This window comes from Zingiber officinale, chromosome 6A (genome assembly GCF_018446385.1).
Source record: "Zingiber officinale cultivar Zhangliang chromosome 6A, Zo_v1.1, whole genome shotgun sequence".
NCBI lineage: Eukaryota > Viridiplantae > Streptophyta > Magnoliopsida > Zingiberales > Zingiberaceae > Zingiber > Zingiber officinale.
The window spans coordinates 131,993,874-132,065,962 of record NC_055997.1 but is presented as its reverse complement, the minus strand read 5'-3'; the positions used below and the strand labels follow the sequence as shown (position 1 = coordinate 132,065,962).

The 72,089-nt window shown below is 37.3% G+C and overlaps 3 protein-coding genes and 1 long non-coding RNA gene across 6 annotated transcripts; 2 read left to right on the top strand and 2 right to left on the bottom strand.

Annotated features, from left to right (window-relative positions):
- The first annotated feature begins 53,652 nt into the window (after nucleotides 1-53,652).
- On the top strand, nucleotides 53,653-54,870 carry LOC121998165 (glycine-rich cell wall structural protein-like). 2 transcript variants are annotated; one of them, XM_042552939.1, is made up of 2 exons: nucleotides 53,653-54,185; nucleotides 54,294-54,870. In XM_042552939.1, exons 1-2 carry the CDS (start codon nucleotides 53,699-53,701, stop codon nucleotides 54,698-54,700), a joined length of 894 nt encoding a protein of 297 aa, XP_042408873.1. In that variant the 5' UTR covers nucleotides 53,653-53,698; the 3' UTR covers nucleotides 54,701-54,870. The 2 variants fall into 2 exon arrangements, with proteins under 2 accessions (XP_042408873.1, XP_042408872.1); XM_042552938.1 differs by having other exon boundaries at nucleotides 53,653-54,401; nucleotides 54,498-54,870.
- Nucleotides 54,871-55,177: 307 nt separating this feature from the next.
- LOC121998161 (neutral/alkaline invertase 1, mitochondrial-like) lies at nucleotides 55,178-62,235 on the bottom strand. Its single transcript, XM_042552933.1, has 6 exons — nucleotides 61,438-62,235; nucleotides 58,265-58,430; nucleotides 57,949-58,160; nucleotides 56,613-57,106; nucleotides 56,283-56,331; nucleotides 55,178-56,163 (listed from the first exon to the last, which is right to left on the bottom strand). The coding sequence occupies exons 1-6, from the start codon at nucleotides 62,092-62,094 to the stop codon at nucleotides 55,837-55,839; spliced, it is 1,905 nt and encodes a 634-aa protein (XP_042408867.1). The 5' UTR covers nucleotides 62,095-62,235; the 3' UTR covers nucleotides 55,178-55,836.
- Nucleotides 62,236-62,653: 418 nt separating this feature from the next.
- On the bottom strand, nucleotides 62,654-64,613 carry LOC121998163 (polygalacturonase At1g48100-like). 2 transcript variants are annotated; one of them, XM_042552936.1, is made up of 5 exons: nucleotides 64,200-64,613; nucleotides 63,936-64,103; nucleotides 63,787-63,831; nucleotides 63,407-63,696; nucleotides 62,654-63,328 (listed from the first exon to the last, which is right to left on the bottom strand). In XM_042552936.1, exons 1-5 carry the CDS (start codon nucleotides 64,611-64,613, stop codon nucleotides 62,824-62,826), a joined length of 1,422 nt encoding a protein of 473 aa, XP_042408870.1. In that variant the 3' UTR covers nucleotides 62,654-62,823. The 2 variants fall into 2 exon arrangements, with proteins under 2 accessions (XP_042408870.1, XP_042408869.1); XM_042552935.1 differs by having other exon boundaries at nucleotides 62,654-63,696.
- LOC121998167 lies at nucleotides 64,002-65,196 on the top strand. Its single transcript, XR_006116442.1, has 3 exons — nucleotides 64,002-64,141; nucleotides 64,207-64,791; nucleotides 64,883-65,196. It is a non-coding gene; the product is annotated as an uncharacterized LOC121998167 (long non-coding RNA).
- Nucleotides 65,197-72,089: the final 6,893 nt, after the last annotated feature.

The window sequence follows — 72,089 nt, the reverse complement described above, 5'->3', positions numbered from 1 at the left end:
GATCAATAAAACTTAAATTTAAAATTAAACTTAAATTTAAAATTAAAGAATAAAAATAAAAATTTAAACTTAAATTTAAAATTAAAGAATAAAAATAAAATTTTAAACTTAAGTTAAAAATTAAGTTAAAATTCAAAGTAAAATTGAAGGGTTTTCTTTTAACTTAGATATTTCTTTTTAATGGTAAAACTAACCTAAACAAAACCCAAAGCTTACTTAATGCCTTCACAATTAGATAATCACTGCTTCTCTTTATAGGAATCTAAATGAATATTGGACAGTGGTTGCTCCCGACACATGACCAGGGATCAAATAATGTTCATAAAATTGACATTCAAAAGACTAGGAATCGTTACCTTTGGAAATAACGGTAAACTTAAGATAATTGAAATAGGTAACATAGAACTTGAATCAGATTTTATTATTCCCAAAGTATTACTTATTGATGATTTTAAATTTAACTTACTTAAAATTAGTCAATTATGTGATTCTAATTATAAGGTTAAGTTCTTATCCTCTGAATGCTTGATCAAGCATACAGACAACCCTAACATAAGACTTAAAGGGTTTAGAAGGGACAATATCTATGCAATCAACCTAACCAACTCCTCACCCTTACTTAAGTGTCACTTGACACAAAAGAAGGAAACATGGCTATGACATAGAAGATTGTCCCACACTCACTTTAGAAATCTCATCAAACTAAATGACATAGTTAGAGAACTACCAAAAATACCTAACTTAGACTCAACAATTTATAATACTTGTCAACAAGGAAAACAGACCAAATTAACTCACAAATCAGCTAATCAAACACAAACCAATTCACCACTTGAATTATTATACTTAGATTTATTTGACTCACATGAGATTAAATCTATTAATGGAAGCTTATTCTACTAGTAATAACTGATGATTACTCAAGATTCACTTGGGTACAATTCTTAAAAATAAAGATGAAACATTTGAAATATTTAGTGGTTGTTATAAACAAACAGAAAATGAAAAAGACTTACAAATCAAAAGAATTAGGAGTGATAACAGTGGAGAATTTAAAAACCATAGGTTTACAAAATTTTACTTAGAAAATGGCTATCACTAAGAATTCTTATGTCCTAATACACCTCAACAAAATGAAATAGTTAAAAGAAAAAATAGAACCCTCCAAGAAGGCACTAGGACATTGCTTAATGAATACCAACTACCAAAATATTTTTGGACAAAAGCTATTAGTACAACATGTTATGTACAAAATAGAACAACAATAAATAAGAAATATAATAAAATCTCATTTGAAATTTACTATAATAAAATACCTAATATCAAATATTTTAAAGTATTTGGGTGTTCAGTCTATATAGTAGATACAAGAGAATGTTTAGAAAAATTTACCTCAAAAGTTGAAAATGAAATTTTTATAGGATATTCAATAAATAGTAGAGGCTATAGAGTTTATAATAAAAATACCCTAAGAATTAAAGAAATAACACATGTAAAATTTGATTAATCTAACTCTAAAGAAACTAACTCACATCAAACTCAACCTCAACCAATTGACTTTGTTAGAGCTAGCACTGATATAGGGAGAGCAAGTGAAAACCTAAATCAAATAGACAAACATGAAGATGAATAAAATCAACTACAAGAAAATAAACAAATACAAATTGAATCTAGAAAAATAAAAATTAGCTCAGACCATCTAGTTGAACAAATAATAAGTGACCCAGACCTAAGAGTTCAAACAAGATCGTCAATTAGAAATCTAAGTCAAATATCCTTAATTTCTAAAAATCCTTAATTTCTAACATTTAACCCAAAATAATAGAAGAATCTCTACTTGACCTAGACTAGATTATAGTCATGCAGGATAAACTGACCAAATATAAAAGAAATGAAGTATGGGATTTATGACCATTACCTAATCATAAAAAGGTCATAAAAACAAAATAGGCGTTTAGAAATAACAAAGTGAAAATGAGAAAATTATTTGAAACAAAGTTAGACTAGTTGCTAAAGGGTTTAGTCAAGTAGAGAGACTTGACTATGATGAAACCTATGCCTTAGTAGTCAGACTTGAGTCTATTAAAATGATACTAAGCTATGCAGCCCATAAAGAATTTAAACTTTATCAAATGGATGTTAAATTTACCTTCTTAAATGGGCTAATAAAAGAAGAGGTCAATGTAGGTCAACCACCTAGGTTTGAGAGTCTAGATCATTCTGACCATGTGTTTAAACTAAAGAAAGTATTGTTTGATCTTAGACAAGCACCTAGGACCTGGTATAAAAGGTTAACCTCCTATCTAATTTCTAAAGGATTCAACCAAGGCCAAATCGATCTAACTCTATTTGTAAAATCACTTAAACAAGATATTTTTATAACCCAAGTATATGTAGACGATATAATCTGTTGTTCAACCAACTCAAAATTTTTGTAAGAATTTATAGCCTTGATGGAACAAGAATTTGAAATGAGATTAGTGTTGGATCGTAAAGTTCGCTAGAGCGGGGTGAATAGCGACAATTGAAATTTAATTGAGTAAGCAGTGGAAACAGAAAAATAAGAATAATGCTAACACGCCAAGTTTATACTTGGTTCGGAGTCTTCATCGACCCCTACTCCAAGGCCCGCACTCGTCGAGTGCTTTTGTTAGACAATCTACTAATAGTTCATAAAAAGAGTTACAAGATTAGTACAGGAACTATAAAACTAAATTACCAACAACAAGGAAATTAAAACTGAGTCGCAGGTTGTCGGAGGTGCTTCGCAGCGTCGCAAGAGCGTCTTTGGAGCAGTGCACAACAGAGCAATCATGGTAGAAAGTTCTGTTTCATGCTCTAGTGGAAGGCTTCTTATATAGGTAGCTCCGGGCGCCTGGACTGTGACGTCGGCCCAGCCAATCAGCATGCTCCACGTTTATGATGAGATAGACTTTTGCATTCCGGGCGCTCGGACTAGTTTCAGGCACCCAGACCATTTTTTCCAGCAAAGCTTTTTTCCTACAAGAAAAGATTAGTCCGAGGTAATAAACATTATACTACCCTGTAAAACAAAAGTTAACACAATTTATAAAAATAGAGTAGTAATTAGATTCTATCTCCTCGATACCAGAATCTAGTTAAGATCTCAACTTAGATTTCTGAATGGATCTATGTTGGATCGACGCCTACTATTCCCTTAAACGTGGAACGCGTCCTTCCAAGTCACTCCCCTCGAGTGACTTACTTTAACTTACCACTTTGTCAGATATCCGGTTAGCCTGTCGACCTATCTGAACTTCGTGCCAGTTATCTGATCGACCCGTTGACCTACCTGGACTTCCCTGCAATACTGAGTTAGCACAATAGATAAAACAGTAAAGTAAGACGGTGTTAAGAGATTTCAAGATTTGCTGGTCTAGTTGACCATAGTTAGTCACATATAATCTAGGGTTACGCCCCCTAGAGTTGCCCAGCTTCACTCACTAGGACTTCCATTGTATGGTTTCACTCACCAAGACTTCCATCACCTAGCTTCACTCACTAGGGCCCGACTTCACTCACCAGGACTTCCACTACCTAGCTTCACTCACTAGGAACCGACTTCACTCACCAGGACTTCCACTACCTAGCTTCACTCACTAGGAACTGGCTTCACTCACCAAAACTTCCACCACCTAGCTTCACTCACTAGGGACTGACTTCACTCACCAAGATTTCCACCACCTAGCTTCACTCACTAGGGTCTAGCTTCACTTAATTACCAGGACTTCCACCACCTAACTTCACTCATTAGGGTCTGACTTTACTCACCAAAACTTTCACCACCTAGCTTCACTCACTAGGATCTGGCTTCACTCACCAGACTTCCACTTTGCCAAAACTCTAGTTAAGATTAGTCACTCAGTAGACTTCTCATCTGCCTATCCTTTGGTTAGGACTTATCTTTATTAGTCATCTAGTCCTGACTAGACTTCTTTCTTCCAAACATCAAGTCTTATTTGGATCAACCATTGGTTAAACTGACCATACTTAGTTATATTATCAAACATCGAAACCCTAGAGGTCGATTACACCAATACTTAGTAGGTAAACTAATCTATTTCTTAGGTTTATAAATTAAACAAATAAATGAAGAAAATTATGTTTATCAACAAAAATATACAAAAGAATTACTTAAAAAAATTAGAATGAAAAATTATAAAGAAATAAAAATACCAATGGCAACTAACACAACTTTAGATAATGATCCAAATGGAAAATTAGTAGATCTAAAATATTATAAGAGTGTCATTGGTAGCCTTTTGTACTTACTAAAAGTCGACCTAATATTTTATTTACAATTAGTATGTGTGCTAGATACCAAATATGTGTTAAAGAATCTCACCTAACTAATGTACAAAGAATCTTTAGATGCTTGAAAGACACATCAAATATAGGAATTTGGCATCCTAGAACATCTAATTTTGAACTTCTAGGTTACTCTGACTTTGATCATGCTGACTGTAAACTAGATCAAAAAAGTACAAGTGGTGGATGTCAACTACTTGGATCATCACTTGTCAACTGGTTTAGTAGAAAATAATATTGTGTTGTTTTATCTACTACTGAAGCAAAGTACATAGCAATGGACGAGTGTGTGACACAATTGTTATGGATGATGCATATATTAAAAGACTTTAACTTAGAACATAAAAATATAAAAATCTTTATTAATAATATAAGTTCAATCAATTTAACTAAGAATCCAATGCATCACTCAAGAACCAAACATATTGAAATTAAACACCAATTCATTAGAGATCAGGTCGCCAAAGGAGATATTGAACTCAACTATATTGAGTCCAAGTCAAATCTGGCTGACATCTTCACTAAACCACTGTGAGAATCTGAATTTAGTAACTTGGGAATGTGCACGATAGATTAGGACTCTTATTATCAAATAAATTTTCAAATACTAGGCTACTCTTATTTGTATTTCTTTAAAAAAATTTCATTTATCTAGTGTTTCAAAATTTGTTTTAGCCTTAGTCTAGGAAAACCCCTAGAAAATATGATCCCATAGATATAAGCAACGAACATCTCTCAAACACAGTAGATCTATCTTAATTGTGTATTCAAAAACATAGAAACACAGAGATGCATAAGCCTTTTGCTTGGACATTAAATGCTTATATCAGTGCATTAATATAAGTCTGAGCGAAAAATATAACAGTGCATTGATCAAGTTAAATAGTCCTTTTTTGAGTAAAAATCTAACTAAACAATAGTACTTAACTTGACTAACCAAGTGAAAACTATTATCATCTGATAGTTAGTAACTAAAGGTTAAACATTTAAGGATAATTTGTAGATGAACATTATTTTCAAAATAATATTAGGTTAAGGGGGAGGATATTTCAAAATCATTATTTTTCTTTGGAATTTTTTTATATTTTAAAACATATGGCTTTTCAAAATATGTTATAAAATTTTATGTTTTCAAAAGTCGTGAAAAACTCTCTTTTGAAATATTTACCATAATAGCCTTGAAAATTAACTTTAAATTTGCAAAATGCTTTAAAACTTGCTTTGAAAATACTTTTATATTTTTAAAATATCTATTTTGAAAATATTTTGAAAAGTGTTTTGAAAATTACTTTGGTAATGCTTTAAAAAACATTTTAAAAAATATTTTAAAAATTACTTGAAATGTTTTGAAAAGTAATTTCTTTAAGAGTTGCTTTAAAATAATTTGAAGTCTATCTTGAAAGACATTTTCAAAAATACTTTAAAATTTATTTTTAAAATTACTTTAAAATTTATTTTTAAAATTACTTTAAAAATTAACTTTCAAAAATTAATTTGAAAAACTCTTTTTAAAAAGTTGTCTTGAACAATTAAACTTTAAAAATTACTTTGCAACACCTCTCTGAAAATTATTTTAAAAATTACTTTTAAAAAGTGTTTTAAAATTTATTTTGAAAAATAGTTTGTAAAATTCTTGCTAAATTTAGCTTTACAAAATGATTTATTTTTGCAAAATTTAATTTCAAAATTCTTTGGAAATTTTTCTTATCATTAACTCCATGAAATATACTTGCAACTTCTTATAAAAAACTTTGAAAATTTTATTGCTTGATATGCCTACTTGTTTGCTTACACTTACTTATTTACATGTTTTTTTTTATGGATGTCAAAGGGAGAGGGTAAGGGTTAAGTAAGAAAAACTAAAAGACAATTCAAAATTTTGAAAATCTCAACCCTAAAATGATCGAGAGAATAAAATAGAAATTAAAGTTACTTAATTTTTCTCTTGAATCATTTTCATTGCTATTTCTTTTTGCATATTTTTCTAACTTTAACCTAGGTTATTATTGAATCAAAAAGGAGAAGATTTTTGGTACAATTGGCACCAATGATTAAACCTGAGTTTTGATGAATGAGAAGTGGATTAAAGTTAGATTTGTTGTAATCTAACCTTTCTACCAAGTGTGCAGGACTTGACTAGTCTGACATTAGGCTGAAATTCAACTAGGTTTAGAGGACCGGATAACTAGTGTAGAAGTCAAGATAGGTTAAGGAGTAACTTGATATCTGACAAAAAATTCGAATGGGTCTGCAGGACCTGAGAGCTGGCCATAGTCTAGTTGAGTCTGTGGACTTGACAACTGGTGGGAAGACCTGGTGGACCGAGGTAGAGTCAAGAGATTCTGTAAGGTAAGTATGGTAAGTCACTGGAGAATAGTATTCTAGTGAGGACGAGTCTCAATTTGGGACTTTAGGCGCAGGTCCAATTTAGGTCTATTTTAGAAACCTAAATTGAGACCATGATTAGTTTCTGGTCTTGGAAGGACAAGAACTAATTATTATTGCTATCTTATTATTGTGCTAACTTTATTTTATAGGTTAGATATTTTGTGTTGGACTAGCACATTTTACAGGGTGAAAAGAGTATAAAATATCTCGGATGAATGGTATCCAAGGCACCTTTCATGCGAAGGAAGGCGCCTTGAGTTGGGTGATGGAAGGCACCTTTGAGAGCTTGGAAGGTGCCTATAGTCGAATAAGGCAGAAGGCTTCGTCGAGCCGGATTTGTGGGGATAAAATCTATGAGTTGAAGGCGTATTCCATTATCTTGAAGGTGCCTTCAACTCTCAAAAAAAGATGGTCTCATCCAACGCTTCTACACAACTCATACACAACTCTTTTGTAAGGTTCTACGTGCTCGTCCAACATTTTGATTGCTCTGACTTTGTCCTTCTACTCTGCTACGACGTTGCTACACCTGACTACTGCTGAGGAGTCATCCAACACCGAACCTGATCCGATTATCATCGAAAGTGTTGGGTAACGAAAGTTTAATTTTATACTTAATTTCTACAGAAAGGAAAGTGTAGCGTGTTATACTTGTCCTAATTTTTCTATTATATTCATTTCCCTCTTCCGGCGGTTCCGAGAAAGGATCATAGTAGATTGCCCATCGATACGACCCGTAGGTCGAAGGCTCCGAACCAAGTAAAAATCGCTTGTATTTTGGTTTTTCTTTTTATCTCTTTTCATCTTTTCTACTGCATACTTGTTTTTCAAAATCGAAGAATAGTCAAATTTTCAAAATCACGTGATTCACCACCCCTACCTTCTCACGTGCTCTATGATCCAACTGTTAGGGTTTATTGATGCTAGAGGGGGTGAATAGCTCGTCGTGCTTCGTTTGCTTACTTCGGTATTGTTGATATGCAGCGGAAACACTTGAAACAAGACTCACAACGCTAACACAAGAATTTACTTGATATCCACCTCAAGAAGAGGTGACTAATCCAAAGATCCGACCTTCACTCACTCATCCACTATGAAAACACTCTTCCTCAGTAACTACCGAAGGCGGAGAAGCCTTGTACAACCTCTCAATACAAGAAGAAATAAAAACAAGCTTATACAATAACAAATCTTACAAGATTTACAATAAGGAAACCCTAGCTTGCTTCTCTTTCTTGTATGGAACACCTCTTGACCTTGGAAGTGCAACAACACCTTGCTCCAAGAAGCTTCAAGAACTGGTATAAATCATGAGAGATAATCGCAAGAGGTGGAGAGGAAGAAGTGCTGAATCACTGCGAAGAAGATGACTTTAAACTCGACGCTTCCTTCGCAACGGTCACATCTCAATCGATTGGGAAGACTTGAATCGATCGATCAATCAATTCAGAGTGCCTCTGTGCGCTGCTGGAGAAGCCTTGAATCGATCAGCTGATTGATTCAGCCTTTATCACGATGCGCGTGATTTCCAGCCCCCCAATCGATCGACCGATCAATTGGTGGTGCCTAATCGATTAGCTGATCGATTGTGGAAGCTTCTGTGCTCGCGATTCAGGCTCTCAATCGATCGACTGATCGATTGAGCCAACCTTCACTAGTGGCACACCTTCAATCGATCAGTTGATCGATTGACTTCCCTTTGCAAGTCTAAGGTCCCCAAATCCAATATCCGATCAACCGTGACCTGTTGCAACTCCTCATGCCTAGCATCCGGTCAATCTTGATCTGCCGGGACTTCTTCGCCAAGTGTCCGGTTAACCATTTGACCCACTTTGACTTTTCTCGTCGTGCCAAGTGTCCGATCAACCTTGACCCACTTGGACTTACCATCTCGTGCCAAGTGTCTTGTCCTCCATGACCCACTTAGACTTCCTTCCACCAGATGTTCGGTCACCCTTAACCCATCTGGATTTTCTTGTGCCAAGTATCTGATCACTCCTTTGACCTACTTGGACTTCCCAACACCAGGTGTCCAGTCAACCTTGACCCACCTGGATTTCCATGTGTCTGGCTTCACTCACCAGGTCTTTCCATTTGCCTAGTTTCACTCACTAGGACTTTTCATCTGTCTGGCTTCACTCACCAGGTCTTTCCATCTGCCTGGCTTCACTCACCAGGACTTTTACCTAGCTTTACTCACTAGGATTTTTCATTATCCGGCTTCACTCACCGGAACTTTCACCTGCCTAGCTTCACTCACTAGGTCTTTCGCCCGGCTTCACTCATCAGGATTTTCTAACTGCTTAGCTTCACTTACTAGGTCTTTAACCTGACTTCACTCGCTAGGATTTTCCCTTGCCTAACCTTCAGTTAGAATTTTCCCAGTCAAGTATCCGGTCAACCTTGACCTACCTGACTTTTCTTCACATTAAACTAATCATCCCTTGACCAGAGGGGAATTGCGCCAACAATCTCCCCAATCAGACGATCGCTCCTGCAATCTCTATATATTGTCAAACATCGAAACCTAAACATCAAGACTCAAGCTTGAGCTAACTCAAGCTCAGTCAACTTGATCAACCTTGACCCAAGGGATATTGCACCAATAATCTTCCACTTTTTGATGTTTAACAATACCTTTAAGTTAAGCAAATCTCATAGCCTCAACTTTTTCTTCATACCAATGCATGAATGAGGGTTTCCTTCATTCTCTCCCTTTCCTAGAGGGCAAACTGCCCCTTTAGATAATGAATGTATAATTTAGACCCTATATTCTCCCCAAACTTTCCTAGAGGGACAATGAAGGCCTAACTTAAATCCTACATTCTCCCCCTATTGGTACACATCAAAAACTCTCCCTCTGAAGAGTTACTCAACGTTGTTCGCAACCTACCATATTAGTCACAACACCACAATGAAGATCTCATACCCTTCATTGTATCCAATGCTCACCCTTGAGCATTAAACCTCTTCACACTACTCATCCTAGAGCATTCATCATTTCAACAATTAAGGTCTCATACCCTTCATTGTAGTTAATGTTCACCCTTGAGCATTAATCCACTTCATAATGCTCATTCTTGAGCATTCACAACTTAACAATGAAGATATCCACTCTCTATTATTTTTCAATGCTCAACCTGAAGTATTTACTCTAAAGAACGTTAACCATCTTCCAGGGTATTTGAAAAAAAAATAATTTTCATGTTCTTAAAGAGTAACTACCCCTAAAGATATGCTCCAAACTTCTGTCATTGCACCAACAATGACTTAGAGCTCCTAAATCTTTAGAAAACCCAAAAACTTGAAGTTTTGATGTTTAAGTATCAATATTTGAATGCAAACCTCAACATAACTTCAATCTAGTGTTCCTTAACCAATTCTCCTTGTTTTCATCATGAAAACTACCCTTAAATGTATATAAATATATTCCAAGGGGTTAAAAGTGGTTAAAGGGACTAAAAATGACTTAAAGTAATGAAATCAGACTTTTCCAGCCAAAATCAGCCTTTTCAATCGATTGGGTTGGGACTCAATTGATTGTCGCTTGCTCAATCGATTCACTGATCGATTCAGTGAGGTACTGTTCACGGAAAAATTGCTTGAATTGATCAACTGATCAATCCAGCCGAGGTTGAATCGATCGGCTGATCGATTCAACGAGCTTCTGCTCGCAATAATACCTTTCTCAATCGATCGGTTGATCGATTAAGCTTACCCAATTGATCAGTTGATCGATTGAGTTTCTGAATTTCTGAATTTCTGAAATCTAATTTCAACCAAAATTTAGAAATGTCCTAAAAATTCTACAAAATTCTAAAAATCATGAAATTTCTTATAGACATTATTTAGGATATATACTATCATGAAAAAATAATTTTCTAAGAAAATACACCTTATTTTTAAAGATTGACATAAACTTGAAAACTTATAAAAACTTTAATGTTTCTTCCAAGTTTTGTGTCTAACTTTTCAATAATGATTGCTATAAAAAAATAGCCTTCACCAAGATTTTCCAAAGTATATTTAAAATATTTTTCAAAACTAATTTCCAACCATGTTCTCTGGACTCAATACACATGACTTGTACATTAGCTTTCCCAATGATTGGAGTACACATAACTATATGTTTTGATGAAATCAAAACTCAAATAGATGGACTAAATCAATATCTTGAGTCTTGTTCATCATCCTAACATCTCACTTGTATCTAATATGCACTAAAATACATAGAAGTCACCTTATAGTCTTTATAAGATGTAGATTTTAGTTTTGCCCTAAACTAGGGATTATGCATATCTATCTAGGTATTTTAAAAATTATGAACATTCACCTAGGATGTCACTAGTTAGTAAATGTCATTGTCCTTAATCACAAGGAAATTAAAATAATGCATGATGATTTATGGCATGCATCAAAATAAGTAAAATTTTCAAAAGAAAACATACTATAGCTACATGATGTATGTATGACATGACATGATTTTTTATTAATTTTTCATAATAAACATGAATGCAACATATGATGTCATGGCATATGATAGGCAAACAATCATGACAATTAGCATAAATAAAATATACCTATCTAAGTATCCTTAATCCATGCTAAATTAAAATCTAGTCCTAGATTACCCATATTTTCTCAACAAAATGTCAAAACCCAATTTGACATTTCTTTTGTCTTTCTCTATTTGTGTCAATTAAAATTAAGTCCAATTCCTCAAATTTTGGCATATTTTACTCTTCCAAAGAGTAACCAATTAATCCTTATCATTTTCAAAGGCTAACAAAAACCTTGAAAATGCATCCAAGTGTCAACTTTATCAAGGTTGGGTTAACCACCCTACCCATTTAGAGTTGACACTCTCTAAACCCATCTAGGGCATAGAGAATGCTCCTTGGAACCCAAAATCTATAGGTGCTCCTTGGATGCTCTAGGTACTCACTAGGGATAACTTCCCTAGATACCTTCATAATGACCTTTCTAGGCTTCTTAAAGACCTTGGTCACTTTTTCTAGGTCAACTCTAGGGATAGCTTCCCTTGTGACTTTCTTGGTGACTTTCTTTAACTTCTTAGAAGTCTTAGTCACATTAGTTTTTCCAAAAATACTTCTAGGGATAACTTCCCTTGTATTTTTTGTAGGATCGAAAAGAATTTAGATATCTCCACAATGGCATGATATTGTCCACTTTGGGCTTAAGCCCTCATGGTTTTGCTCTTGGATTCTACCCAAAAGGCCTCATACCAATGGAGATATCTTTTCTCTTATAAACCCATGATCTTTTTCATGTGTTTTCAATATGGGACTATGTTTGCAACCTTACAACCCCAACAATCCCCCTCTCAAACAAAGGACCATAGGCTTCCCACGTCCGATCCTCGAACCACTAGGTCTTCCTGCCCCTCGGTCCACCCGACCTACTAGGACTTCATTGCCTAGTCACAACTAGGACTTCCTGCCTAGTGTCTGGTCCTCTTGATCCGAACATAGGAGTCCTCACTTTTTTTGTTCGAGGTCAATATTGTACCCACATGGCTCAATCAGACCATAGCTCTTGTGCACAGTCGGTGGTTAAACCTTCTGGCAATTCAGGCTCTGATACCAATTGTAGGATCGAAAAGAATTTAGATATCTCCACAATGACATGATATTATCCACTTTGGGCTTAAGCCCTTATGGTTTTGCTCTTGGGTTCTACCCAAAAGGCCTCATACCAATTGAGATATCTTTTCTCTTATAAACCCATGATCTTTTCCATGTGTTTTCAATATGGGACTATGTTTGCAACCTTGCAACCCCAACATTTTTTACTTGACCACTAGACCTAGGGTTGGTTCCATAATTATATGGAATCCTATGGTATGAAGCTACATCTTTCTTAGCCTTAGGTTTGTATCCCAAACCTCTATGGCCAGAGAATGTCTTTTGTGTTCCTAAACCTAGGTTAATTATGCTCATTTTGACCCTTAAAAATATTTTTCATTTTCTTTAGGGTTTTTTCTAATTTTTCAAGTCTTGACCTCAAGGCTTGGTTTTCCAACCTTAAATCATTAGATTTTGATTTTTTTTTTCTTTATTTCTATGAGCATTTCTATTTTTAGGCCTATATCTAAAATCCTTAGAGTTATTGCCTAATTTGTTATCTATTTTTCTAGCCTTAGACTGAGTGGTTTTAGCATGATAAGACACATGTTTTTCTTTAATTCTATCATGTCTTCTATTTTCATGATAAATAACATTAAAATGATATAAATTATTTCTAGCATGCTTTTTATCATGGGTCAAAGGAATAGGTTCAATGAATGATACTTTGGAAGCTCCACCTTAACTTGTGCTTCCTCCTTTGACTTTGGTCGGCTTCTTCCCTTTAGGACATTGACTCCTATAATGTCCTCTTTGATTGCACGAGAAGCACACAATGTGTTCCTTGCCCTTGCGCTCCACGGGACCGACTCTCTTGGGCTTCTCCTTGCCCTTGGGTGCCACTTGGTCCTTCTTCTTGGCTAATTTGGATACTTGCTCTTATAGTTGTTGATACAGTCTGACCTGGATGTTGTTTTGCTGTTGACACTGATTTAAGTTTGTATCAGATATTTAACTCAGATTAATTACTAATCTAGGTTGACTAGGTTGACCTGATTGAGAAAGTCCTAACTGGGATGTTAGGCAGTTGGAAAGTCCTGGTGAGTGAAGCCAGGCAGATTGGAAATCCTGGTGAGTGAAGCCAGGTGAAAACCCTAGTGAGTGAAGCTAGGTGCAAGTCCTGGTGAGTGAAGCCAGGCAAGGGAAAATCCAGATGGATCAAGGGTGATCGGACATCTGGTGTTGAAAAGTCCAAGAAGGAAGCTTGGCATGCGAAGTCAGAGAGGGCTCGGTAGCTCGTTCTCTAGGACCAGATGAAGTCGGAGAGAGCTAGGGAGCTCGTTCCTCCGGACTAGGTCAGAGAGGGCTCGACCCGGACTGAGTCAAGAAGCTGGATCGGTCGGCAGACCGATCCAGTGAAGCCTTGGACACCTGGATCGGTCTGCCGACCGATCAGGAATTGATCAGTGGCTACTGAACGTTTACTGATCGGTCTGCAGACCGATCAGAAATCGATCAGTAGCCCACTGTGATTTTACTGATCGGTCTGCGGACCGATCAGAAATCAATCAGTAGCCTACTGAGATTTCATTGATCGGTCTGGGGACCGATCAGATTAGTGCTTGATCGGTCCGCAGACCGATCAGAAGCTGCGCACCTTCGGAAAAAGCGACGCCTGATCGGTCCGCAGACCGATCAGAGATGATCCAAAAAGCATGGATCGGTCTGCAGACCGATCCACAGTATTGTTTGTTTTGCATGTACTTTTTCTGATTGCCGTATTTGTCTTCACCATATGTTTTTAACCATCTGCTGTGAGTCTTTCTAGCTTGCAGGTTGCAGGTCACATTCGCATGTTTGGATTCAAATTAAGCTTCATTAATAGAAGGAGACAAGTACCCTTTTCACTGTAATTTGCTGCAACAGATACGTTTGGGGCATCAACGTTCACTGGCGAAATTCGATTACGATTGGGCTGCTCAGTTTGACTTCTACCCATTGGTTGGTACCCAGAGACGCCAGTGATTTCCATTGGCATGTGTTCAGAGAATCAGAAGAGGAGAAGAGGTGATTGGCTACGCCTTGCTGGCAGCAGCGATTCTGCAGACGGCGGTGATACGAGCAGAGAGACATAAGTAGGAAGAAGAGGAGTTCAGAAAGGGTAATTCTGAATTCTCTGTCTTTTGTGATCAAGTCTTCGAGAGAGCAAGTTGGTGAAGCTGTGAGCTCCTTGCTGAGAAGGTTGATTGTGCGCTCTCTGCTCTGTTCTCTTCTCCGCGTGGCTGTAAGCTCATCTTAATATCTTTCTCAGCCACTATAAGTCTTGTGCTTAAATCTATAATCATCTGAGACTTTGTTGAGAGGTTGCTCCACCGAGAAGGAGACATCTTTAGCCGGATCTTGTCCGGGGTGTGATCTACCGAAAGATCAAGGAGTCGTCCTCCTTACGGACACGCCGAGGAGTAGGGGCAAGTTATCCCCGAACCTCGTATATCCTTGTGTTTGCTGTGTGTTTGTTTTCTTTCTTTTTAGTTTTTCTACTTCCGCTGTGCTGTGCTAACAAAGTTCTTGAAGTAATTTCTGTTTAGTGTTTTTCAAAGAGGCTATTCACCCCCCTCTAGCCATCTAAGATCCCAACAATAGTGTCCTCTTTCCCTACACGTAAAACAAATAATGTGATTTTTATTATTTAAACTTGAAATTGCTATACCTTTGCTTGTAGGGCTGGCACATGATCTTTCATTTGATTTTTCTTGATTTATGGAGGTAGCGCCATCTTCTTCTTCTTCATTTAACCTAGAAGTGGAAGTCTCTTCTTGTTTCGATGTCAATACTGTTAGGATGTATACTAAAAGCCTAGCTTTTGGTATAAACATTTATCTAGAAATAAGAATCACATTGGTCAAATGTCTACATTTATGATAAATATAGTTGTTCAATTAATTTATATTGTAGATAACATGGTGTGTGGAGTCACACACAGAAGATCATGTTATCGGTTCCTTATAAATTATAAACAGTAGCTCACGACCAAGATGGAAAGGAACAAACCATTGGAAGGTCGTAATGTAATTAGGTATTAGTTTATCTTAACTATATAATTACACTAGTACACTTAGAGTGTATTGAGTAGGACCATTTGAGGTCGTTCCTTTTATACTGATTTTATGAAGGAACAAAGACCTCAGTTATTATAGAAGTGTGTACTCTTAATCCTAATATAATAACAAGCACATATATTTGATATTTATTTCTTTAATTTATCAATGGGTGAGATTTAGTTCGATGAATCAATAAGCCCGATAAGTTGAGAAATGATATCACTTATAGTGTGTGTTGTTGATTATAGAAGGAAACTGTGTCCTAGTGATCTAGGTTGAGAATGTCCCCAAGAGGAGCTCATAAGGATTGTCATGTTAAACCCTGCAGGTGGACTTAGTCCGACATGACGATGAAGTTGAGTGGTACTACTCTTAGAGCTAGATATTAATTAAGTGAGTTGTCAGTAACTTACTTAATTAGTGGACATTTGTTATCTTAAACATAGGGAGACTAACACACTCATAATAAGAAGGAGCCCAAAATGTAATTTAGGATTGGTGCGGTAGTTCAATAATAGTTCTTTAGTGGAATGAATTATTATTGATGAAATTAAGTTATGTGTTCGGGGCGAACACGGGATGCTTAATTTCATCGGGAGACCAAAACCAATTCCTCCTCTCGGTCCCTATCGTAGCCTCTTAATTATAGAGTACTATACTCACCTATACCCACCTTCTTACCCATCCTATAGGGGCCGGCCAAGCTAGCTTGGAGACCAAGCTAGGGCCGGCCATGGGTATGTTCATGGGTGAATTCATGTGGTCGGCCCTATTAAAATAAAAAGGAATTTTAATTTTAAAATTTTTCTTATGTGGATAATATAATTTAAAAGAGAGTTTAAAAATTTAAATCCTTCCTTTTATAAGATTCTACAAAAGATTAAGAGAAGAGTTAAAATCTCTTTCCTTATTTGTAGATTAAAAAGTTGATTTTAATTTTGGTAAAAACTTTCCTTTTAATTATATTCATGATTTAAAAGAAAGTTTAAAAATTAAAAATTCTCTTTTATTAGTTTCTACAAAAGATTAAGAAAAGATTTAATATCTTTCCTTATTTGTAGATTGAAAGGAGATTTTAATTTTTAGAGATAACTTTCCTTTTTGGAAATTATCCACATGTTTAAAAGAAAGATTTTAATTTATAAAATTTCTTTTTATTAACCAATCATGAAAGGATTAAAATTATTGGAGAAATTTTTATAAATTTCTAGAAACAAATTAGGAAGTTTTAATTTTTGTTTTAATTAAAACTCTCCTTGTTTTGGGGAGAAGAGTGGCCGGCCATTATAATTTGAAAAGAGAAAATTATTTTAAATTAAATAAATTTTCCTTTTCAATGGCAAAAGAATTAAGGAAGTTTTTATTAAATTTTCCTTATTTGCCAAGATCAAGGATTATAAAAGAGGGGGTAGAGGAGGCTTCAATGCTAACGACTCTATTCTATTTTTCCTCTCTTTTCTCCTTGGGTGTGGCTAGCCCTTTCTTTCCTCTCCTCTCCTTTGTGTGGCCGAAACCTTCTCATGGTGGAGATATCTTTGGTGGCCGGATCTAAGAAGGAGAAGAAGGAGAGAAAAGAAGCCTCTTTTCTAGCATCCCTTGGAGCATGGTGGTGGTGGCCGAACCTCTTCATCCTAGGAGAAGTTTTGATGGCCGAAACTTGTAAGGAAGAAGAAGGTGCTTGGTGGTTCTCATCTCGGAAGATCGTTGCTCACACAACGTCCGAGGTTAGAAGAGGAATACGGTAGAAGATCAAGAGGTCTTTCTAAAAGGTATAACTAGTAATTTTTGTTTCCGCATCATACTAGTTATTTTTGGAAATAATACTAAATACAAGAGGTATACGATTCTAGAGTTTCGAATTTGTTTTCGATATAATGTTCTTTTGTTTTTTTTCCCTTTGTGATTTGATTGTTCTTTTCGGTTAACCTAAAGTTATTTTAGGAAATTAAATATTAGCTTTCCATAAAAGGTTTTGTCTAGTCGGTGGTGGTTGCTCCCATATCCAAGAAGGTCATGTGCCTCGCCACGTCAGTACTGGGAACCAATTATGGAAATTAATATTTAATGGAATTAATAACTTAAGGTGATTTGGGTTGAACGTGTTAAGTTCCGCAGGAGACCCAAGTCAAAACCTAAAAGAACGAATAGATTAAGTTTTGGATCAAACGTGTTAAGTTCCGCAGGCGATCCAAAATTTAATTTAAAAGAACACATGGTAGCTAGGAAAAGGTTCAGACCTTTGTACAAAATTTTTGTACAATGGAACCTATAGGTTTTCCGAGTAGCAACCAACAATTGGTATCAGAGCTAGGGTTTTGCCTCTGTGTATTTGGTATTAGTTTAATTATGCACATGTCATACATAATTTAGGCAGGATAATAGTAGGATGTGCTAACTTTGTGGATGCAGGATCCAACTATTATGGCTTTTAGTTATTATGTGTGTGATTGGACCCTTGGACATGTCAAGGGCATTTATATGTGTGTGCATGATTGTATTATAAAATACAACAGGAGCTGTATTTAGTTTTATTAGGATTTTATTTTTGATCTAGATACATGTACATTCCTTTTATGGAATATAGGATCAAAAATGTAAAATTCTATTTATGTCGCGGATCGAATCTTGCAAAGCGTGGAACCTTCTAAGGACCAGAGGCGCAGCGGAACTAGGAGCAAGATGGATGCGACAGCTAGACCCGGTGGCAGTGGCCAAATATGGCAGCAACTTGGGATGACAACACACGGAGGACAACAAGAGATAAAAGCCATAATAGTTGAAAATTAGATTTTCTATTTATTGCTTTTATATTGTGCTGTGTGTGCATGTTAGTAGGCTAGCATAGTTAAAATTCCTCATTTATAAATAACTAAGTGGGAGAGGGATTTTTAAGTAAATCCCATGGTCTCCATTACTAGTTTGTAAGTGATGCAAACAAGCTTGCGCGTTGGCTCTGAGTGCCTTCCTCCATAACGGATGAGCTTGTTTGTGGATCACTAGAACAGACTTCCATTTTTGGATGACTATATGAAGTTAATTAAGAGCGTGTGATCTTCCCCAACGGAAGGGGCATAATCTTATTAATGGACTTAGTGTCAAGTAATGGTATACACTTAGACACATTTAATAGTATCCTCCCCAACGGAGTCACTACTATCACTTGTGTGACCAAAGGGAAACCAACTATTGATTTGTCATAAAACTAGATTGGCAATATAATAAAATTAATAAACCCCTCTTACAAATGTTTGAATTTGTATACGTCCACACTAACGTGGCATACAAGATTCATGATGTTTGAGGTAATTTTATTTGTCAAAAAGTTATATTGACAAGATAGTCAATGGGTAAAACCCTCCTCTTACAAATGATGAATTTGTATACGTCCACACTAACGTGGCATGCAAAATTCACGGTGTTTGAGGTGTTGGTGAATTTAAATAATATTGTTTGAGGAATCAATGTTATTTTAAATTCAAACAGTTTTGACTAAATATTTGATCAAAGACAGATCAACTATTAATTTTATTCGTCATAAAGTAAAGTTGACGAGATAATAAAATTAATGAATAAAATCTCCTCTTCGATTTTGTATACACAATTCATGGAGATTTTAAGGAGTTGATCTTGACCAAATATTTTTGTGATTCTTAGGATTGAAAATGTTTGTCAATCCCTAGTAGTCATACTATAGAAAAGACTTAGTAGTCCCAATTGTAATGATTGGAAATAGGACTTGGACATTAAGGTAGACTGTCTTCTTAGAACTAAGAACAATATAGGTGTATTTAATTCATTAGTTGAAACATATTTAGTGGTGTTATCTATTAGAACCTGGAGTGTAGATACAGATGTCATCAATCATGTCCGCAATTCATTGCAGGGTTCCAGGAAACCCGACAACTAAATGAAAGGTAAATCACCGTCTACATGGGCACTATTGTAAAAATGGTAGCTGTTGTAGTGGGAGATGTTTATTTCTTGATAAGAATAAAACATGGATTTTTGAGTAATTGTCTTTACGCACCAAGTTTAGAAAGAACTAGTTTTCAGTTTCTAAACTATTCAAAGAACTTGATATTCTGCCTCTTTTAAATAACAAAGTTGTTATTAAGAAAAAGAGGGAAGTTATCTGTTCTGGTACGTTGGTTGGCAATTTATAAATCCAATAACTCTCACGATGCAACAAATGGAAATTAGTAACACATCTTCTAACTTTAAGAGAAAGTAACCTTCGAAAATGAACCAATTATATCTTTGGCTTCTAAGGCTAGGTTATATTAACTTGAGTAGGATTCATTGGTAGCTGATGAACTTTTGGGTTCATTAGTAGTGGAAATCTTTCCAACCTGCGAGTCTTACTTGAAAGGAAAAATAACCAAGAAGCTTTTAAGTCTAAGGGGTATGGAGTCAAAGATATGTTGAAATTGGTTCATTCTGATTTGTGTGATCCTATGACTATCCAGACAAGAGGTAGTATTGAATATTTCGTCTATTTTATAGACAACTATTCAAGATACAAATAAATTTACTTAATGTACCACAAGACTAAGTACTTTGATTAGTTCAAAGAGTACTAGGCTGATGTGGAGAAACAACAAAGTAAAAAGACACTATGGTGAGATCATAGTGGCAAGTACCTCTTGGGAGAATTTAGGAGTCACTTATCAGAAGTAGGGATTCAATCCCAACTAACTGCATCTGGTACACCCCAACAGAATGGTGTAGTAGAAAGAAGGTAAAGGACTCTTATGGAATAATTAGATAGATGATGAGTTATTCAGAGAATTACCAAGTTTGTTTTAAGGATAAAACTCTGAAAACGAAAGTGAACATAGTACCTTCCAAAGTCAGAACTCTCTACTCATATAGAATTGATGAATAGGTGAAAACCTATTTTGAAGCATATTCGGATTTGGGTAATCCAACACATATGTTAAAGAGAGACAATGATAAGTTGGATAGGAGTTCACTTGTTTGTAAGTTATCCTAGATAAACAAAAGTAGGATTATAGTCTTAAAAATCAGAAGGTCATTGTTAGCATCAATGACCAATTTTTAGAAAAGGACTATATAATGAACCACGTGCTCATAAGTAAATTTATTCTTAAGGAAATAATAAAGGACATGTCTAACCCAGTACCAACTGTACAAGATAAGATACCACAAGAAAACTGCAACACGTATCACAAATGATACACAATTGCAGAAAGTGTCTTGTCGTAGTGGGAGGGTTGTTAGGCAACCTAAATAGGTTCATGTTTTGGGAGAGTTTTTGGACTCGATCCCTGGAGGACATGAACCTGATCTCTGGTCATATGATGAAGCAATCCAAGATAAAGATGCAACATCTTGGCAAAGAGTAATGAATAACAGAATTAGAATATATGTATTCTAATAAAATCTGGAAGCTTGTAGAATCACCAAATGGTGTAAAAGCCGTTGGGTGTAAAAAGGTCTATAATAGGAAAAGAGGGATAGATAGGAAGGTAGTAACTTTCAAAGTAAGGCTTGATGAAAAAGGAAACTTTTTCACTGGTAGTCATGTTTAAGTCTATCCAGATTCTTTTATCTATTTAGCAAGTGGATGTCAAGACAGCATTCCTTAATGGAAGTCTTGAAGAAAGCATCCATATAAAGCAACCAGAAGGGTTCATTGCAAAGGGCTAAGAGCATCTTGTGTTCAAGCTCAATCAGTCTATGGACTGAGGCAAAGCTTCAAGGTCTTGGAACATCCGGTTTATTAAAGTAATCCAGATGTATGGATTTAGTAACAGGATAAGTCTTGTGTATACAAAAGGTGTGATGGAAGCGTGGTGGTATTTCTTGTACTATACGTAGATAACATTTTTTGTAGTTGGAAACAATATCAAAATATTGTCAGAAGTAAGGGTATGGTTGTCCAAACAATTCGATATAAATGACTTGGGAGAATGTATATATTCTTGAGATCAAAGTAATAAGTGATCGCAAGAAAAGAATATTTTACTTATCCCAAGCTTCATATATCAGAAAAATCCTTGCTCGTTTTAAGCATGCAAAACTCCAAGAAAGGTTTCTTACCTTTTCAGGATGGAGTAACTTTATCTAAAGATATGTCTCTGTAGACATCAAAGGAGATAAAGGAAATAAAGGCAGTTCTTTATGCTTCGGCTGTTGGAAGCCTAATGTATGCTATGCACGAGATTAGAAATCTGTTTTGCCAAGGGCATAGTTAGCAGATATCAAAGTAACCCTGGATAAGGACAGTGGATTGTAGTAAAGCATATATTGAAGTACCTTAGAGGCACTAGAGATTATATGCTAGCTTAGAAGGCAGTTAATTTGGTCCTTGTGGGTTGCATGGATTTTGATTTCCTTCGGATAGGGACAATAATAAGTCAACCTTGGGGTTTTGTGTTTACTTTAGGAGGTAAAGTCATAACTATGGAAGAGTGATAAGCATAGGTGTTTTTCTGGACTCCACCATAGAAGCTTAGTATATGGCAAGCCTCTGAGGTAGCCATAAAAGCTGAAAGACTCAATAACCTCAAGATGGACTTAGATATGATTTCTGGTTTGTCCAAAGATTATTACAATTTATTGTAATAATGTTGGTGCAGTAGCAAACTCGAAGAAACCATAAGTCTATAAGGCAAGTAAACACAATAGAGCGCAAGTACCACCCAATACGAGAAATCGTATAAACGAGGAGAAGTTGTTGCCGCCTAGATTGCATCAGATGATGACCTATAGATCCTTTTACTGAGGTCCTTAAGGCAAAAGCTTTTGATGGGCATGTTGAAGGGTTAGGAATCAGATGTATGGCAGCAGATATAGCAGCTTAGTCTTTTAGTATAAGTGGGAGATTGTTAGGATGTATACTAAAAGCCTAGCTTTTGGTATAAACATTTATCTAGAAATAAGAATCACATTGGTCAAATGTCTACATTTATGATAAATGTAGTTGTTCAATTAATTTATATTGTAGATAACATGGTGTGTGGTGTCACACACAGAAGATCATGTTATCGGTTCCTTAAAAATTATAAACAGTAGCTCACGACCAAGATGGAAAGGAACAAACCATTGGAAGGTCGTAATGTAATTAAGTATTAGTTTATCTTAACTATATAATTACACTAGTACACTTAGAGTGTATTGAGTAGGACCATTTGAGGTCGTTCCTTTTATACTGACTTTATGAAGGAACAAAGACCTCAGTTATTATAGAAGTGTGTGCTCTTAATCCTAATATAATAACAAGCACATATATTTGATATTTATTTCTTTAATTTATCAATGGGTGAGATTTAGTTCGATGAATCAATAAGCCCGATAAGTTGGGAAATGATATCACTTATAGTGTGTGTTGTTGATTATAGAAGGAAACTGTGTCCTAGTGATCTAGGTTGAGAATGTCCCCAAGAGGAGCTCATAAGGATTGTCATGTTAAACCCTGCAGGTGGACTTAGTCCGACATGACGATGAAGTTGAGTGGTACTACTCTTGGAGCTAGATATTAATTAAGTGAGTTGTCAGTAACTTACTTAATTAGTGGACATTTGTTATCTTAAACACAAGGAGACTAACACACTCATAATAAGAAGGAGCCCAAAATGTAATTTGGGATTGGTGCGGTAGTTCAATAATAGTTCTTTAGTGGAATGAATTATTATTGATGAAATTAAGTTGTGTGTTCGGGGCGAACACGGGATGCTTAATTTCATCGGGAGACCAAAACCAATTCCTCCTCTCGGTCCCTATCGTAGCCTCTTAATTATAGAGTACTATACCCACCTATACCCACCTTCTTACCCATCCTATAGGGGCCGGCCAAGCTAGCTTGGAGACCAAGCTAGGGCCGGCCATGGGTATGTTCATGGGTGAATTCATGTGGCGGCCCTATTAAAATAAAAAGGAATTTTAATTTTAAAATTTTTCTTATGTGGATAATATAATTTAAAAGAGAGTTTAAAAATTTAAATCCTTCCTTTTATAAGATTCTACAAAAGATTAAGAGAAGAGTTAAAATCTCTTTCCTTATTTGTAGATTAAAAGGTTGATTTTAATTTTGGTAAAACTTTCCTTTTAATTATATTCATGATTTAAAAGAAAGTTTAAAAATTAAAATTCTCTTTTATTAGTTTCTACAAAAGATTAAGAAAAGATTTAATATCTTTCCTTATTTGTAGATTGAAAGGAGATTTTAATTTTAGAGATAACTTTCCTTTTGAAATTATCCACATGTTTAAAAGAAAGATTTTAATTTATAAAATTTCTTTTATTAACCAATCATGAAGGGATTAAAATTATTGGAGAAATTTTATAAATTTCTAGAAACAAATTAGGAAGTTTTAATTTTGTTTTAATTAAAACTCTCCTTGTTTTGGGGAGAAGAGTGGCCATTATAATTTGAAAAGAGAAAATTATTTTAAATTAAATAAATTTTCCTTTTCAATGGCAAAAGAATTAAGGAAGTTTTTATTAAATTTTTCTTATTTGCCAAGATCAAGGATTATAAAAGAGGGGGTAGAGGAGGCTTCAATGCTAACGACTCTATTCTATTTTTCCTCTCTTTTCTCCTTGGGTTTGGCCGGCCCTTTCTTTCCTCTCCTCTCCTTTGTGTGGCCGAAACCTTCTCATGGTGGAGATAGCTTTGGTGGCCGGATCTAAGAAGGAGAAGAAGGAGAGAAAAGAAGCCTCTTTTCTAGCATCCCTTGGAGCATAGTGGTGGTGGCTGAACCTCTTCATCCTAGGAGAAGTTTTGATGGTCGAAACTTGTAAGGAAGAAGAAGGTGCTTGGTGGTTCTCATCTCGGAAGATCGTTGCCCACACAACGTCCGAGGTTAGAAGAGGAATACGGTAGAAGATCAAGAGGTCTTTCTAAAAGGTATAACTAGTAATTTTTGTTTCCGCATCATACTAGTTATTTTTGGAAATAATACTAAATACAAGAGGTATACGATTCTAGAGTTTCGAATTTGTTTTCGATATAGTGTTCTTTTGTTTTTTTTCCTTTGTGATTTGATTGTTCTTTTCGGTTAACCTAAAGTTATTTTAGGAAATTAAATATTAGCTTTCCATAAAAGGTTTTGTCTAGTCGGTGGTGGTTGCTCCCATATCCAAGAAGGCCATGTGCCTCGCCACGTCAGTACTGGGAACCAATTATGGAAATTAATATTTAATGGAATTAATAACTTAAGGTGATTTGGGTTGAACGTGTTAAGTTCCGCAGGAGACCCAAGTCAAAACCTAAAAGAACGAATAGATTAAGTTTTGGATCAAACGTGTTAAGTTCCGCAGGCGATCCAAAATTTAATTTAAAAGAACACATGGTAGCTAGGAAAAGGTTCAGACCTTTGTACAAAATTTTTGTACAGTGGAACCTCTAGGTTTTTCGAGTAGCAACCAACAAATACATGATGCTCCCCCTCAATCTTAGAGGTGGAGGCTTCTTCATCTTCATCCTCTTGTTCATTGAACAAAGAGTATGCTCCCTCTTTACCCTTTTTGTTGCATTCCATTGATGATGAAGCTTCTTGTTCTTCTCCTTCGGAAGTTGAGCATCTCTCAACTTCGGAGTCCTCTTCCTTTTGGTCTTGCTCCAATGAGTCACCCTCTTTGGATTTTTCTTGGTTTGATACAGTGGAGGGGATCTCATGGAGTTTAACCAATTTGCTCCATAGTTCATTTGCATCCTTGTATTCTCCAATTTTGCAAATGATTGTGCTTGACAATAGACTAACCAATAATTTGATTACCTTATCATTCTCCTCGTACCTTTGAATTTTCTCCTTGCTCAATTTGCTTTTCTTGAGAATTTTGCCCTTTGAATCTTTTGGAGCTTCAAAGCCTTCCATTAGAGCAAACCATTGCTCTATCTTCATCATGAGGAAATTTTTTATTCTTGATTTCCAAGAATCGAAGGTTGTCATTGATGTGAATGGTGGAGGCACCCTTGTGTCGAATCCAAGTCCATCTCAGAATTCCATTTGAAGTTGAGCTCTTTTGAAGTCTTTGACTTTGATGAACTTGCTTCAACTTCTTCTCCCTCTAGCTCGTTGCCCTTTCCGACGATGATTCCGATGAAGAGTAGTCTCGCTCTGATACCACTTGCTATGGTCAATTGATGCTAGAGGAGGGAGGGTGAATAGTTCATCGCATTTCATTTGCTTTCTTCGGTGTTGTTGATATGCAGCGGAAAGACTCGAAACAAGACTCACAATGCTAATACGAGGATTTACTTAGTATCCACCTTAAGAAGAGGTGACTAATCCAAGGATCCAGCCCTCACTCACTTATCCATTATGAAAACACTCCTTCTCGATAACTACCGAATGCGAAAAAGCCTTGTACAACATCTTAATACAAGAAGAAAGAAAAATAAGCTTATACAATAACAAATCTTACAAGATTTACAATGAGGAAACCCTAGCTTGCTCCTCCTTCTTATGTGGAACACCTCTTGACCTTGGAAGTGTAGCAACACCTTGCTCCAAGAAGCTTCAAGAATTGTCATAAATCTGTGAGAGATAATCGTAAGAGGTGGAGAGGAAGAAGTGCCAAATCGCTACGAAGAAGATGACTTTAAACTCGACGCTTCCTTTACAACGGTCACATCCCAATCGATTGATCAATCAATTAGGGAGGCTTGAATAGATCGGTCGATCGATTCAGAGTGCCTTTGTGCTCTGCTGGAGAAGGCCTAAATCAATCAGCTGATCGATTCAGTCTTTATCGCAACGTGTGCGATTCAGGTTCTCAATCGATCGACTGATCAATTGAGCCAGCCTTCACTAGCGGCACACCTTCAATTGATCGTCTGATTGATTGAACCACAGTTTAATCGATCAGTTGATCGATTGACTTCCCTTTGCAAGTCTAAGATCCCTAAATCCAACATCTGGTCAATCATGACCTGTTGGAACTCCTCATGTCTAGCATCCTGTCAACGTTGACTTGCCGAGACTTCTTCACCAAGTGTCCGGTCAACCCTTTGACCCACTTTGACTTTTCTCCTCATGCCAAGTGTCCAATCAACCTTGACCCACTTGGACTTACCGTATTGTGCCAAGTGTCCGGTCCTCCAAGACCCACTTAGACTTCCTTCCACCAGATGTTCGGTCACCCTTGACCCATCTGGATTTCCTTGTGCCAAGTATCCGATCACTCCTTTGACCTACTTGGACTTCCTAACACTAGGTGTCCGATCAACCTTGACCCACCTGGATGTCCATGTGCCTAGCTTCACTCACCAGGTCTTTCCATCTGTCTGACTTCACTCACCAAGTCTTTCCATCTGCCTGGTTTCACTCACCAGGACTTTCACGTAGCTTCACTCATTAGGATTTTTCCATTGCCTAGCTTCATTCACCGGGACTTTCACCTGCCTAGCTTCACTCACTAGGTCATTCACCTGGCTTCACTCATCAGGATTTTCCAACTGCCTAGCTTCACTCACTAGGTCTTTCACCTGGCTTCACTCACCAGGATTTTCCCTTGCCTAACCTCCAGTTAGAACTTTCCCAATCAAGTATCCAGACAACCTTGACCTACTTAACTCTTCTTCACATCAAACTAGTCATCCCTTGACCAAGGGAGGATTCCTCCAACAATCTCCCAAATCAGACGATCGCTCCTGCAATCTCCATATATTGTCAAACATCGAAACCTAAACATCAAGACTCAAGTTTGAGTCAACTCAAGCTCAGTCAACCTAGTCAACCTTGACCTAAGGGATATCGCACTGACACCAACAACAACGTGTTGCTGATCTTAAGAAATCAGCAATAATGTGTTATTGACTTAAACTTTGAGAGACCATAATTTTTTACTCAGAATAAACCATGGAATGCACAATATATAAAATCAAAGAACTCTGAATGAGCTTCGACTTGATATATTGTGTGTTTTATGGTTCAATCCAAATCAAAAGTTATGACCTCTTAAAGTTTATGATTCAACACATTGTTACTAATTATTGTTGTTGATCTTTCGAAGATCAGCAATATGTTGTTGCTAATCCTCTGAAGATTAACAACTCGTTGTAGTAGGTACGAAAATGTGGCTACTACAACTACAAATTATATCTTTGAGAGACCATAACTTTTGATTTGTGTTGAGCTATGGAACACATATATATCAAATTGAAGATCTCTAAATAAGTTTTGATTGGTTATATTGTGCATCTCATGGTTAAATCCGAATTAAAAGTTATGACCTTTTAAAATTGAACTTGTAGCAGTCACGACTTGTAGCTACTACAACGTGTAAATTGGGTAAACTTTGAGAGGTCATAACTTTGACTCAGATTGAACTATGGGATGCACAATATATCAAATCAAAGATCTTTGAACGATCTTTGATTTGATATATTATGTGTTCTGTAGTTCAACTCTAATCAAAAGTTATGACCTCTTAAAGTTTTAACTTATAGTTGTAGTAACTATGATTTCATTAAAACAAAAAGTAAATCTATTACCTTAACAACCCTCCTAGTATCGACCCCATAGATATGGAGGAAGGTAAATGCATGTACACAAATGTTAGACTTATGGTAGTGTAAACTCAAGCTATCAGTTCCTAAGAATCGACCCCTGACCATTACGCCAGAGATGTCATACGCCCACCTCTTCATTATTCCCTGGAGGCAGTAACTACGATTTCATAGTTGCTACGACATGTTGTTGACCTTCAGAAGATCAACAACAATGTGTTGCTAATATTTTGAAGACCAACAACACAGTCTTTTGCAGACCAACAACCATAAGTCAGTTTCATCCCAAAAGTGGCCGATGGACGTAGAGATGCCTAATTCTTTCCAAACAATGTTATATATGCTAGACTCAGTCTCCTTATTACACCCATGCCGTCAAACCTCATTGTGATACACTATATTGAGAGTAGCAATTTTTTTTCAACTCAATTCAAGTATGATAAATGATGTCAAAAGCGCATATAAGGGTCACGATGATCATACTCACTACCAACATCACAAATGAGTTCTTTGGACTTCCATTTTTTCAAAGACATTAATTTTTTGATTTTTTTGAATAGCGAAGGTTGATCAGCTAGTTTCATCCAAAAGTGGCTAATAGACCTAAAAAACTCAGAATAATTTCAAACGAAGACCTATACACTCATCTAATGCTCCTGAATATATTCATGCCCTTAAATAATAATGTAATATACTATATTGAGCGCAGTAACTTTTTAACTCAATTCAAACATGAGAAATGATATCAAAACATCATTATTAGGGCCATGACTAATTTTCTTAACATATGCATAAACTGTTGGAACCCCAAGGTTGTTTTGGTGTGATCAACAAGTTAAGTTAGGTCCTGTGTTGTTTTTAACCTTGTGTCTGAGTGCGCAGGAGCTTAGGAGCACAAGTACTCGAGCGGAAGACGCAGCTAGCGAGAAGGACGACACGGGGAGAGAGCCGACGGGCTCGGTGCGTCCGAGGGATGAGGTGCCGCAGAAGAGTACCCCGGTGGATGAGAAGGAAGCGTGCGGTGGTTCTGAGGAACGAGAAGCCGGAGCGAAAGATTGCTCGGGGAGCAAGAGACACAGATAGCGAGAAGGTCGACACGGGAGAGAGCCGACGGGCTCGGTGCGATCGAGGGGCAAAGACTGCGGATGAGTACGCTGGCAGACGAGAAGGAATCATGCAATGATTCCGAGGGATGAGGAGCCAAAGCGGAAGCCTACTTGAGAAGACCGAAACTTGGGTTCAGGTAAGCCCTTTTCTGGATGGTAGAGATCACCCAAGCGAGCGAATTTGGAGTAGAAGACCCGGACCAAGACAAGCAGAGCCGGAGCAGAGGTCCCGGACTGAAAAACTCAACTAGAGTTGACTTCGAGGTCCGGGGCACCCGGAACATTCCGAGGTGCCCGGACCTGCCCGGGGCGCCCGGAACCCTTCCGGGCCCCCGAACATGAAAAGTTGACCAGATCGCGTCAAACACAATCTGGACGTTTGACGCGATCTGGACGTTGGGGGATAAAGTTTTATCCCCCCCCCAGGGCGCCCCGACCAAAGCTATAAATACAGCGTTGGTCCAGAAGCTTTTCAACAAACTCACGAATTGTAATTCCAACACTTGTGTGCTTTATTTTAGAGTTAAGCTTCTATTTCTGAGCTTTATTGTTGTACGAGGCTTCTCCACCTGAAGGAGTATTTAGTACTACATTTGCCTTGGATTAACAACCTCTCCGGTTGTAACTAAGTAAATATCGTGTGCCTCGTTTTTATGATTTACTTTCTGCTTACTTTATTTTATAAGTGTTAGTTTAAGAGTTCGAGAATGGTTGGTTTTGTTTTTGTGCTTGCAGGCTATCCAACCCCCCCTTCTAGCCGGCCCAACGGTCCTACAAGTCGTATCAGAGCCGAGACACCTCAGAAGGACTAACCGCCGTCTGAAGCAACAAAACGATGGCCGAAGCTAGCATCTACCCACCAGCATTCGAGGGGGAGTTTTCTTTATGGAAGAAACAAATGGAGGTATATTTAAACACTGATTTTGGTATTTCTTTAATAATGAAATCTGGTTATGAAGCACCAAAGGCAACGAATGGAGAAGAACTCGAGTATCATCACTGGTCCAATGAGCAACGTGACGGGTCTATGGCAAACGCTCAGGCAGAATTTCACCTTCTAAGTGTGATACCAGATGAAGATCTCGACAGAATTGGAGAATACAAAAGCGTAAAAGAACTTTGGAAAAAGTTCTTGAACATCTACGAAGAACCAGCCGAAGTCGAATCCAACTCCTCGATGGACACCAAGTCACCATCAGAACAGACCGAGAATGAGGAAACTGCCGAGATAGCCAAACTCCATCCCGAGGACTCAGAAAGCTCATCCCAGATGAGCATCAATGAAGGGGGAGAATCTTCGGAAAACAACATAACAGGGGGAGAATCAACGACCAAGAAGGTAAGTCAGGTATTGACCCCAACTTCTGATCAATTGAGTAATTCAATCAAAATATCATCGAAAGAGTTTTTCGAATTATAAATTCAAAATATAACAAAAAATAAGTTAAAAGAAACAGACTGTCGATTAAATGATCGAACAATAGAAAATGACATGTTAAAAGAACGAATACAATTTTCAGCATGTTTAATATTGTTTGTATTAAATCTGAAAAGTTATGATTTAAGAAATTATGATAGGCTAAAATGGAAATTTAGATATCATAATGATATTAGAGAAATGGCAATAACTTGAGAATGATTTTTTTTAATTAAAAAAAATTGCCTAAGTCAAAAGATTTTTTTAGAGTTAGAAATTTCTATTTAATTTTTTTTAAAATCTTCAAAAATAATCTTTACAAAAACTTAGAAATTTCTCAATTTTTAAAAAAAAATTTTCTAATATTTGTGACATAGAAAAGTATTCTAAAGTTTATTGAAATAAACTTATAAGTTATTAACCCTTAGATTTTTTTTCTTCTTGGTACCCCATGTTTTTTTTTTAATATGATCAAAGGGGGAGAAGAAAGTATAAGTCTAGGGGGAGGTAAACAAATTTTTGCACTAAATCGTAAAATTAATTATTTCTATCCTTTTGCACTTAAATTGTAAATTAAGTTAGTTTTATTTTATATCTATTTTGACCCTACCTTAACTTGGGTTGCTCATATCAAAAAGGGGGAGATTATTGGAACCCCAAGGTTATTTTGGTGTGATCAACAAGTTAAGTTAGGTCCTGTATTGTTTTTAACCTTGTGTCTAAGTGTGCAGGAGCTTAGGAGCATAGGTATTCGAGCGGAAGACGCAGCTAGCGAAAAGGACAGCACGGGGAGAGAGTCGACGGGCTTGGTGCATCCAAGGGGCGAGGTGCCGCGGAAAAGTATCCCGGTGGACGAGAAGGAAGCGTGCGGTGGTTCCGAGGGACGAGAAGTCGAAACGGAAGATTGCTTGGGGAGCAAGAGACGCAGCTAGCGAGAAGGTCGGCACGGGAGAGAGCCGACGGGCTCGTTGCGACTGAGGGATGAAGACTGCAGATGAGTACGCTGGCGGACGAGAAGAAATCATGTGACGATTCTGAGAGACGAGGAGCCGGAGCGGAAGTCTGCTCGAGAAGACCGGAACTTGGGTTCGGGTGAGCCCTTTTCCGGATGGCAGAGATCACCTAAGCGAGTGGATCCGGAGTAGAAGACCCGGACCAAGGTGAGCAGAGCCAGAGCAAAGGACCCGGACGAAAAAGTCAACCAGAGTTGACTTTGGGGTCTAGGGTGCCTGGAACAGTCCGGGGAGCCTAAACCTGCCCGGGGTGCCTTGAACCCTTACAGGCGCCCGGACATGAAAAGTTGACCAGATCGCGTCAAATGCGATCTGGACGTTGGGGGATAAAGTTTTATCCCCCCAGAACACCCGGAACCCTCAGGGCGCCCCGACCAAGGCTATAAATATATCCTTGGTTCAGAAGCTTTTCAACGAACTCACGAATTGTAATTCCAATACTTGTGTGCTTTAGTTTAGAGTTAAGCTTCTGTTTCTGCGCTTCATTGCTGTACGAGGCTTCTTCGCCTGAAGGAGTATTTAGTACTACATTTGCCTTGAATTAACAACCTTCCCGATTGTAACCAAGTAAATATCGTGTGCCTCGTTTTTATGATTTACTTTCTGCTTACTTTATTTTATAAGTGTTAGTTTAAGAGTTCGAGAATGGTTGATTTTGTTTTTGTGTTTGCAGGCTATCCAACCCTCCTTCTAGCCAGCCCAACGGTCCTACATAAACCTCATTAACAATATGTTGATTACTCAACTCTAGTTTTTTTTATCCTTATAGTTTATTGTCGTTATTCAAATGTTCTACCTTTTAAAAATAATGTGAAGAATGATATTATCGTGGAATAAATTATGTTATTAAACATCATAATTTTGTATCAGATTTGAACAATAATACTAAAAAAAATTATAATTATAATAATATTGATCATGCTTTATTCATTTTTCTTTTGAATTAATAGAAGCATCTTTAATGAAAGGATCTAAAGCAAGAGACATACCAAGGACTATTTGAATTATCTTACTACATAAAATCATCTAGGATACTTAAATGTACTAGAGAACTTGATTTTTTTTATTGTATGATATGGAGAACTTTGCTCTTCCTAGCCAATATAATCACAATCTTGACTGATTTGTTTTGGATGTTGAAGAGAAACAATCATAATATTTTATTATTGGTGTTGTTGTCTACCTAATTAGTGTATTAGGATTATAAAACTCAATAAAAATATTATTGTTGTTATTGTAATTTTATGATATGACACTTGTCTTTAATTAGATTATTATAGTTGTTGAAATATTATAGTTTGTATATTGTAAATTGATATTTGGTTTGTTATAAAATGATCTTGTACTTGTATTTTGAAATATTATTATCTTAATATATGTTAGTAATGAATTATTAATGAGATTATATCAGACAACTTATTAATACTATTATCTTAACAAGTGAGTATGACCGTCGTGGCCTCTAATAATGTGCTTTTGATATCATTTCTCATGTTTGAATCGAGTTGGAAAAAAATACTATTCTGAATATAGTATATCACATTATTTTTTGAGGGCATGGATATATTTAGGAGTATTAGACGAGTACATAGATTTTTGTTTAAAATCATTTTGAGTTTTCAGGATCCATCAACCACTTTTGGATGAAACTAGCTGATGGGCATTCACTATTCAAAAAATTAAAATTTTGATATCTTCAGAAAATAGAAGTCCAAGGAACTCATTTGTGATTGTGACCCTTATAATGTTTTTTGACATTATTTATCATACTTGAATCAATTTGAATAAAAATTGTTTCATTGCTCTCAATATAGTGTATTGCGATGTGTTTGACGACATGGGTGTAATAAGGAGACTGAGTCAAGCACACAAGATTTTATTTGAAATGAATTAGACATCTCTAGATCCATCAGCCACTTTTGAGACTAAACTGATTGATGGTTGTTGGACTATAGAAGACTATGTTGCTGGTCTTTAAAAGATCGATAACACATTGTTGCTGGTCTTCTGAAGATCAGCAACACGTTATAGCGGCTATGAAATCATAGCGACTATAACTACAAGTAATAATTTGAGAGGTCTTAATTTTTGATTCAGATTAAACTACGGAACAACCAATATATCAAATCGAAACTCATTCAAAGATATTTGATTTGATATATTGTGCATCTCATGATTCAATCTGAATCAAAAGTTATGACTTCTTAATATTTACCTAGCATACACATTGTGCCAGCTACGAAACCATAGTTGCTATAACTACAAGTTCAACTTTAAAATATCATAACTTTTGATTCAAATTAAACCATGGGAGGAACAAACAATATATCAAATAGAAATTTTTTGAACAACCTTCAATTTGATATATTGTGTGTTTCATAGTTTAACTTGTAGTTATAGTAACTATAAAATTGTAGTTGTTACAACGTATTGTTGATCTTCAGAAGACTAACAACAAAGTATTGTTGATCTTCTGAAGACCAACAACACAGTCTTTTGCAGACAAACAACCATCAATCGATTTCGTTCCAAAAGTGGTTAATGGACCTAAAGATGTCTTATTCACTCCAAACAAAACCTTATGTTCTAGGCTTAATATCCTTATTAGACCCATGTTGTCAAACACCATCGTGATACACTATATTGAGAATGATGATTTTTTCAACTCGATTCAAGCATGATAAATCTTTTCACACGAAGACCAACAATAACATTGTTGCTAATTTAAACTTTGAGTTATCATAACTTTTAATTGGAATTGAACCATGAAAAATACAGTATATCAAATCGAAGCTCATTTAGAGATCTTCAATTTGATTTATTGTGCGTCCTGAGGTTTATTTTGAGTCAAAAGTTATGGTCTTTCAAAGTTTAAGTCAACAATATATTGTTGTTGATTTTCTAAAATTCAACGACGCGTTTTTGCTGACTTAAACTTTTAGTGACCATAATTTTTTATCGGAATTGAACTACAGGATGCACAATATATTAAATCAAACCTTGTTTAGAGATTTTTTTTTTAATTTGATATATTGTGCATTGATTCAATCTAGGTCAAAAATTATGGTCTCTCAAAGTTAAGTCAGCAATACATTGTTGTTGGTTTTCTAAAGATTAGCAACATGTTGCTGGTTTCTAAGGATTAGCAACACATTGTTGATAGTTTCTTAAGATCAACAACACAAAGACTAACAATAACGATGTTGCTTTCTTAAACTTTAAGATATCATAAATTTTGACTGAGATTGAACCATGAGGCATATAATATATCAAATCGAAACTCATTCATAGATCTTCGATTTGATATTTTGTGTGTCCCATATTTTAATTTGAGTAAAAAGTTATGGTCTATCAAAATTTAAGTCAGCAACACATTATTGCTGATTTCTTAAAATTAGGAACACGTTGTTGCTAGTTTCTTTAGATCAGCAACACGAAGACAAACAACAATGTTGTTTCTCAATTAAATTTTAAGAGACTATAACTTTTAATTACGATTGAACCATGGGATACACAATATATCAAATCGAAAATTATTCAGAGATCTTTGATTTGATATATTTGTGTCATATGGTTCAATCCAAGTCAAAAGTTATGATCATTCAAGAAATGAAGTTGGAAGCTCATTATAAATGGTATGACGATGATATTCACTATCCTATATCATAAATAAATAGAATTTCCCAATGTAAGACAAAATTAAAATTTTATTTTTAGAATGTCTTAGATCCAAATGACTCTAAAAAAAAACTTAATAAAAAATAATTATCATATTATAAAAAGCATCAATTTATAATTATCATACCACAAAATTACAATAACAATTGTGACAACAGTTTTATTGAATTTTACAACAACACACATTACAACAACACTCAAGAAGAGTAGTAGTTTAGACAAAACAACAATTAGATTTATATATCAATAACAATTATATAGACAATAATAATAATAAAATATTATGAACATTTCTTTTCAAGATCTATAGCAAACCAGCATGCTTATGATTATCTTAGCTAGAAAGAAAAAAATTCTTCATATCATCAAATAAAAAACTTAAGTTCTCTAGTCTTTTCAAGTATCCTAGATGATTCTAGGTAATAAAATAGTTCAAGTGGTCCTCCTTGGTATGCCCTTACTAATTCAACAATTAAATATCAGAGCTAAAAATATAGAAAGAAAGATAATGAAAGCATAATAAAAAAGTTAGCAATGATTTATTGGAAAAATTCATAATCAATAAAGGAAAACTCAAAAAATAGAAAAAAAATGCTAATTCACATATGAAAAAATTAATTATTTTCTTTATTATGAATATCACAATAGATAATATTTTTAAAAATTACATAATTTTTAAGTAAGATAAATGGAATTTATTACCTTACATGTTAAATCACCGATACATCATTACTCATAAAAAACTAGTGACATGGACTCATAGTTTAAATTTAGTGTGCATACTATTAAGTAAGTTTGATCAAATATATACATAATCTTATTTTTTTCTTTAAAAAAATCTAATCTTCCCTCCATTCTCCTTAATTTCTGTCTCCACAAGTTTCCTCTATCATCATTTACCTTAGCATTTTATCAAACAACTACCGGTAAAAAAATAGAACCATCTTAAAATACACAAAGTTCAAATCTATAATCTGAAATAAAAAATTTACTTCGCCACGAGAGATGGATCTATTCAAGAGCTGCCCTAGGCTCTAGCCCAGCCCAATTTTTTGCGCCTGCCCCTACAGTAGAGGTCTTGTACCGGATAGAATGCTGTAAGCAGGGCAAGCATGATGCAAGGGTCGTTTTGTGCCAGTAATGCTCACGTTGGCTGCAACTTCTTGAGCCACTTCGCATCGGACTCCTCCTCCCCTGATATGGATGCTACGTTCGGTGGTGAGGACAAAGAAGCCTCAGTAGGGATCCTGATCACACCGTCGACTATGGCCTCGATGGGAGAGGGGGGTCTCGAACTTTGTAGCGGCGATGATGGTCTTGTTGCCCGATTTGTGCCTAGCTCACGTGTGAGCTTGAAGATCCAGGCGGTATAGGCATGCAACATCCAGATCCGTTGTCTCCACCCTTCCACGCTTTTAGATAAAATTAATTGGTAAAAGTGGGTATAAAAAGTGGGTGACGTTGAAAATGTACGCATTTCAAGCAAGCATTTGAAGAAGATTAGACGACACTATATTTTTTTATATCAATTTAATTTAACTCAGAATATAAATATGGATTCTATATTAAAATTTCATAACACAACTTTCTTCAATAATATAATATAATATAATATAATTTTTTTTTATTTATATATAATTTATAATAATATACAATTTATTATATTAAGTTTCAACCATCCCTAATTCTATTCGAACCACCGAGTAAGAGGAGAAAGGGGACAAGGAAGAGGACTTGTGGAGACGCCGGACTTGTGGAGACGCCTATGGTTAAAGTTGGGCGGAGGTCAAATGACCGTATCATCTCGCATATAGTGGAGAATTCCTATTTGCAACTCAATTATTACTGGGTTCGTAGCCACGTGCTCTAATCCTCTGAGCTACAGGCCTCACCCCGTCTCCACTGGATCTGTTCCTAGGAGTACCCTCAAAAAGGAACCTTTCCTCAGCCATTTCGGGTTAAGAAGATGTAAAAGCACGTTCTCTCTATCTATAAGAAATAGAACAGTGCGCTCCGAGGTGTGAAGTGATAGAGAAGAGATGTCATAATTGGGATTTAAAATAAGACGACCTTTGCACTTTGGATTTTTATCTATTTCATATTTCCAAATATGGAAAAAGTCAAATCAAATAAGGGGTGTTAAGCTTTTTATCATTCTGGCGTCGAGCTATTTTTCCGCAGGACCTCCCCTACAGTATCGTCACCGCAGTAACTAAGTGGCATCCATCATAAAAAGTGTAATGGTTCGTTACATCAAGTGGATAAAAATATTCTTTCTTCTTCCATCTCGTTTACTGATCCTCATGTCTTTTTTTGCTCATCGCCACAACCACCCCCCTATGGCTAGACCCTTGCCCCTTGAGATATAGTCGTCAACATCATCCCTCGATCGAGCTGTCACGATCGGATCAACATATCCTTCACACCGAAGTACCCTTACGTCGTCAACGTTAGAGACAAGCAACTGTGGATTGAGGTCCTACATGAGACACTTGAGCACAGCCTCAGCTTTGTTTTTGTGAACCAACTATCTCTACCTCATCATCAGCGGCACGCTCGCTAACGTCAACGCCAATTGCTAGGTCTTCCGTCATGACCTCCAAATTTTCAACATCTATAAATTAGATACCTTATCAGTAAATTAACTTAACAATTTCATAAATAATAAAAAATCATTGAATACAAATTTAAAAATCCATAAAATATAGAAAAAATATGAGTTGGTAACGAACTAGTATGAAGTGAACTCAAACCTCTTCTACGACAGACTCAACTAATTTAGGATCAGCCTAGTCTATCTTTAATTCTTGGATCTGTCCCTGTTCGCCATCGAAGACGCACTAACACTCTTGTGACTGGAATCACCCTCTGGCAAAGAATCGATGAAGTCAATCTCATCCTCTGAAAGCGCTCATTTTCCTCCTCTCGTGACGGACTTCTCCAACTCGTTGAACGTTACCTCTAACAATAACAAGAAACTCAAAAACAAAAAAAAAAAAAAACAAATGCTTAACAATAAAAATAATAAAAATGTAACGCAACAAGATGGGAATCATGAAAAGATAGCAAATGGAATTTGGATAGAATGTTGAGGAAAGATTAATGACAACAAACAAAAATAGTTATGGAAAATAATTTTAAATTAATTTTAATTAATTAAGATTTACCATATTTGACATAGTAATCGAAGATGGACAAATAATTATTTTTTATTTTCTTTATTTATATGAGCTTATCTTCACTGTGCGCCAATCTTCAACCGTTATTGTTTTTCTCTTCTTTCTAATTTTCTTCTCCCATATTCTCACGTTCCTTCCTCTTTTCTTCTAGCCAACCACCACGTAAGTCTTCCTCTTCTCCTTCCTCTATTCCAGCCAGCAGCCTTCTTCTCTTTTTCCAGCAATTTGATCAACTATCTGTTGGTGCAGGAAGCATCCGACGATCGAACCTTAGTTTTGATAATGACAAACAATTCAAAGTTAAGTTAGTGCGTGATCTAACATGTTTGAATGAGTGTTTCAGGAAAGTCCTAGCTGCGGTTAGGCAGGTGAAAAACCCTAAGGGGTGGTAACCTTAGGTCCTAGGGGGTGGTAACCCTAGGTGGAGGAAAACTCTAAGGGGCGATAACCTTAGGTCCTAGGGGGCGGTAACCCTAGGTGGAGGAAAACCCTAAGGGGCGGTAACCTTAGGTCCTAGGGGGCAGTAACCCTAGATGGAGAAAAACCCTAGGGGGCGGTAACCCTAGGTCCTAGGGGGTGATAACCCTAGGCGAAAAGTCCAGTCGGTCTGGAGGACCGGACTGGCATAAGGTAAATCTCCTGAGTGGAGTAGGTGAGGACGCGTTCCCCGTAGAGGGAACAGTAGGCGTCGGGTCGACCTAGGGTTTCCGGTTGGAAATCCGAAGTCAGACTCGGACAGTCCGAAGAGTGTCAGCTCTTTTTCACTTATGAATTATCAGATTCTAACATTGACTTGCAGGGTATGCAATTATTCGGACTAACCTTGTTTTGCAGGAGAAGCGGCTCCTAGAAAAAGGAGGTCCGGGCGCCTGGAATGGATCCGGGCGCCCGGAGGTCCGGGCGCCCGGAACAGGTCCGGGCGCCCGGGACCAACTTTTATACCCTGCGCGACTTCACCACGTGGAGCAACCTAGTTGGCTGGCCACGTCACACTCCAGGCGCCCGGAAAGGTCCCAGGCGCCCGGAAAGGTCCCAGGCGCCCGGAACCTCATATAAAAGGAGGGTTGAGGTGCAGCTTCAAAGACAACAATCTTCTAAGCATTCTCCGTGCGACAAGCTGCTAACGTCTCGACTCAGAAGTGCTGCAACGACAATTCGGAGCCTCAGCTTTATTCTTTTTATTGTCGGTACAATATTCTTTTCTGCTTAAATTGTACTTAGTGTGTAATAGCTGTTACGAATTATAGTTGTTGCCCATCGGAAGCGATCAAGGATCGCGGGCCTTCGAGTAGGAGTCGTCACAGGCTCCGAACAAAGTAAATCCTTCATGTCCATTTCATTTACTTTTCCGCTGCGTTATTTCTGAACAAGCTTTTACGATTTCGAAAAACGAAATAGCCACGAGCGCTATTCACCCCCCTCTAGCGCTTTCGATCTATCAATTGGTATCAGAGCGGGGTCATTTTGAATCGGTGCAACCACCATTCAAAATATTTTTTCGTGGTATTTTTTTTATTTTCGGAGTCGATTAGAATTTAGCCTCATAGCTATATTCTAATTCTTTTTCCCTCGAATCGGTTTTTCTCGGAATTGGTGCAACACCACCCAAGTTGGTGATCCATTTTTTTTCCTACCGCACTACTAATCCAGGACCAAGTCCTGGGACATTTTTTTTGGTGGTTTTTCGCTTTAGGTAAAACTGAAATGGCCCTTCAAGAAGGCTACAGTACTGCCCGCCCTCCGCTATTCACCGGAGACGACTTCGGGTACTGGAAAGGTCGAATGGAGGCATATCTCCATACTCACTTTGAAGTCTGGATGATTGTCAAAACCGGATTCGAACTACCATCTGACAGCGCCGGCAAACCACTACCGTACGAGGACTGGGATGCATCTTTGATCAAGAAAGTGGAAGCTAATGCCAAGGCAACCTGCACCCTCCAGTGTGTCCTATCAAAAGAAGAACCCAACCGCGTCGGCCCCTTCAACAGTGCCAAAGAATTGTGGGAGAAACTAATTGAACTTCACGAAGGGACATCCGACACCAAAATAAGTAAAAGAGACCTAATTTTTAATAAATTATTTAACATCAAATTGCAGGAAGGTGAAACAGCTGCCCAACTCCATGCCCGGATTCAAGATCTGCTCAATGGTCTTCATGTAATTGGACAGAAGGTAGACAACCGGGACATCATAAGGTATTCTCTAAACGCCTTTCCAAGGAACACCTTGTGGGCATCCATGGTAAATGCCTACAAGGTCTCCAAGGACTTATCTACCATTAAACTAGATGAACTTTTTGCAGAACTCGAACTTCATGAACAGACTAATGCACGCCCGACCGAGAAAGGGTTGGCTTTGGTTGCAGGAACAGGGAGATCGCGTGAGTCAAAAATCAAGCGAAGAACCGAACCTGAGTCAGAAGAAGAACTAGATTCAGAAGACGACGATGAACTTACCACCGAGATAGTCAACTTAGTAAAGAAGCTCTGCAAAAAGAAGGGCTTCAACATAAAGGATCTCAGAAAGGTCATCCAGTCTAAAGAAGCTCAACCAAGCTCGAAGGTTAAATTCGAAGTGACCTGCTACGGATGCAATCAGAAGGGTCACATCAAGGCAAATTGCCCGAACCAGAAGGATCCAAAGAAACCCAAAAGAAAGAAAGCATTGAAGGCAACATGGGACGAGTCTTCTTCCGAGGAATCCGACGATGAAGAACTAGAACAGACGAACTTTCTCGCCTTGACAGCACGGGACTACACCAACGGATCCGGAAGTGAGGACGAATCGGAAACCGAGTCCGAGAGAAGCCACGAATCCGCATCCGTTTCCGAAGGACCGAACCTCTCTGTAAGTAAAAATCGTTTATATAGCTTAATTAATTATTTAATGCATAAAGTAGCTAAGTCCAAGATTCGAATCAAAACGCTTTTAAAAGTGGTAACACTCCTTAAAGAAACGTCAAACAACGAATCCTTAACTGATCAAGTTCAGACTGGAACCTCAACTCAAGTTCAAAAACTTGAGGAAGAGAATTCCAATCTGAAAAGTCAGGTAAAGGATTTGAAAACTACCCTAGAACGATTTTCCTTGGGATCCAAGAATCTTGACTTGATTCTTGGAACACAAAGGGCAATCTACAATCGAACTGGACTAGGATATAAAAAGAAATATAAATCTTACCTATCCTTAATAAACAAACCAAATAGAAAAATGGTCCAAGCATGGGTCCCCAAGTCCAAATTGATTAATCAAGTTGGACCTGATCAATATTGGATCCCGAAGGATCAAATATACTACCTCGATAGGCCATATCGAGGCTATGATCCAGGGGGAGTTAACAGAAAAACCATTAAAATTAAACGAAATTAAATTAAATTCAAAATTAAATTAAAAATTTGAAATTAAATTAAATTTAAAACTCTAAATTCGAAATTAATTATTAAAATTCAAAATTCTAAATTCGAAATTAATTATTAAAATTTAAAATTCTAAATTTAAAATTAATTATTCAAAATTCAAACTCAAAATTAATTATTAAAATTCAAAATTCAAACTTGAAATTAATTATCAAAATTCAAATCCGAAATCAATTATTAAAATTCAAAATTCAAAATTCGAAATTAATTCAAAAATTCAAGGAGGGTCCAGAATAGCTGGCAACTCCGAAATCTATTTACCCGATTGGGTAACCAAACTTAATCTACCCGAAATGAGTAAACAAGAGTAGATTACCCGACAGGGTAAGTAAGGATAGATTAAAAGGGTTAGATTTAACTTGAAACACAGTACTGGTGAAGTTTTTGGATGATAGTAAGTTAGGGAAGCTTGGGCATCGCATGTCTAGGAAGATATGGCTTCGACCTGGTGCATTTGACCAAGTGGAACTGACCGAAGCTACCCCTAAATGGATCCTAACTAGTTAAGACCAAGGTTTAGTATTAAGTTCAATGGGTAGGACTATATGGAAAACCTCGAAGGCATGGTTACTTTAATGAGTTCCTTGTGACTCACCATAGCCCAGAAGTTTATCCAAAGAATGCTTACTTGTTGAACCCAAAGCTAAACCTGAATCTAACACAAAGTTAAACCAGACCCTTAAATTCAACCATAATTCATCTCGCAACAATTATAGGATTCCCTGATTAAAAATTTAGATGGGTGAGATGACTAAAGAATTTTAAAAATTCAAACTGATAGTTATTCAAAATTCGTTTAAAAATTATTTGAAAAATCTTTTCAAAATCAGTTCAAAATCTTTTAAAACTTCATTTCAAAATTATTTGAAAAATCTTTTCAAAATCATTTCAAAATCTTTTAAAATTCTTTTAAAAATTATTTGAAAAATCAGTTCAAAATCTTTTAAAATTCTTTTAAAAATTATTTGAAAAATCTTTTCAAAATCAGTTCAAAATCTTTTAAAACTTCATTTCAAAATCATTTAAATTCTTTTAAAAATTATTTGAAAAATCAGTTCAAAATTGTTTTAAACTCAATTTCAAAATTATTTCAAAATTATTTCAAAAATCTTTTAAACTCAATTTCAAAATTATTTCAAAAATCTTTTAAACTCAATTTCAAAATTATTTCAAAATTATTTCAAAAATCTTTTAAACTTAACTTCAAAATTATTTGAAAAATCTTTTCAAAATCATTTGAGAAATCTTCAAAATCTTTATAAATTAATTTCAAAATTCTTTTCAGAAGTTATTAAAATTCTTTGAAATTCTAAACTCAATTAATTCTTAAATCTTCAAAATAATGGTCACCTATTTGGAATTCTAACTGATATTTTCAATGTTGTAAAGTTAAAGTAAACTCCATCTCACACTCACTCATATGCTAAACATGCTTGTTAATCTAGAATGAGTGAGATGGAAAATTAGAAAAATAATTTTTTAACCTCTCATTCTTGAACTCCTGAACTCAAAAATTTATTAAGGCATTAATTAAGGGGGAGTGATTTTGAGTCGGTTTTAAAATTAGTTTTTCTTTAAAAATTTTGACTTGACCTCAAAATTAAAAACTATTTTTGGCATATCTTCGAAAATTCAAGCTATTTTTTAGCTTTAAAAATTATTTATGACTTGACCTTCAAATTATAACTCCTCTATAAGCTAAATGTTTTCAAAGCTAAGTATTTAATTAAGTTTTCTCTAACTAAACTTAGTTAAATTATTTTCTAAACTTAGCTAATTGGCAAGATGTTCTCTAGAGGCAATATTAAAGTTTAAGCATGCTTGTACTTAAGGGCTCTGATACCTGATCAAAACCAAATCTTGACTCATGCTTGGACCTTAGGGCTCTGATACCTTACTAAAACAAAATTTGTAAACTATTAAACACTAAGGTTATCGCCTTAAGTATCTTTGAAATTCATTCCCCTTAAGCAGCTTTTCAAAATCTTTCTCCAAATTTAAAACTTTCAAGTGTCCCCTATTTTGAAAATTTTTTTTAAGCTAAAACTTTTTCGAAGATTCGTTAAGTTAAAAAATTTTTCTTAAGTTAGAAAAATCCTTAAAGTTTGAAAATTTTTTTTAAGCTGCAATTAACTTCTTTAAGTTGAAAATTTTCCTTGGAAATTTTCTTTAAAAACCTGAATATTTTTTTTTCTCGGAAAATTTCTGAAGTTGAAAATTGTGTTTTGAAAATTTTTCTGTGAAAATTTTGGAAACTCCTCAAAATACACTAAGTTAAAAAGAGCTCCTCAAGCAAAATCAATTTTGAAAAAAGTTGCTATTCTAAGGTGTTGCCTTTTACTTGCTCCTTGCCTAAGTTAAAATGTTTTCTGCTAAATTCTGCCTTGAAAAGTTAAGTTTTTCAAAACTAGCTCATTTTTGATATATGGCAAAGGGGGAGAGTAGAGAAATTCAAAGAAAATATTTTAAAGGGAGCTTGTATTAAGGGGGAGCTATGACTATTAGTAAAAAATTCAAAGAGAATAAACTTATATTAAGGGGGAGCTATGTTTACGCTTATCTTGCTTATCTTGTTTCTTGTGCTTATACATAACTGCATATTTTTTACTTAACATTGAATTTCGGTTGCCATTATCAAAAAGGGGGAGATTGTTGGTGCAGGAAGCATCCGACGATCGAACCTTAGTTTTGATAATGGCAAAGGATTCAAAATTAAGTTAGTGTGTGATCTAACATGTTTGAATGAGTGTTTCAGAAAAGTCCTAGCTGCGGTTAGGCAGGTGAAAAACCCTAAGGGGCGGTAACCTTAGGTCCTAGGGGGTGGTAACCCTAGGTGGAGGAAAACCCTAAGGGGCGGTAACCTTAGGTCCTAGGGGGCGGTAACCCTAGGTGGAGAAAAACCCTAGGGGGCGGTAACCCTAGGTCCTAGGGGGTGATAACCCTAGGCGACCAGGTCAAAACTCGAGGACCGAGGCATCAGGTAAATCTCCTGAATGGAGTAGGTGAGGACGCGTTCCCCGTAGAGGGAACAGTAGGCGTCGGGTCGACCTAGGGTTTCCGGTTGGAAATCCGAAATTAGACTCGGACAGTCCGAAGACTGTCAGCTCTTTTTCACTTATGCATTATCAGATTCTAACATTGTCTTGCAGGGTATGCAATTGCTCGGACTAACCTTGTTTTGCAGGAGAAGCGGCTCCTGGAAAAAGGAGGTCCAGGCGCCCGGAATGGATCCGGGCACCCGGAGGTCCGAGCGCCCGGGACCAACTTTTATCCCCTGCGCGACTTCACCACGTGGAGCAACCTAGTTGGCTGGCCACGTCACACTCCAGGCGCCCGGAAAGGTCCCAGGCGCCCGGAACCTCATTTAAAAGGAGGGTTGAGGTGCAGCTTCAAAGACAACAATCTTCTAAGCATTCTCCGTGCGACAAGCTGCTAACGTCTCGACTCAGAAGTGCTGCAACGACAATTCGGAGCCTCAGCTTTATTCTTTTTATTGTCGGTACAATATTCTTTTATGCTTAAATTGTACTTAGTGTGTAATAGCTGTTACGAATTATAGTTGTTGCCCACCGGAAGCGATCAAGGATCGCGGGTCTTCGAGTAGGAGTCGTCACAGTTTCCGAACGAAGTAAATCCTTCGTGTCCATTTCATTTACTTTTCCGCTGCGTTATTTCTGAACAAGCTTTTACGATTTCGAAAAACGAAATAGCCATGAGTGCTATTCCCCCTCTAGCGCTTTCGATCCATCACTATCCTCCTTTCCCGCAATTTGTCACCCTAGTGCCCCTTTTAAAATCTACTGAGTTGGCTACCACAAATTAATAAAAAGTTCAGCATTGTTCTCAAACTGTCATCAATTTGGCATGTCTCTTTGTGCTGTGAGGCAGACGTAAAGGGACGACGACGAACAACTGTCGTCGGTGCTTCAATGATAGAGGATACGGAGATGAAAGAGGAGGGATGAGAGATTAATTTTTTAAAAAAAAATAAAAATGAAGAGGAGTATTATGGGAAGGAATAAGTGATTTGGTCAATTTCAAAATAGTTACTCTTTTTGGATAATATACAAAACTAGGTACATGGTTTGGTAAATCGTCGTTATATATATAGTTTGATAACCGCCCATGTGCACCTAAATAACGCGAGTGAGTCTAGACGCTTAGAAATTATCTGGACACCCAAGTGAGTCGAAGTCGGAGCATCCCAATAACTTTCGGATGCCCTAACTCTCAATCGGTGGAGGTACTCACGGACCGCACATGACGTATCAAATATATATGTTTTCCTTTAGGATCAAACTTAAAATCCTTTTAACAGAAGCATTGTTAATTAATTGATTTTATTAAGCTGTCATGCTGAGGTGTGGTGGGCAAATTAATAATAATAATAATAAGTTTCTCTTCTTCTCTTATTATTTCTATTTATTTGAATGATGATTTGTTTTCTGATAAAGAACAAAAAAACTTAAATGGTGATCCAGTTGTAATGCAATGAAATGTATTGACCAATACTTTGCTACGTCGAACATGTGACGAATTAAATGCATTTGAATGCTCCTTTCCATCATATTTTCAGTTAAATGGTTAGGTTGGTCAAGTAAATCAAATATTTATAGTCAATATGCCAATCTTACATTGTGTATCCATCTTGAATACTGTGTCGGTTGAATATATAAAGATTCAAGTTTATCTTCATGAGTAGCAGGGCCGGTCCTGACTTTTGAGGGCCCTTGGGAGAAAAGAGAAAAATAACCTCTATAGGAAAATTGAATATAGTTTAATATAAAAACATAAAAATCAATATAGTTCATTTAAAATATGATAAACTTCATACAAAATTTATTTCTCAAGATTCTTTAAAAAATGCAACACCATACAAAATATGTTTCCTGAATTTCTCCAAAAAGTGTAATACTTACAAATAAAAAAAATAAGTATGAAATAATCATTGAAAAAATCTATATCTTCGCAAAATTATCAATAAGGTCTTCAAAATCAAAATTTTCTAACAACTCATTTTCAATACATAAAATTGTCAAGTTATTTACATTCAAATCATTATCATCATTTTCTCTCAATTCTTCCTGCTCATTCGTTGCATGATTATAATCATGCAATGAATGATTATAATAAAACAAGATATCTTAGCCAAATAAAATGTATTAAAGATGAATGTAATAGGGTATTAGTAAATGATGGAGAAATAAAAGAGCGGTGGAAGAGGTATTTTCATCGACTTTTTAATGAAGGTTTAGGTGACCAACTTAACTTAGGTAATTTAATTAGGTCAAATGAGCATAGAAATTTTAATTTTTATCGTAGAATTCAAACTTCAGAAGTAAAACAAACTTTAAATGAGATGTACAATGGAAAAGTCGTTGGACCAGATGATATTCCGATAGAGGTATGGAAGTGCTTAGGGAAACAAGGTATTGAATGACTTACAAAATTATTTAACATGATATTGAAAATGAAAAGAATGTCTGATCAATGGAGGATAAGTACTTTAGTTCCCTTATATAAGAACAAGGGAGACATACAAAAGTGTGCAAACTATAGGGGTATTAAACTAATGAGTCATACTATGAAACTTTAGGAAAAAGTAATAGAAAAAAGATTAAGGAAGGAGACCACAGTGACAGAAAATCAATTTGGGTTCATGCCTGGAAGGTCGACAATAGAAGCTATACATCTCCTTAGACAATTAATTGAAAAATATCGGGAGCAAAAACAAGATCTACACATGGTATTCATTGACTTAGAAAAAACTTATGATAGAGTCCCAAGAGAAATTATATGGAGAATTTTAGAAAAGAGAGGTGTTAGTGTAACATATATTGAACTAATTAAGGATATGTATGAGGATGTAACGACCAGAGTAAAGACTTCAGGCGGAGTAACTGAAGCATTTCCAATAAAGATAGGATTACATCAGGGATCAGCCCTAAATCCCTATCTTTTTACACTAATTATGGACGAACTCACTGCGCACATTCAAGACACAGTACCGTGGTGCATGTTGTTTGCAGATGATATTATTTTGATAGATGAGACACGTGAAGGAGTAAATGCTAAGCTAGAATCTTGGAGGGAAACACTAGAAGGGAAAGGTTTTAAGCTTAGTAGATTAAAGACAGAATATATGGAATTTAAATTTAATAATATTAGAAGTAATGAAACAATTGTTAAGATAGGAGAGGACGAGTTGCCTGGAACCGAGAGATTTAAATATTTAGGATCATTTTTACAAAATGATGGAGGGATTGAGAGAGACGTCTTACATAGAATACAAGCAGGATGGGTGAAATGGAGGGGAGCGTCAGGTGTTTTATGTGATCGTAAAGTACCTCTTAAATTTAAAGGTAAGTTCTATAAAACCGCAGTTAGACCTGCTATGTTATATGGAGCTGAATGTTGGGCTATGACTCGAGCACATGAGCAGAAGATGAGAGTTGCAGAGATGAGGATGTTAAGGTGGATGTGTGGACATACGAAGATGGACAAAATAAGGAATGAGCGCATTAGAGAGAAAGTCGGAGTTGCATCTATTGAGGACAAACTCCGAGAGACACGTTTAAGATGGTACGGACATGTACTTAGACGACCAATAAATGTTCCAATTAGGCGATGTGAAACTATGATAAACATGCATATCAAACGAGGAAGAGGAAGACCAAAAAAGACTTGGTTAGCAACAATAAAACAAGATAAAATTTATTTAAATATAGATGATGATATAATAGGAAATAGAGCTCAATGGCGTAAAAGGATTCATACAGTCGACCCCACCTAGTGGGAAAAGGCTTGGTTGTTGTTGTTGTTATTGTTGTATTTTCTCTCAATTCTTCCCGCTTGTTGATTGCATGATTATTTAATTCTTCTTGATTACTCGATTGCTGCTCATTTGTTACATGATCATTTAGTTCTTCTTAACTTTCTTTTTGCAATTCATCAACTGAATTTTCAATTGAAGAGCTAGCTTTAAAAAACTTACGAAGGACACCTTTGTAAGTTTTAATAATCTGTTCCACTCTTTTTCTTTTGTTTTTTTTCTGACTCCAAGATTGATATTTTTTTTAGAAATATGTTTGTATTATAAATTTCAAGTGTAAAAATCAAATACACAAAACTAGGAACAAAGCTAAAAATGAAATAAACATAAGCAGTGAAAATAATAGTCAAAGAACAATAAAACCTGGTTTGTGCTTAAAACAATCGATATAACTTATTCTATGATGATTAAAATTAGAATGATTTATTTAAACTCTTTCAAATCTGTAAGAAAAATCATAAAATATTGACTCCAATGTAATATTAAAAATCAATATTGAATATTGATAATAAGAAAAAATATAGATGAGTAGGTAACTTACGTTATAAGTTTATATATTGATGAATGATGATTTTGATGAAACTAAAATTAATAAACTTTTCTAATTTAATTAGAAGAGATTCAAAGGAGAAGAAAGGAGGAAATTAGCATTCAAGATTCATACTTTACTCTTTAGAGTCTTATGTCTTCTATAAACAAATTAATAAAGAAAGAATTGTACAAGAAATAAAATCTTGGAAAGAGAAAAAATGATCGTTTACTTTCCTTCTTTTTTTTCTTTCTTTTCTATTTTAGATTTTCTTTCTTAAATTTTAATAGAAAATATATTTTTTTTGGACCTTTATTAAAATAATCCAATCAAATATATTTTTTTAGGTTTTTATTAAAACAATCTAAGTATATATAATATATATTATATATGCATGTCAAATTTGGGGGCCCTTAAAAATAGGGGGCCCTTAGCCATCGCCTCCGGTGACATACCTCAGGGCCGGCCCTAATGAGTAGAAACTAATTTAAATTAATTCTCTTTCATTTGTGTTTTCACTTTATGTATGTATTCAAGACTAAGTTGCGCGTATCTAAAGGATATGAGATTTAGGCTTAATTATGATGTATTGTAGGGAATTTTTTTTCAATAAACAATAGATCTAAGAATATTAATTATTTGAATGAGTCTCTATTAATATTTTCTGATGGATCGATTATTTCTAAAAATAATCCATTCGAATAATTGGATATCTAAATTTAACAAAAACACACACAAAATATCTAAAGTTGACATAAAATAAAGCAATGATCAACCCAAGTTTGTTTTCTTTTTGCAAGTGAAGGAGAAGAAAAAGGTTTTATACAATTAGTAAATAAACTAAGTAATTGATATAATTTATTTGTTTTCATTTCACTCAAGTAGATATATAATAAAGATGGAATAGAAAAGACTACAAATATTTAAATCTATTTATTTTTATTCTCTTTTCCCCTAACATTTCATGTGAAAGATAAAGAATATAATAAAAAATATCTATAACAATTAATTCATGCATGTGGATAAAGTTATTTGTGTGCAAGTGCAAGTATAGGAGACTCGAGCTGGCTAGCAGATCAGACTAATTAGCTAATTGCATTAAATAGGTTGGTGGTTGTTGGGGGTGGTAATTATATATGTACATGAATACTTCATTTTTAATAACAGATAATTAAATCATTTAAAAACTTTTATATATATATATATATATATATATATATATATATATATATATATATATATATATATATTAACAAGCATTATATTGCTCCCTCTCGGACTCGATCCAGTATCCGATGAGTAGGTGGGACATTTGAAAATAATCCGAACACCTAGATATCTATGAGAGTCATAGACGGGAATGAGACATGGAAGTATGGAGCAGATCACAAATATATCGAAATATAATAAAAACCTTCTTATTATCTATCGTGTTGTCAATATCGCAGTCCTTTCGGATGAATCTAGTGATTAACACATGAAGAATTACCACCAATAAAGTCTGGGGTTCGAATCTCGGTATAGTCGAGATAAATATCTCCCTTATGTGCTAGTCACTATTCTAAAGGCTAGTAGTCATCCGTGATTTACCTCCTCCGTGTTGGGCCCTGGAACGGATTGATGGGGGCGCTGGGGCGAGCTTATTCGCCTTTTGCCACCAATGTTGCCAACATCGCAATGATACCCGGCTCAAGGCATAGGACTTAATGGCCTATGCCTAGAGCTCCAATATAATTGGGGCCCATTATTATTAAAAGAAATTTAAATATATTTAATGATTAAAATTTGTATCAAATAGAACAATATGCATCTGATTTTGCCACAAATGGACGCTCAAAATGTATATCATTTAAAGTCATTTATTGTAGCTCCACGTTTAGATTTTACTCCATGTTTTGATTAACCCAATTTTATTTCCGCTCCAGCACTCATCAATTAATTTCAAGTTTCAATGGCAACTATCAATTAATTACATATTAATTATAATTATTATATTCTCTAGTTCTAAAATTCAATCTAGAGCTAAATATAAGATCAAATTTTATTTTGTCCATCCCATTTTATATTAATTGATGATCTCATAACTTAATTGACTCATTTTCTCATTGATGTGTTTATATTTTTTCTTCTTGATTCTCTATTCTCTAAGAAGACATCCTTCCCCTCCCTCACGTGGTAATATTTTTTTAGTCTTTTATTCTTTCTTGAAATATTATTTATTATTCTATATAAATGATAAATTATGGATGGAATAGATTATGTATCTACACATAGTTGGAAAAATAAATTATTAACAATTAGATGTAATTTTTTCCCTATTTTTCTTTTTTTCTGTGCAAGCAAATTACTACCATCACAAATATGATTTATACATTTAAAAATTATAAGATATGATTCATATATTTTTTAAATACTTTTTAAATGCACTTATATGATTTAGTATATACTTTTTAAGTATTGGTTTATTATATACGGCTTAAATTAATCGATTGAAATCAAAATTAATATTTTTTATTTTCTTATTATATTTGTGTAAGTATTAGTCGAACTAAATTTAATAATAATTTTACATTTCAAAAGCTATAAAACTAAATTTTATATAAAAATCTATTTTTAAATTAATATTGTATTTTAAAAACAAATAAACATGTCGTTTTCAATCCCAAGTCCGAAAAAAAGTTGAGGAAAGAATTTAATTTTTTAATTTTTTTAAAAAAATTATTAAAGGTCTAAAAAAACTTTTGACCTAGGACAAATAAAAATCTTAACGCAATCTAACACTGTTCTTGCTTGACTTGACATATGATCAAGTTATAACTCATGGATCTTTGCTTGGAATGAAATGAGACTCATGAGGCTCTCTTTTGTTGTTTTTGGTATTTGTTTTTGTAAAGTTTGCTTATCAGGGAGAAAATCTTAATTTCTCTATTAACTAAAAATTATAAGGGTGGATTGGGTGACGTGGACATTTTTATTTATTTATATTTTTATTTATAATGCAGGCATCCGATTAATTCTGAAGAATATCTAGACCTCATATAAATTTTCCATTGATCGTTAAAGATCAACCATGTGTAGTAAACCATCTATAGTTGACCCGTGGTCTTTAGTGTCCCTGTAGGATTGTCCAACCCCGATACTTTGTACTCTTTCCAGGGGTATTAGAGAACTCTATTACATGCTCACGCTGCTCCTTGCCGACGCGTGGACATGTTTAGTTGAGATATACGTGTGGCATTCAATGTCCCTCGTGGCGTACCATCAGTCTTTGACTAGTTTTGGTGGCTTTGATTCTGATTTAGTGCATTCAAAATTAGGTCATATTACAAATAAATAAATAACATTGGAAATTAACTCGAATCATTTTGATCAGTCTATTGGATGCCACCGCATGCATGGTAGAATCTTTATCGTATCAAATCCAGTACTGGGTCATGATATCACGATAGACATTTAAATTATCTCCTAAATATTCATGATTCAAACTTTAGTTACGATATATTTGTAGGAATTTTTCCTCTAAATGGAGAGCATAATCAAAAGATGCTGGACTTCTGGGTTGCTCATCGCGTGCACTTCCCGATTTATCCTGATGATCGGTGAGAAAATTTTGTAGGACCGAGATGATTACCCTAGAAATAATCAATGAGGCTAATTGAGATTATCAAATTTTTTTTTTTTTTTTTTTTTTTACTTTATCAAATCCAATTCTGTGGTATATGAGAATAAAAGTGCAATTGAAATTGAACAATCCTATATGTATTTATCACATAAAAACGGGTTTACTTTCTTAATCTAATTAACCGAGACTTCTCCTTAAATATGGATGTATAAAAATATATATATATATATATATATATATATATATATATATATATATATATATATATATATATATATATATATATATATATATTTTGTAAAATATTTAGGTACAGTATAAGGGGCATTCTTAAAGTATTCCTATAAGTTATTTTATTCAAATATTTTACCTTAAATTTTAGATAAAATAATTTTTAAAAAAAATTGCATCTATTATTTTATTTATTCTTTAAATTTTAGATTTATAAATAATAATTCTTTAAATTTAAGAAATAGATTTTATTTAAAGGAGAAAGAATAAATAGAAAAACTGATATATAATATAATAAAAAATAAATATTCAACCTGATGATAAAATGTTAATTATAATTTATCTATTTATATTTTATTACAAATTGAACAATATCTTCAATTGATAAAATTGATGTGCCGGTTGTCTCTATATAATCCGACTAAGAATAAATATAATATAATATAATATAATATAATTCGTTAATGATTTTTCGTTGTTAACAAGCTGGTTAGTTAAAAATATAGGCGAGTGAGAGAGAGATGTACATAAGTCTTAGTTAGTTAAAAGGCAGAAAGAGGATTGGAAGAGGATCGGATCGGATCCGACAAAGAAAAGACGGAGATCCAATTTGGGTTGGATCTCAAAAATCAAATTTCCCCAACCACCTCATTTATTGATTGGTTTATCTTTTTATTAATTTATTTATTTATTTTATTTATATATCTTTGTAATCGACCCTTGTATTTATAGGCGTGTCCTTTGTCCTTCGGCAGCAGAGCTCAAGCAGTGCGTTTACTAGTGACTGGCTCATGGAGATGGGGAGGAGGAGTCTTCACGGCGTCGGTATCGCAATAATGGCGCTGGTGGCGGTGGTCGGCCTCTCCCAAGGTCGCCACCTCGACCACACTGAGCGCTTACTCCTCGGCGGAGGCTTTGGCGGCGGAGCTGGCGGTGGTCTCGGTGGTGGCGGTGGTGCCGGAGGTGGGCTTGGTGGAGGTGCTGGCGGAGGACTCGGTGGAGGAGCTGGAGGAGGTCTTGGCGGCGGCCTTGGCGGAGGTGCCGGCGGTGGACTTGGTGGGGGAGCAGGCGGAGGTCTTGGTGGAGGTGCTGGAGGTGGACTCGGTGGTGGAGCTGGAGGAGGTCTTGGCGGCGGATCTGGCGGTGGTCTTGGTGGTGGTCTTGGTGGCGGCGGAGGCGCCGGAGGTGGGTTTGGCGGAGGCGCCGGAGGTGGTGCTGGTGGTGGACTTGGTGGTGGAGCGGGTGGAGGTTTCGGCGGAGGCAAAGGTGGTGGGCTAGGCGGCGGAGCTGGAGGAGGGGCCGGAGGCGGGTTTGGAGGAGGCGCCGGCGGTGGTGCTGGAGGTGGACTTGGTGGCGGAGCTGGTGGAGGTTTTGGCGGAGGCAAAGGTGGTGGAGCTGGAGGAGGCGCCGGAGGCGGGTTTGGAGGAGGCGCCGGCGGTGGTGCTGGAGGTGGACTTGGTGGCGGAGCTGGTGGAGGTTTTGGCGGAGGTAAAGGTGGTGGGCTAGGCGGCGGAGCTGGAGGAGGCGCCGGAGGTGGTTTTGGAGGAGGCGCCGGCGGTGGTGCTGGAGGTGGACTTGGTGGCGGAGCAGGTGGTGGGCTAGGCGGCGGAGCTGGAGGAGGCGCCGGAGGTGGTTTTGGAGGAGGTGCTGGCGGCGGTGCCGGAGGTGGACTTGGTGGTGGTGGTGGCCTCGGTGGAGGAGGTGGCGGAGGATTCGGAGGCGGTGGAGGTGTGGGTGGTGGATTCGGCGGTGGCGCTGGAGGCGGAGGTGGATTTGGCGGCGGAGGATTCTAGTTAATCACATATTAAACACTTAATTTGGTGACTAGGAAAGCTTAATTGAGTGATCTGTGTGCTGGTTTGAATCGCGTGCATTAATTATGTGTTAATTAATCCCCAATAAAGTAAGCTCTATTGTATTAATGAAAGATGTAATATTTATAATGATAATTCCATTGTTTGTACGTCGAGTTGGCCGCCATATTATGATCATCCAACACTCCGTCAATTCGTCCAAAACTAATACAAAAGACATAAATTATGAATAATTATTATTTAAAATAATAATTGACATATGGAAAAAATATTTACCTTAACTATGTTAAAATTCAAATCGAGATTTTAAATTGATAGCACCTCGTACATTAGCAGAGGAGACTATTATTTATACAGAAGAGTTATTATGCAAAGAGGCTCGTGTATTGGGAAAAAAATTTCTCCCACCCAGATCGGTTACAAGCTGACTCGTGAAAGTAATTTTAATAATAAGAATGATAAAAACACAGACATTGCTGAGATTAGTAATTTTCAACCGACAGTGGCTTGCAATACCTTGAACAGTCAGATCCACATTTTCTTGCAAAAACAAGCCACTCACCAAAGGCAACAGGGAGAAGAAATAAAAAAAGAAAAGAAAAAAATGTGTTCAGGCATCCTATCGAAAGAGTACAAATAGCAGCAAGTGCTTAAGGAATTGCCGGGCGGGTCTTCTCTTGTTCTTCAAAGCTCTTGAAAGAAGAGATAATCCACAAGTGTTAACTATTTGTGAAGCTATCTGTTATGTGGAGCGCAAAGCAGCACAAAAAAAAAATACAACAAAAAATAGTTGGATCGATCACCACAATGCCATAAATTGCATCAACCAATGAAGAATAGTTGAGGGCTTCATTTAGTCTTGTAGCTTTATGAATGAAAATTGCAGCAAAGCAATTTCTGGATCCAACATCTTTATGATAGTATACCGTGAACACGGGAAATGGCATCTGATAAAGTAATATGTACAAACTTATCCATCTTCTGATCAGCTATAACTTGATTCTCCCAGTCCATGTCACTCCTTTTTTTTTGTATTCTTATAAATGAATCAATCTGCTGTGTTGTTTGTTCTAGGATTAACCGGGCTACAGTATATTCCACCAAAATGAGTGAGGCTAAGAGACAATCTGTGATTTGGCTGCAAGGCGAGAACACTTGATTCGAGCATTCTTGCTCAGACCACAAGCACAGGCTTCGAGAAGCTCGATGTCTTCATCACATGTTAATACTGCTGCAGCAGCTGGATTTTCCAATAGCATTTTTGAAGCAAGGAATCCAGCAATGCTCCACGTCTGATACAGCCGAGATTGTTTCCCGATAAACCTTCCAGTACGTGTATCATAATATTCGGGCCACCTGTCATTCGGCAATCTCTTCTCAGCCACTGCAACAGCTTTCTGTGCCAATTCTCGTCTGCCCATCTTAATGCAAGCCAAAGTGAACTGAATTTTAAAGCAAGAATGCCAATTAGATTCATAGTGGAAGAATCAGGATGCTGAACTGAATGCACATTTTCCAAAAAAAATTCCTCAGTACTGTGCAAATTGAAACAAAGAATTACCTGCCATAAAAGTGTTGGCCAAGACCCACCATTGTGATATGACCATGGACTGAGAAAAAAATGACATTTTGTTAGATCAAATAGCCAATAACAAATTCTCTGAAGAAAAACCATTGATTCTACATTTGTTGTCAGAAGGTCAATCATCTATCCTCAGAGATATTTGTATTGTCATCTGTAATGGAAACCTTAGACACATTAAGGTGACATGGAAAGTAAATCATGGAAGAAGAGTTATGTGTACCACGCCTAATGTATGGGCCATTGTAAAGAGACAAAAGCATTATGGCAACATAAAATATCACACACACAGGAAGTACAAATACTTACGTGTTTTTGGGATCGCTGCCTGTAATTATACGCCATTCCTCATATTCTAGAGCAGGATAACATATTTTAAGAGGCATATGTCCCACAAGATCATCCCATTTATCTTCGATAAGATTTAAAATACCCTCAGCTTGTCTCTGAGTAGCTAGAGAGGAGGTAATAGCCCAAAAGTTACCAAGAGAGAAGAACCGGAAGTCCATGTGAGCTGGCTGTAAATTGCCAATAAGATAACCTCCTTTCTCAGGAATCCAGTCAACTAACCAAGAGGGGATTTGTTCAGGATATATATTGAACTTGTTAATGGCATTATAGGAGTACTCCTCCGTCTTGTAGCGATAGATTTCATTTATCTTCTTCATATCAACCCAATAGTACTCTCTTATGTGGAATGACAAGGCACTCAGCCTGTTGTTGATAGCACGCACCAGATTCTTAGATCCATCATCAATAGTGATCATTTCACGTGAGCACCGCAAAGCAGAATAAAATAATGCCTGGGTCAATGAATCTATTAGCCAGCTAATATTTATTGAACATAACAATCGGATTTATAAAACATATTACTTTAGATGTAAATTCCATATCCACATGATAATTATTATTATGTAAATTCCTTTTGTAGTGTGGCTAACGCCAAAATATCAGCTCTAATTGAGCTCCCCCTATACACTGGCTAAGAAAAACCACAAACAGGATTGAGATATTTGTAAATTACTTTGTGGATACATCCTTATGGAAATTGATTTTACTTCATTTTTATCACATTTTTTCAGTTGTTCGACATTAGGTTTGGAACATTCCCAAAGGTCAAAAGGACAAGCCTAGATGCTTGCATGGTCATAATAACCAAACGATCGCTATCTACAAAATTTGTTATAGGACTTAATCATATTTGCTACATTATCAAATCTGAGGGTGCGTAGAAGAACATTTACCAATACCAAATTATAAATACCAATGATCAATTTAAATCAAGAAGTTAAAAACTAAGCCAACAATATGATATAAGCAAAACCGATGACAAATCAAGTCCATACTCCATTGTTCTATACGTTCCCTAGGAGATGAATAGCATATCAAGAAGCAAAAGCTGGATTCAATCCATACAACAAAACATTACCATATGGTTGATAAATGATGATAAATTATGCACGGGAAGACTCAAAATTAGCTTCTTAGATAGTTGTGAAACTAGCAGTGATCCTTCAGTTGTGACTTGTGCACACCAAGTGTCTTACTGGCATGTGAGATTTACTGACTTGATATAAGAGTTTCAAAGAGTAAATTTAACAAAATAATTCGGGCATTTCATACATAATAACAAATCTCAACTTACTTGGATCTCAAGTGGGTGCCCATGGATACCCATCCTTCGATCTATCATGCATGAGCCATCCGTGACTAAAAGAGAAGGAAACATGTCAAATCCATCTGACAAACACAAATTCATAATCAATCTAATTCCTGTTTGCACATCTACTCTCTCTTGCAATGCATAGTCCCCAGTAATCTTCCCATATGCTCTGAGCAATATAATCCACCATAATCCTGCAATTGCAGGACGAAAGAATTATGTTATCATTTCAAGAGATTTACTTTTTGACAATATTGTAAATGACTATTAATAGCTCCAGCAACAGCTCACCACTCACCAGAATCAACCGGAGCTACACGTCCAATTGCAGACTCTCCAAAATCAGGGTCCAAGACCTCTTCAAAAGCTTCATTACTTCCATCCAAGGGGAGAGTTCTAACTTTGAAACTAGCTGGCATCAACCCTTGTCCAGGGCTATAGCAATCAACAGTCTTCTCCCAACTCTGATTTGAATAAAAGAATATAAGTCAGACAATTATTTGAAGTTCACTTCCTATGAAACCCATGCCAGAGTCAACTGTGATTGTTCCAAAAAAAAGTAAAGGTGGTTAAGTTCATGAACATCTGCACAAATTATTATGGACTAGGGCACTTGATGGTAAAGCCATCCTTCAAGCAATAATTAGAAGATCAATCAACGATGACAACACTAGCAATACTCCTGAATTAGCTACTTCTATGTTACAAGATAGGATGATAAAATGTTAGCCTAGTCCCTATGGCAATTCAATCAGGAAGTCAAAACATTTTAGGAATGCAAGTTAAAAGATCATAGAATTATATGAATACATTAAATTAAGTATATAAGACTAAAAAGTTTAGCATCCTTAGTAAGGCACAGGAGTCTGGAGATTAGCATGTCGTTTAACTCATATAGCAGACTGTTTTGATTAAGGAATCAATACAACAACCAAGCCTTTTCCCACTAGGTGGGGTCGGCTGTATGAATCCTTTTACGCCATTGAGCTCTATCTCCTATTATATCATCATCTATATTTAAATAAATTTTATCTTGTTTTATTGTTGCTAACCAAGTCTTTTTTGGTCTTCCTCTTCCTCGTTTGATATGCATGTTTATCATAGTTTCACATCGCCTAATTGGAGCATTTATTGGTCGTCAAATAAATGTTCGTACCATCTTAAACGTGTCTCTCGGAGTTTATCCTCAATAGATGCAACTCCGACTTTCTCTCTAATGCTCTCATTCCTTATTTGTCCATCTTCGTATGTCCACATATCCACCTTAACATCCTCATCTCTGCAACTCTCATCTTATGCTCATATGCTCGAGTCATAGCCCAACATTCAACTCCATATAACATAGCAGGTCTAACAACGGTTTTATAGAACTTACCTTTAAGTTTAAGAGGTACTTTACGGTCACATAAAACACCCGACGCTCCCCTCCATTTCACCCATCCTGCTTGTATTCTATGTAAGACGTCTCTCTCAATCCCTCCATCATTTTGTAAAAATGATCCTAAATATTTAAATCTTTCGGTTCCGGGCAACTCGTCCTCTCCTATCTTAACAATTGTTTCATTACTTCTAATATTGCTAAATTTAAATTCCATATATTCTGTCTTTAATCTACTAAGCTTAAAACCTTTCCCTTCTAGTGTTTCCCTCCAAGATTCTAGCTTAGCATTTACTCCTTCACGTGTCTCATCTGCAAACAACATGCACCACGGTACTGTGTCTTGACTGTGCGCAGTGAGTTCGTCCATAATTAGTGTAAAAAGATAGGGACTTAGGGTTGATCCCTGATGTAACCCTATCTTTATTGGAAATGCTTCAGTTACTCCGCCTGAAGTCTTTACTCTGGTCGTTACATCCTCATACATATCCTTAATTAGTTCAATATATGTTACGCTAACACCTCTCTTTTCTAAAATTCTCCATATAGTTTCTCTTGGGACTCTATCATAAGCTTTTTCTAAGTCAATGAATACCATGTGTAGATCTTGTTTTTGCTCCCGATATTTTTCAATTAATTGTCTAAGAAGATGTATAGCTTCTATTGTCGACCTTCCAAGCATGAACCCAAATTAATTTTCTGTCACTGTGGTCTCCTTCCTTAATCTTTTTTCTATTACTTTTTCCCAAAGTTTCATAATATGACATATCAATAAGAGAAAGAAAGTTTTGATGCCATTATATGAAAATACAATTGGCATCTATAATTCTAAAAGAGCTTATAGACTTGCACCCAAAATCTACATAAAAAAGGAGTATGAAATGAAGCTTAATATATAGAATAAACAATATTAAGCATCGATCCATCTTAGTCAAATGTTAAACTCAAGCTATTTTTTCTTGCAAATAAAACAAATAAATTATAGTACACTGAAGATTGATTTAGGGATTAACACATACTTTTTCTTAGCTACCCAACACTGAACCATAAAATATGGTAGCTTGCCCTCATGAGTTGGCGCAGTTGGTACCTGCATGGGTGTTTACTCCAATAGGTCTTGGAGTCAATTCCCAACGGGTGCAAAATGCCTCGTTGGATTCCTAATCTCCCCCATGCAAAGGGCTGCTACGTTATAGTAAAATGCCCCTCGTGATTTATCAGCATGTATCTTGACGTGGGGCCGGCAATACTAGCCCACTTGGGGTGAACGATATCACTTTTTGCTCCAATAAAACACGGTAGCTCATATCTGAATTTAATTAATTTGTTTTTAGCCTAAGAACACAGCATCATGATCATATAAGGTTCCATAGGCTCTCCATTTCAACTACCCAGTCCTTATCCGATTAATGAACTCCCTACTTGTTAAATAGTTGATCCAAGATATTGAAACCCTTGCAGAAATTTTATGCCAATCCATGCTTCTTTTCTAATTATTGAAACTGCATTTTTATCCCGGTACCATAAGTTAATTAATTTATGATATGGGCATAAAATATGGTAGCTCATATCTCAATTTAATTAATTTGTTCTTTTAGCCTAAGAAAACACACAACCTCGATCATACAAGATTCCATAAGCTCTTCTTCGTTTTAACCAACCAGTCCTTATCCAATTAATGAATTTTCCTTCTTGTTAAATAGTTGATCCAAGATATTGAAAACCCTTGCCAAATTGTTATGCCCTTCTATCTCTTGCTGCTTTTCTACTTATTGAAACTATAATTCTAATATGAAATTTTAATGCTGCACTTGAACCTTTTATTTCCAAACTTTCTCCGAATAGTTTAAGATTCAAGTTTATCCATTTGCACTCTCATCAATATCACAATATGATTTGCAAATAACTTATATAAGCGGGTTTTATCTTGAAGATGAATGGCAATATTCACCAGGTATTGACGTGAAAGAAAATAGATACTTAAAAGTTTCCCTTTGATGAAATCTGATAAATTAACCTACAGCTATAGGAAAATTATATGCTGCACTCCCAACAACTCTTAACTAGTAACCTATGGCTAAGATTGATCATACCTGAAGCTGCAAGGTGTGAAGGAGAAAGTTCCGGACGATCTCACTCTCCCCTTTGAGCAGGAAAGCTATGGCAGACGGCACGAAATCCCTAATGAACACCTGATCGTAGTTCAGCGCTTGGTTTGCTGCAGTAGTCACATCGTTGGCTGCCACGGTACCAATTGGTCTCCCGCAGTAGCTCACGACCGCCTTGTTGAGAAGTCTCCACGCTTCCTTATCCACCTCGGACTCCTCTTTCACCTCCCCAACTTCCGGTTGCTCCGTTTGCTCCAATCCCGAAATTTTATCATCGGCAATCTCCTCTTTTCCCTCCTTCGACCCAACCGCCGCCGCTTCGCTTCCTTCTTCTACCGCGAGGCCGTCGATGACGACGGGCTTCACGGTCATGTTCTGGATGAAAATTCGCTCGAGGTTCTTGTCGCCGCCAGAGAATTGATCGACCGACGTGGAGAAGAGCCGGATCCCCCACGCCGGATTCGCGGGGCGGAAGATGCGGCTGAAATAACTTGGATCGGCAGCGGCGATGGGGGCATTGGAAGAGGAGGCGTAGGGGCAGCGGCGGGGGCATGTTGGGGAGAAATCAGTAGCTCCAGTTCTCCTCCGGAGGAGGAGAAGGAGGAGGCGTCTACGGTATGGTTTCGCAGCGACGAAGCTCATGGCAACGGGGAGGAGACGAGGAAGGGAAAGCGATTGAAACCGGAAGAGAGGAAGAAAAGCGGGTTTGGTTGGAGCGGAGGGTGTTTTCAGGAGAATAAGTTAATTAGAGGGTTAGAATTAAGAAAGAAGGGCTCATGGAAACTTGATCTAATTGGGAAGGAGATCGTGGCTGGCTGTGAATCAATAGCAATTTATTTGTCAGTTTGGATGCGGTGAGAAAGGATTTATTAATGTAAAGAAAAAGGAAGGAAAGAGAGGGAAAGAAATTGTTTGGGAGGGAGGAAGGGAGGCTCATTCGGAAGGAAAGAGATTAAAATAAAAGTTAAATATATAAAATTATAAAAATAGTTTCTTTCTTTAAATAAATCTACAAGTGAAAAAAAATTAGAATAATTTTTTCTTTCTCCTTCTTTATCCCAAATTGGGATTTAAAAAATTTCACTAATTTTCCTCCATAACTCACTCCCTCCTAAATAAGGATCAAAATTATCCATCCCCTATTTATCCTACACTTTCTTTCCGTCACCTCCTCCCAAACAGAGGACAACAATTGTACGAGAGTTTGTCATTGTCTTTTATATTGAATAGGCTCCACGTTCTCCGGCTCAACCAAAAGAAGGGAGGGGAGCATATATAATATAATAGTAGATCTACAACAGAAGACCGGTTCAACTGACCACAAAAATGCGGATCTAAGTGCGGTCCGATTCGATGAACCCGGTCCAATGATTAGCAACCTAGGTTTGGCATCTCCCGGAGGGCCTCCGGCTGGCCGTCCTGGAGACAGTCGATCGGCGGGATGGTGGCGGTCTGCATCGCGCCGTAGGCATTCCAGCAGAAGGGGTTGTCGACCAGTTCCCCTTCGTGCGGCAGCAGCTCCACCTCGACCATCGTGATGTTGGTGCAGGGAAGCGTGTCGCTGCAGGCGAAGTGCACCGGCGGGCTTCGGACGTCGTACGTCCCCTTGATGTTGGAGTAAGACACGCCGGAGACGTACACCGCCGAGCTCTGGTTCGAGCATACGCCTTTGTTGGAGCAGTAGTACTGGTCGATGATGATGCAGTTTCTCACGTTCTCCATGTACACCGTGTCGAAGCTGATCCCTGACACCGCCCCCATTCCCCCTTGCCACGTCTTGATTCGCACCCCGTTGTCCGAGTTCCGGATCACCGCGTTTCTCACCGTCACGTTCGATACGCACGCCTGCGAGTTGTGCATCCCCAAGCTCCCGATGCTGTTCCAGCAATTTTCCCCTAAATTAGCAGTGCCCGATAAAATGCTCGACGGAATTTCACGATGATAGTTCCAATACCTGATGCCGTGCCCAGGGCCGCAGGTGACGTTCTGGATGTCCACGTCGGCGCAGCCGGGGCCGATTGAGATGCAGTCGTCGCCGTTGCTGATCATGGAGTTGTATATGGCAACCGACCGGGTGTTCTCGATATGGACGCCATCGGTGTTGGGGCTGAACGCCGGGGAGTTGATGGACAGGCCTTCGATATGGACGCCCTCGCAGCCGTCGAACTTGATGTGAAATTGGGGGCTGTTCTCGATTCTCAGGTCGCGCACTGTCACATTGCAGCTCATGAAGAACCTGATCAACTGAAACAAGGTACGCAACTTTTAGTTCGATCGAATTGGTTCGTGTGGATCGATGTCTAATGCCTCTCGATTGGGGGAGTTTCCACTCACCGCTGGGCTGTCGCAAGTTCCGGGCAATGTCGATCCGTTGGGACCCTGAAATGGTGGGCGAAAGGCGAAAGCTATCGTTAGCAACATCGCGAGGAGTTCAAGATTTCATTTTGGAGGTGCTTTAGATGGATTTGGGGAAGAACACATACTCTGTGAGGCTTACAAGGGAGTTTCCACCACTCTTCTCCGTTTCCCTCCACGGTTCCTTCTCCTCCCAAAGTCATCCCTTCGAGCTCGTAGAACACCAGCCATTGCCGTTTGCTGTCCTTCTTCGGCCAGCAGTTGGGGCCGTCCGGCGGCATGATCACTCCATCCACCTGCATTGATTTCCATGGTCCATTCCAATTCAGTAAAGGTAGAGAGAACCATAAAAAAAGCCTTTTTTTTTTTTTGTTTGACGTTGTTGCTTTTACCTGGAAGACGAGTCCTGGCTGGCACGGGCCGGAGAAGATAGTGGAAGTGAGCATGAAGACTCCGTCCGCTGGCACGAGCAGCGTGGCCGACTCGACCTCGCAAGCAGCCTTCCATGCTGAACGGAACGCTTCTGTGTCGTCGGTGCTGCCGTCACCGACCGCGCCAAACGATCGGACGTCGAAAATGCAGGAGTCAGAGCCCTCATCGGAAGGTGGAGAGATTACGGTGGAAGTGTCTGCTGTAGGCGGAACCGAAGGGGAGCCGACTTGTGACTCCATTGTTCGACCACCACTTCTGCCTCTGTGACTTTGCTTCCCCTTGTGGAAATGGCTTCTTCCATAAACGCCGCGGGGACTCAACAACAAGAATGCGATTGCAATGCAGAAAGCAAGCACTGCACAGGGGATTCCCATGTCAAGATCAATTAAAGGTGGAAACTGACAGGGAATTGGTTGACGGTGTGGAAGTAAGAACAGAGGTGGAAGTTGAGGGAGGAGAGGAGCTCGCTGGGGTACTCATTTAAAGCTACAGCGGTGACATGGGAGAGGAGAACCACGAAGGAGGCGACATCTGTCAGCTGCTTGCGCTAAAGTGCATGTCATTGCCTTCTCTCTCTTTTTTTTTTCTGCATGCAAACAAGAGGCCGGGATTTCTGATCTCTTGGCTTTGTCTCGACGAACAGGTTAAAGGCCACAACATCAGCAATAGCATCAGATCATCTGTGACGGAGGAGATTCCTGGTTCACAAGTTTTCTAAATTGTGAAGCTTCTGGAGATTCACATGTTCGGTACTCCTCCTTTTGTGATCTTATTATTTATGTTTTCAAGCTTTTATACCTTTGGCACAAGCATTGCATATTAGATTGTAGTTTGCAGTATAGGATTTCTAACATACAAAAATAACACGAGGACAAATGGAAGAACAAGAGCACGTTACCAAAAGATACCCTTGATAAGGAAAATCAACCAAAAAAAACATTATATTATTTGATTATCTAAATATCATGTTTCAGGATGTAAGCTAGTCTGCAAATTGACTTGTGCTATTAAAATCATAAATTTATACCATTATAAGCTTTGGATATCATATGTAATTAAGGTTTCTATGTCTCTAGAAATAAGCCTCCTCGTCCTTTCTGAACTTACTTTCCTAGTTGAACTTATTTGATTCCCATCATCATAAAATAAGGACTGAAGAACAGACACTGCTCCTGACTCTGAGATTACTGTTGATCTTTAGTAATCCAACAAAAGTTTAAAAAGCTGTTTATTATGTGTCCCTTATTAGAATGCTACAAGTAAGGCTTTTTTGTTAATAGATAAATGACCATTGGGAAGGAATGAAAGAGAAGGGAGAGGAGGCAGGTGGAACAGGGATTCCCATTAGTTTAATGCAAGAGTTTGTGGTCATGAAGTGGAGGGCAAGGGGAGTCCCGTGAACTTCCCTTGTTGTATATGGAGCTGCTTTGTGGCCATGGATTGGAGAGGGGGTAAAGGAAGGAATGACTTCACAAGGAGACAACAACACTAGGAAGTGAGTCACGGGCGGCTGGCTCCCTTCGGTGCTTTGTGTGGATGCTGTTTCGGACTTCATTGTGATGGAAGAGGAGCCAGGGGTTTGCTGCTGTCACGGTCTCTGTTTATCTTGGGTAGCAATGAAATGACTGCACAAAGAAATCGGAGGGCGTCTGGACGTCAAAACGGCCGTGCTAGGATCGGGACTGGTATAGCCCAGCTTAATCCATGTCAGGTTTAGCCCAGTCCTGTTCAGTTCGGCTAATAGGTATGTTGTGGCTGCTATGGTCTCTGTTATATGGGAAGCTAAGAAGATCCATGAAATGGTTAAAAGAAATCAGAGGGTGTCCGTATATAGAGATATCAACAGACTCCAGGATTATAAAATTTAAAAATAAATTTTAGATATAAAAAATAGAGATGAAGTACCATTCTTTATAATATCTCTAAACATTAGGTGCATTTTTCACTATACATTATATCAATTATTTTAAAAATTTTATTATTTTTATTATTTATTATTTTCTTTTCTTTCTTTTATTTTTTATTATTTTTATCTCTTTCCTTATATAATATCTATTTTTCATTATCCAATCCATTTCTTTTATTTTTTTTCTTTCTCCTAAATTAAATGATATTTTAATATTTAGAAAATAAATTTAATTTCCTAAATTTAAAAAGTACTATTCATAGAATCAAAATTTATAAAATCGATAGGGTAAGAAGTTATGTAAAATATAAGATAAATTTTATGTTTAGGAAAATTGACGTGAATGTTCTCATAAGTGTTAAAATGAATATGGATATATGTTAATAAAATAAAGATGTTAATAAAATTGGTACGTGCATATTATTTAAAGATGTGTCTTAGTAATGTTCAAATCAATACGGAGGTCTTTAGAGGAACAACTAAAAAAAATCATAATTTGGATCTCAACACATGGACTAATATTGATGGTGTTATTATTTGCAAAATTGTGATCGTGGATCGTAGGATTGCACGATCCTACGATCTAGAACACCAAATTGATCATGGATCATGCAAGATCACTTTTTATAGTGGAATCGTAGCTGGATCGGTGAGATTGTAGTAGGATCGATAGGATCGGAGCAGGATCAGTAAAAACTTTGAAAGCTCGTTGATCCTGTCCGGAATCTGAGTTAGACGGATCGTCGGGTGAGGTGGCGAGAATGTTGAACAAGTCGTGATGTCTCGGAGGGGGGTATGCTGAGATGGCTTCTATGTTGACCAAGTCGTCAAAAGTCCTCTGGTCAATGCTACCTGCAGCCAGTGACCGGGTCCCCCCGGTCTCTGGTACCCCGAGGCTCGAGATAGATCTTGTTGGAACCCCAAGGTGCTTTGATGTGATCAAACAAGTTAAGTTAGGTCTTGTTTTGTCTAACCCTTGTGTCTAAGTGTGCAGGAGCTTAGGAACACAGGAAGTCGAGCAGAAGATGCGGCTAACGAGAAGGACGACACGGGGAGAGAGCCGATGGGCTCGGTGCGTCCGAGGGACGAGGTGACCGCGGAAGAGTACATCAGTGGAAGAGAAGAACGTGCGCGGCGTTCGAGGGACGAGAAACCGGGAAGGAAGGCTGCTCGAGGAGAAGGCTGGAACTTGGGTTCGGATGAGCCCTATTCCGGATGGCCGAGATCACCCAAGCTAGCGGAACCGGAGTTGAAGACCCGGACCGAGACGAGCCGAACCGAAGCAGAGCTACCGGATGAAAAAAGTCAACCAGAGTTGACTTTTGGGATTCGGGGCGCCCGGAGCTGACCGGGGCACCCGGAGCGAAGATTTTGACCAGATCGAGTTTTGACTTGATATAATCGTTGGGGGATAAAATTTTATCCCCCCCAGGGCACCCCGACCCGTGCTATAAATATAGCACTGATTAGCACAGATTACTCAACCCACTTGTAATAAGTTTCTTAGTGCTTAACTCTTCTGTCTATGCTCTCAACGCTATAAAGAGGCTACTCCGCCCAAAGGAGATCGTCAGATAGCGCACCGTATTCGTCTTGGATTAGCAATTTTCTGATTGCAAACCAAGTAAATCTCTTGTGTCTGATTTCTTTAATTAGTCTCTTCTTTTTATTATTAAAAGTGTTTATTAATTAGTTAAAAATCCGAGAAATGTTAGATTTTTGTTTCAGAGTAATTCACCTCTCCCCTCTTGCCGGCCTCCAAAGGGACCTACAAGTGGTATCAGAGCAAGGCGCTTCAGGAGGACTAATCGACGATCGAAACAACGAGATGGCCGGACCAAGCATCGTTCCACCAAAATTCGAGGGGGACTTCGCACACTGGAAGCGTCGTATGGAGGTTTTCCTAAGAACTGATTTCGAAATTCGGTTAATTATAAAGTAGGGTTTTGTAGCTTTGACGAATCAAAATGGAGAAGAAAAAGAAGAGAGTCAATGGACAAAGAAGAAGCAGAGTGATTCCGTAGCAAACAACCGCGCGGAATATCACCTGCTGAGCGTGTTGCCGCCTCAAGAAGTCAACCGCATTGAAAGCTACTCGTCGGTCAAAGAACTCTGGGAGAAGTTCCTGGAGCTCCACAAAGGAACATCCGAAGCTAAGCTAGCAAGAAGAGACATCCTTCGGAACAGACTGACGAACATCCGTCTGGAGAAAGGTGAGAAGGTAGCCGATCTACACGCGAAGGTAAAAGAATTGATTACCGGTCTCGAGAACCTCAGTGAAACAGTAATAAATCGGGACACCATACGCTACGCTCTCAACGCGTTTCCCAGAACTCCAGAATGGACGTCCATCATTGACGCCTATTACATTTCAAAGGACTTGGAGGTAAGTACCTTAGAATAATTGTTTTCTACTCTTGAATTACATGAAACCAGGTGTGCAGGGACAACTAAGGAATCAAGCCAGATAATGGCGCTGAACGCAACCAAAAGGGATGAACCCAAGTCAGACTCAGAAGAGGACCAGGAAGCATACATGGTAAGAAACTTTTAAAAAAAAAATAGATCTAATAAGTTTAAAGAAATGTAGAATAAAAAGAATCCAAGAAATAAAAGAAGGATGCGTAGTTACCTGTATCAAAAGGAAGGACACCTAAATGAGGATTGCCCAGAACTAAAGAAGGACAAAGGCAAGATTCCCAAGAAGCACAAGAACCTAAAAGCTACTTGGGACGACACTTCATCATCTGAGTCTGAGATTCAAGAATATGTCGGGCTGGCGCTGATGGCAAGCTACGAATGACAAAGTACATCAGAATCCAGCATTGATGAAGGAAGAATGACCTCAGATGAGAGCAGCGAAGCAGGGGGAGATTCAGGCTTCAAGTCTGATATGGTAAGTGAGGTATGTCTCTTACCTCCTGATCAACTTTACTTTGGAATTAAGTTTATGGAAAAATCCATGTTTAAGTTAAAAAGTAAAAATACTAAATTAAAAAATGAAAACTTAGAAATAAAAAGAACTTTAGCAAAATCTTGTCTAATAGAAGACTTTGATAAAATAAAATTTGAAAATGATAAATTAAAAGAAGAAATTGAAAAATTGAAAAACTCTACCTACTCAAATATTTCTACTTTTAGAAATTATAGAGGTTTAAATTGGTACTATAGGTTACATCAAAGTCAAATCAGAAAAATTTCAAAAGCCTATATACCTAGAAAATATTTAATTAATCCTATAGGTAGAAACCTCTATTGGGTTTCGAAAACATGTTTAACTTGAATTTAAAACTAAACTTAGTATTTTGAACGAGAAAGTTAAACAGATAATTTCTTTATGAGGCTTTGTCTAAAGAAGTGGTTGTTGCTCCAATAACTAAGAAGGCCTAGTGCCTCGCCACAACCTGGAAGCTAAAATACTGAAATCAAATGTTTAATTAACTTTCTGGAAAAAGTATTAAAGTTAGAATTAAATAATACTTAAAAGTTTTTAAACATTTGTTTTAAAAATTTTGTTTAACTTAGAAAATGTTTCTGTTGTAAATAATGCTTTAAAAGAGTTATTCAATTTGCTTTAGAAAATATATTCAAAAATATTTTCAAAAACTTAGAAATTTTTTTTAGGTAGAAAATTTTTACGTTGCAAATTAAAATATTGTCTTAAAGGTTTTTTTAAAAGATTTTTTTTTGTATCTATTCCGTCGCACAAAATTTTGTAGAAAATTATTGTTTTACTTAGAAATTTTTGCAAACACTTAAATTTTTGAAAAATTATCACATTTTTTTCTAACTTATTTTTTAAAACACTTAATTTTTTTTAAGTTATAATTTACCTTAGACTTGTTAAAAGGAACCCTATTTTTTTTATGTGATCAAAGGGGGAGAAAAATGTTAAGTCTAAGAGGAAGTATATATTTCTTAAATATTGAAAAATCTTTGGACTTATTTGTAAATTAAATATTTTTATTGCATATGTTTACCCTAACTTAACTTGGGTCGCTCACATCAAAAAGGGGAGATTGTTGGAACCCCAAGGTGTTTTGATGTGATCAAACAAGTTAAGTTAGGTCTTGTTTTGTCTAACCCTTGTGTCTAAGTGTGCAGGAGCTTAGGAACACAGGAAGTCGAGCGGAAGACGCGGCTAATGAGAAGGACGGCACAGGGAGAGAGCCGACGGGCTCGGTGCGTCCGAGGGACGAGGTGACCGCGGAAGAGTACATCGGTGGACGAGAAGAACGTGCGCGGCGTTCGAGGGACGAGAAACCGGGAAGGAAGGTTGCTCAAGGAGAAGGTCGGAACTTGGGTTCAGGTGAGTCCTATTCCGGATGGCCGAGATCACCCAAGCTAGCCGAACCGGAGTTGAAGACCCGGACCGAGACGAGCCGAACCGAAGCAGAGCTATCGGACGAAAAAAGTCAACCATAGTTGACTTTTGGGGTCCGGAGCGCCTGGAGCTGACCGGGGCGCTCGGAACGTACCGGGGCGCCCGGAGCGAAGATTTTGACCAGATCGAGTTTTGACTCGATCTGATCATTGGGGGATAAAATTTTATCTCCCCATGGCACCCCGGACTCTTCAAGGTGCCCCGACCAGTGCTATAAATATAGCACTGATTAGCACAGATTACTCAACTCACTTGTAATTAGTTTCTTAGTGCTTAACTACTCTGTCTGTGCTCTCAACGCTGTAAAGAGGCTACTCTGCCCAAATGAGATCGTCAAATAATGCACCGTATTCGTCTTGGATTAGCAATTTTATGATTGTAAACCAAGTAAATCTCTTGTATTTGATTTCTTTAAAGTCTCTTTTTTTTATTATTACAAGTGTTTGTTAATTAGTTAAAAATGCGAGAAAGGTTAGATTTTTATTTCAGGGCAATTCACCCTTCTCCTCTTGCCGGCCTCCAAAGGGACTTATAGATCCAACGAACATATAAGTAACAAATTAATACTGGAATAATAAAATAAATGGAGAGTGAGTATGGTAACATATCCTGACCCGGGGGGCACCCTCGGATGGGATGTTGCTCAAGTTGTCGCGACCCGGAAGAGCAGGTGACTCGGAGCCGGATGAAGAGCTAGATCTGACAACGCGAAGCTGGACGCGGTGGCACGAAACTAGATGCGACCCCAGCACACAGTCCAGGCTAAGACATTGGCCCGCAGGCCGGGGGGTACTAGCGGCACGCAGGTCGGGAGGTACTAGCGGTACGCAGGCCGGGAGGTGCTAATGGCACGCAGACCGGGAGGTACTAGCGGCACACAGGCTGGAATACAATGACGGCACAAAGGTCGGAGCACGATGTTGGCGCCCAGGCCGAGGTATGACACACAACTAGACTGGCTCATCACATAAATTGGAACACAATACACAAGCTAGATTGACACGAAGACCGGAACACAACAATAGCTCGATGGTCAGAATAGCGCCGAAGATGCTCGTCAACGTGGGTCGGATATCGGATCGATTTCGGAAGTGTGCGACAATACATATCGGAGGTCGTCTACGACGGTGGAACCTGACTGCGGCTTGTGGCGCCCGCCGATGCGGAGGGTGTTGCCGCATGTGAACAAGGAGGAGAGAAGGAGGCAGCCGCGCGCACCCTTGACGACGGTAGTCGGAGGCGGGAGAGAGAGAGAGAGAGAGAGAACAGAGGAGGTGGGTTGTGGCGTGATGCCTGGTGGTGGCTGCGTTGACCAATGAGGCGATGTGCGATAAGGCTACAGCGTGCATGAGGGTCTGGCCGGAGGCGACGTGGGAGGCGACGCGATGGTGTCGGGGATGCCGGCGATGGTAGAGGCGTGGAGAAGAAGAAAAGGTCGGAGGCGACAGATGGCCAACGGAAACAGTGAGGCGTCGTTAGCTGTGTTGGCGGCATCTCTGACGGATGAGGCTGCTGCCGGCACCGTGAGGAGAAGGAAGAAGAAGGAGCAGTAGTTGGTCC

Excerpts from the sequence above, each read along its gene's own strand:
- LOC121998163 (XM_042552935.1), bottom strand. The coding sequence starts at position 64,613 with ATGGGAATCCCCTGTGCAGTGCTTGCTTTCTGCATTGCAATCGCATTC. Across the intron at positions 64,104-64,199 it reads AGCCAGGACTCGTCTTCCAG|GTGGATGGAGTGATCATGCC; the intron begins GTAAAAGCAACA and ends AAATCAATGCAG. Across the intron at positions 63,832-63,935 it reads TCCCTTGTAAGCCTCACAGA|GGTCCCAACGGATCGACATT; the intron begins GTATGTGTTCTT and ends CCACCATTTCAG.
- LOC121998165 (XM_042552938.1), top strand. The coding sequence starts at position 53,699 with ATGGAGATGGGGAGGAGGAGTCTTCACGGCGTCGGTATCGCAATAATG. Across the intron at positions 54,402-54,497 it reads AGGTTTTGGCGGAGGTAAAG|GTGGTGGGCTAGGCGGCGGA; the intron begins GTGGTGGGCTAG and ends GTGGCGGAGCAG.
- LOC121998161 (XM_042552933.1), bottom strand. The coding sequence starts at position 62,094 with ATGAGCTTCGTCGCTGCGAAACCATACCGTAGACGCCTCCTCCTTCTC. Across the intron at positions 58,161-58,264 it reads TGTAGCTCCGGTTGATTCTG|GATTATGGTGGATTATATTG; the intron begins GTGAGTGGTGAG and ends CTGCAATTGCAG. Across the intron at positions 56,332-56,612 it reads GGCAGCGATCCCAAAAACAC|TCCATGGTCATATCACAATG; the intron begins GTAAGTATTTGT and ends TTTTTTTCTCAG.